We start from the raw sequence: 72089 nt of genomic DNA on the forward strand, positions 1-72089 counted from the left end.
CGAAAGCAATCTAGTTTATTTTAAATTACCCAGACTCAGGTATTCCTTTATAACAATGCAAATGGACTAGCAAATTATTTTTGTGATGGTGATCTCTATTTTGTATCTTTGATGTTACTATTGTAATTGTTTAGGGAACCACAAACCACACCCACATAAGAGGGTGAACTTAATTGATAAATGTTGTGTGTGCTCTAATAGCTGCACTGATTCCCTCATCTCTCTCCATCTCAGGCTTCCCATTCCCAGAGACACAACAATATTGAAATTAGGCCAATTAATAACCCTACATAGCCTCTAAATTTTCAAGTGAAAGAAAGACTCCACATGTCTCTCGCTTTGAGTCAAAAGCTAGAAACAATTAAGTTTCATAAGGAAAGGATGCCAAAAGTTGGGATAGGCCAAAAATAGACCTCTGATGCCAAGCAGCCACGTTGGAATGCAAAAGAAAAGTTCTTGAAAAAAATTAGAAGTGCTACTCCAGTGAACACATAAATGATAAGAAAGCAAAACAGCCTTATTGCTGAGATGGAGAGAGTTCTAGTGTTCAGGATAGAACATCAACTAGCCACATTTTTGTAAGCAAAAGGTTAATCCAGAGCACAATCATAATTCTGTTTAATTCTATGAAGGCTGAAAGAGATGAGGAACTTGCAGAGGAAAAATTAGAAACTAGCAGAGATTGGTTCATGAGGTAAAGAAGCCATCTACAAAATATATAGCAACATAACACAGCATAGTATCACATTGCATCACATCGCATCAAATACCATCTAAGGTAATGTAGCAAGTGCTGATGTAGAAGCTGCAGCGAGTTATCAGAATATCTCGAAGATTGATGATGGCAGCTACACTCAACAATAGATTTCAATGTCGATGAAACAGTCTTCTGTTGAAAGAAGATGCTATCTAGGACTTTCATAGCTAAAGAGGATCTGTCAATGCCTGTCTTCTTAGTTTCGAAGGACAAGCTGACTCTCTTTTTAGAGGCTAATGTAGTTGGTAATGCCAATGTTTATTTACCATTCCAAAATCCTAGGACTCTTAAGAATTATGTTAAATCTAGTCTGCTCGTGCCCTATAAGTGGCACAACAAAGCTTGTATGACAACGCATCTGTTTGCCGTGTGGTTTACTGAGTATATGAAGCCCACAGTTGAGACTTATTACTCAGGAAAAACAACAACAACAAAATCCTTTTAAAATATTTCTGCTCACTGACAATGCATCTGGTCACCCCATAGCTCTGATGGAGATTTACAGAAAGGTAAATGTTGTCTTCATGTCTGTTAATACAAAATTCATTCTGCAGCCCATGGGTAAAGGAGTAAACAAGACTTATTATTTAAGAAATACATGTTATAAGGTAATAACTGTTAGTATAGATAGTGATTCCTCTGATGGATCAGGGCAAAGTAAATTGAAAACTTATAGAAGAAATTCATCATTCTAAGTGCCATTAAGAACACTCATAATTCTTGAGAGGAGGTCAAAGGAGCAATATTTAAAGGAGTTTGAAAGACGTTTATTCCAGTCCTCCTGGATAACATTGAGAGATTCAATATTTCAGTGGAGGAAATCACTGCAGATGTGGTAGACAGAGCAAGAGAAGTAGAATTCTAAGTGGATCCTAAAGATGTGATTAAATTGCTGAAATTTCATTGATATTCATGTTGAATATCAAAATTCATGATAAAACTTAAACAGATGAGGTGCTGCTTCTTATGGTTGAGCAAAGAAAGTGGTTTCTTGAGATGAAATTTGCTCCTGGATAAGATGCTATGAACATTGTTGAAATGATGACAAAAATATTACACAAATGACAACAAAGAATATTACAGAAATGCAGTTGACAATGCAGTAGCAGGGCTTGAGAGGATTTACTTCAATTTTGAAATAAGTTCTACTGTGAGTAAAATGCTATTAAACTGTATTGCAGACTATGGAGAAATCTTTCGTGAAAGGAAGGGTCAATTATTATGGCAAACTTCATTGTTGTCTTATTTTAGGAAATTGCAAAGCCGCAACAACCTTTAACAACCATTATCCTGATCAGTCAGAAGCTATCAACGTAGAAGAGTTTCCATCAACAAAATGATTATGACTTGCTGCAGGCTCAGTGTATTTTTATAATAGCATGTTTTTTTTTTTTTTAACAATAAGTACATTTTATTTAAAGTATGTATGCACATTTTTTAGACATAATGCTATTGCACATTTAATAAACTATGGTATGGTGTGAACATAACTTTTATATATACCAAGAAATCAAAAAATTTACGTGACTAGCTTTGTTGAAATATTTGCTTTATTGTGTTGGTAGAACTGAACCCACAATATATCTGAGGTTTGTCTGTATTACATCTCTAAAATAGATTTGATATGCAAATTATGCTGATGAAATATAGTGCATTAATGTATTTAATATATGCCAAGTGATGATAGTTACTTCGAAGGGTTGCCATGATACATGCGATTAGCAGTCTATAAAATGTGTGATAATTGATTACTCTAAAGGCAATCATTAAAATTAATTTTCTTTTATTTATTTATGTGAGTGAAATTGCTCTCTTTGTGGAATTAACATTTTCTGTTAATGGTACTCTAACCTTTACCTTCCTCAAAAATAAAAGTTTTTAAAACTTTTTCTCCAGTTAGGCACATTTATGATAACAGGAATATTAGAAAAACATTTAATGGTTTTTGTTCACCATTTAATGTGTACGTCATGGATAATAGGAGCTTATTCTTGGTGAAGAAGCACATGACTACAGTAAAATCTAAAGGTCCAGAATGATAAAATGAAAACTACCCTGAGATGGCAAAGAATGAGGAGATTGCCTAATGATTTCCTCCTCTATTTACATAATATATATTCAAGTGCTCTTTTTGGCAGAAAGTTAGACACATTATGTTGCAGATTTTCCTTTCTCTCACAAAAAGAACAAGGTGAAGCTCCTATTCAATCAGAAAAAAAAAAATCTATATGCTCAAAATTATTTCCCTTTTTATATACTATCAACATCCAAAAAAGTATTCTCAATGGCTTGCAGTTAAAGTACAAGACAAAGTAAAGCACACTTTTTATGGTTTTATAGTAAAACACAAGTAAAAACACAAGACTAACATCAAATAATAAATGAAGATACAATTTTAACTTTCTGCCTGTAAATACTACTGAGCAGAAAGCAGCTCTAAGCTTTCAAAAATCAAGGAAGAAAGGAAAACATTTTAGATAATAACTCATCTGTTATTCTATCTATTTAAAAAAAAAAAACAAGCACCTTAGTCCTTGGAAATCTACCAGCTTATTGTTATATACTGACATCTTTTAAGTCTGAGAGAGCTTCATCACAGGAATATGAAACAAGATATCTTTAATAAGATATACAATATTGTCTTAGATGTCCTTTTATAATAATCAGTTTATTATGATATTTTCTAATTCTTTCTAGTCCTTAAATAAAAATCCGCTATTAATTGAAGTTAATGCCTACATACTCAAATGAACTTTAGTTGCTATTTCCTTCTGCACAGGTCTTCTGAGTTTGAGATTGAGCTAAGATAATTAGTAAAAATAGTTAACTATTCTTTCTCCTTGTTATAACTTGACAATTCTCTTATTTTTCTTTGCTTAGGCTAAGCTTCCTACTAATTAATTTAATATTTCAAAAGCCAGCAGTTTCTATGTGGGAGTCCTTTGTTTTTTAACATTCAAAATAGATGAACAACAAATAGGTAATAGAAGATAGTTAAATTTCTTAAAAGATGACTTTTGACTGAAGACATTGCACAAAACATACAAATTTATTTCCCAAAATTCTGTTTATTTAAGTTGTACCAAAAGAAAAGCCTTAAAAAACATTGGAAATTCAGAAGTACAGGCATCACAAAAAGCATGACATTTTGCATAATTCCTAGTAAATGGAATACAAAAGTGGCTATTAATACAATAGTGAATACGGGGTAGAGGAAAACACAGCCCAAATTTTGTGTATAAAATCTAATTTACAGGCAGATCTTGTTGGGTGTGGAGAGAAGGAGTGGTTTCCAGGCATAGTCATCAGAGTAATTAAAAGACTATTGACACAAATAGCCAGACCATGTCTTTGCTCCAACTAGCTGCCCTAGTAAGAAGCCATAGCGAGAGCTGGCAGGTCTTGAGAATCAGAAAGCAAAGATTCTCAGGAAAATCTAAGCTCCTTGTGTGTATTTAGATTCCTGAAAGGAAACAGAATAGGTAAGGTGGTAACTGCAAGGCATCAAAACAGACAAATAAAAAATCGTGGGCAAAGACATTGTGGTTGGAGTGGGAGAGAATAGAATCCACCAGGAAGCTCCCCTTAAGGGAAATTGCATGATAAAGCATCCTCGCCAGAGATAGAACAAGACCAAGAGCTGAGCTTTTTATTCCAGAGATAATTCTGTCTGAAAAAAAGGAATGATAAATCTACAGGGAAAACTTAATTCTAACTGCATATACTATTCAATCTAATTATTATAAATATGATTAGCAAATTTCTGGTATCTACCATTGAAGAAAATAATTTTTAAAGAATTGAGATGAGCCATGGAAGACCACAAGCTGACCGTCTAGATTGAAACAACAAGTAGATTCCACTGCATAGAAGAAAGTAATTTGAATCTTAGGATGGGATGATAGGAACTGAATTTGAACCGATTCACCCTAACCTTGCTCTTCTAAGCAAATAGAGACAAAAACAAAAAACAAAAAAAACAGAAAATCTGATAAGTCGGGGTTGCTGTTACTAGTAAAGCCTTCACCTCCCATGGCTTGAGTCCTCTTTAGAGGACCATGGTTCCCACCTCCCCAAATACAACTTCCTTGCATGTCAAAATAGATTATTTTTCCAATCTGTTGTAACACTATCATATTATTATATATTATATATTATCATATTATTATGTTATTATTAATTGTTATCATAATATTATATCATATTATTACCATTATACACATTTTAAAAGTTTACACTTGATTAATTGGAGGGAGGAGAAGGGGAAGGATCCCAAAGCTATAGACAAATAATTCTAATCAGTCAGCTATTCATCCAGAGTGTTCCTCAAATTATCCAGCTGACCTAGTTTATTTGCAAGTTTTTCATTGTTATGAAAACTGCATTTTCAAATGCATAAACAACAAACCTGTCTACTGGTTATGTACTTTTACAACTCCAAGTATCTCAGAGTTCAACTGCCAATTTAGATGGGCATGCACTACATAAAATCTGTACTGACTGTTGAACTACATATTTTTTCCATAATTACTATAATAGGTTAATCATTTTTTCTAGTTGTGTTATCTAAAGTCTACCCTTATTGATATACACACTCTTTTGTGTTGTAAAAACAACTAAATTTGATACAAATATATGTATACATATATAACTCATCACACTAGATTTCTTATAAATTATTCTACAAACACATGAATTACAGGCTTTATAAAAGTTTCTCTTAAATCAGGTATTTATTAAATAAATGACAGTTTTCAATAGTACAGATTTTCAACAACTATACTTTTCATATGAATGTCTAGAAATTAAATAGCTAATACGGCTGGTTATTTACTTTACTCTTTCTCTAGCAAAAATATCATATATTTCATGTCACAACGAGTAATGTGCTGTCATTTCTGATAATCAGTGAACCTGTTTCAGCCATCTGTGATGTTAAAATAAGAGTTTGCCTATGAAGGCAATGGCCACTGAGTTGCAATTCACAATAGGTTGCTGGAACCTAGCTATAGCTGCAACACCTGCAGTGCTAGGTGTAGGCCCTGTGTGATAAAAAGTACAGCTTCTCCATATGATAAGTGTCTGTGCATACAGTTCATGTCAATTTGTCTATCATGTTGCAAAACAAGCAAATATTTGGTACAAATACTATTTAAATTAAGTGGTCCTAGTCTAATTTTTGTTGATAGTAAAACACCTGGAATGTTGATTCTAGACAGTATTACAAAGGATAACTTAATAGGAAAGACAGGCATAATATGAAGCGAATTTTAGATAAAATGTTGCCATTTTAATTATTTTTTTAATTCAAGAAGGGCTACAACAGTTTATAAACTACATACTGTCATACAGAATGAGACTTTGTAATAAGTGTCTCATTATTTTTCCAAGGATTAGTAACGTAATGTTATGTCCATACTTTCTTACAAAGAGACAATGTATTATGCTGGATATACGGATATAGGTTTTGTTAGGACTATTAAATTTACTCCTCTGTTAAAATACAGGCAAATAAATCACAAAAGCTAATGAAGAAATTGCATGAAGCATTTTAGAAACACTGTATTAATTCCAGGCAACTTTAGTTTAGAGTGTTGTATTATTAGACCAAACCCATGGTTCATCCAACCTAATTTCCTGTTTCTGAGAGATGGCAACTGATGCATCATGCAGGGTTCATGAAATATGTGAAAGTTGTATTGTGTACTGTAATTCTGTAAGTTATTAAACACATATTATCACATCAATATTATTCAGTAAAATAAAATATTTCAAGCACATAAATTAGTGTAGTAAGGAGCAAATGTACAGAACTATAGACCTTAAAGAGAGTATTTAAGACTTGTGGGAAGATAAGGGCAAGACACAAAAGAAAACAAAGCTATGGACTTATTGCATTATTTCATACATATTACCAAAGATTGCAAAATGTAGTAGCAATCTTCATAATCCTCTGTTAGTTTGCTGGTAAGTAGAACCCCTGTTTTAGTAAAGTAATTATATTAAAATAATATTATTATGATGCTAATATTAATTAGTTTAGGTGTTGTATAAAATCTAGTTCATTCCATTTTAAGGAAATCTGTTGAGGAAATTAGAAGAGGATTGCATCATACAGAATCGTGTCAATAAGAAGAAAAATAAGAGATGCGCTAAAAGTTAACTTGATCCTGCAAACTGAAGAGAATTGTGATTCACTGACTTCTTGCTTGCTGCACTGTCTTTAGTAAGTAAGAATGAATAGTTGTAACCCCATTGTTCTACCTGGACTACTCCAGTCTCACGGTTTGGAAAAGTACAATAGGGGCCAAGGGAAAGCTTACCCTCTGATAAATCAACTCATGAAAGGAGATTAATTGGAGAAAAGGCATACAAATTTATTAACGCACATATGGAAGAGAGCCACAGAGTGATTACTCCAATCCCCCAATGGGGTTCAAAAACTTATGTACTATCTTGAGGTTACAGAAATAATGGGGTTTTGGATAGTAGCAAAACAGGTCATGGGAGGGGTAAAAGAGGAGGCTTGTCGAGCAAATCTGATCTCTTTATATGGATGAATTTCATAGGTAGCAACCCTCAGAGAGAGTAGACAGTGAATACTCTTTCAGACCTTCAAAGATATCAGTCTCTGAGTGAATCTCTCCTACAGACAGACAAGGAAAAGCTCTCAGAGAAAGCCTGACTGCATAAATGCAGATTTTCTCTGCAGATGCAAATATTCCCAGAAAATACAGCTTTGCAGGGCCACTTCTAATGGCGAATCCTCTGAAAGCCATCTCCAAATATGTCAAAGAAGTATATTTTGGGGTGAAATATTTTTATTTTTTGCAATACACAACTTTCCAAGTTCTCCAAAGAGGAATTCAGATATAACCAATTTTTATCACATATCAAATGCCTTGTCAGGGAAAAATAAATATGTTCTATTGAATCTAATTAGGAAAAGTTCCTACTTTTTTTTCATGGGGAGCGTAACATACTTCTTCTGCAATTGGTAAAGAAAATTGTGGTTAATACCCTAACCTAAGCAAATAATTTTGTTTGCCTGACAGTAAAGAAAAAAAAATGTGTAAAATAGTGAATATGGGGATATGAAAATATATAACACTTTGTTTTTTCTTCATTTATAAATGTAGCATTTAGTCTTGTTAAGTTTTAAACTAGAAACCAAATATAGCTTGCCATGAATAAGTACTATTAATATCTTGCTATAGCTTTCCCCTGCCTATGTTATTTTTCTGGTTGCAAATGACACAATTATATACATTTTGTAAATTCTCTTTACTTAGGAGTCACAGTATACTTTAGAATATTAAAGGTTGGAGCCAGGCCCAGTGGCTTATGCCTGTAATCCCTGCACTTCGGGAGGTCAAGGCAAGTGGATCAGTTGAGGTGGAGTTTGAGATCAGCCTAGCCAACATGGTGAAATCCCGTCTCTACTAAAAATACAAAAAAAATAGCTGCATGTGATGGCATGCACCTGTAGTCCCAGCTACTGAGGAGGCTGAGGCATAAGAACTGCTTGAACCCGGAGGCAGAGGTTGCAGTGAGCCAAGATAGCACCGCTGCACTCCAACCTGGTCAACAGAGCAAGACTCTGTCTCCAATAAATAAATAAATAAATAAATAAATAAATAAATAAATGTTGAGTGTGAACAATGGTGACAGCACTTTTTTTTTTCTATATGATACTTTGAAAATTCAAAACTATTTATAAATAATTTTATTTTTATAATAATATACTTTTTTTTCACAGGGTTTGTCTCTTGCCCAGGCTGGAGTGCAGTGGTACAATCACGGCTGGTACAATCAGCCTCTGTCTCCCAGGGTCAGGTGATTTTCCCGCTTCAGCCTCCTGAGTAGCTGGGACAACAGGCGCACCACCATGCCTGGCTTATTTTTGTATTTTTTTAGAGACAGGGTTTTGCCATGTTGCCGAAGCTGGTGTCAAACTTGTGGGCTCAGGTGATCTGTCCACCTTGGCCTCCCAAAGTGCTGGGATTACAGGCCTGGGCCACCATGTCTGGCCTGCTCTCTCTTTATAACAGCATACAAAGGGAAACATTGGTTTTAATGCCAAAGCTTTGACTAAATCATTTTTGAGACAATGCATAGAATGCCTGATTTCAAGACTCTTAAAGTAAGTGAGTAAAAATTGTCACTTTCTGGCAGACCTAAAAACCTGAAGTCAGCTTTGGTTTGGCTTCATAGGCTCAAGAAGTTCTTAAACCAGAGGTTTCTATTCAGAGAAAAAAACAAAAACAAAACAAAACAAAAACTGATGTTTCTGAAGAAAAATTATACCCATTATAAGATTGTCACACTGTTTATTGTTTTTAGGTTCTTGTTATCCACATGTAGACTAGAATAAATCCTAAATTCCTCTAAAACTAAATAAATAATAAATGTTCCATGTTGTCCTTTAATAAATTAACCTACTTAATATTGTTTTAACTTGTATTTTCTTAACATATTTGAGCACAGGAAAAAGAAAAAAGTAACACCTGGGAGAAATCAATGTCACACAGATCACCAATCTGCTAGATATGGCAATATATGCTTGATGTACAAGACACTTTGCTCATATTTCCATCTCAAACTGAAAAAATGTGTTGTGACGAATGACTTTTGGGGTTAGTGTCACAGGTGGTAAAGAAACTTGCCAAAACAGATGTAGATAAAGAAAGGCAGATTTATTAGAGAAAGTGCGAAGATATATTGCAAAGATGCAATGAGCAGCATAGCAGAGAAGTGGCTGTCTGCAAAGAGGCAGATGCTGGAGGTAAGGTTTATAAGGTCCTGTTGGAAGGAGGTACATGCAGGTGAGCTTGTGCTGTACGCTAAGAATATGATGGAATAATATTTTACTGCCAGGCCTTTCCTCTCCAGGTGCCCAGAGGAAATGCTCTGCTGCTTTTAGCCATTTTGCAATCTGCATACTGTTCATTTCTGGAGTTGCAAGATAGTGGCTATGGTTTTTCCACACAAAGCTAATGCAAATGGGGTAGGTCCCTGTTCCACCAGCCTGGCTCCTTCCAAGTTCCTGTTGACTTATTGATCTATTGGGCTCCACATAAGGGGCATATCAAGTTTGGTAGGATATAGATAATTATAAACTATATGGAAGCTACATGGAGTGTTTATTGCAGTGACTGCTAGAAGTAGAAGTGAGGCTGAAAGGATGAGAGGTGTGTCAACAAACAAACAAACAAACAAACAAAAAAAACACTTACAAGGCATAACTCTCCAAAAGAATTTTAGCTAATCTGAAAAACATGAATTTCAATATTTTCACAAGAAGATTGTGACATTTATTTTCCTAAATAGTAAAACTTCATATGTACATGGATAGCTTGAAGCACTTAAAATATCCATCTCTCTTAATTGAGGTCTTTCTGATTAAGTGCTAACTACCCTAGATGATAAGGGACTGATCTGAGCAAATGAATTCATCTGGAATGCAACTTAATGCATATTGCACTTCGTATGCTCAAGCATTTTTAAAAAAATTACAAACATTATCATAAATGTTATTTGGTTGCTATAGGCATTTGAGTTTGTAATCTCTCCAGGGAAATCTTATGAACTGGAATCTGCTCATCTTCCTATTGACTACCTCATAGATTGCTGTCTAGACTAATTATAGGCTGCCTTTTAGTCAGGAGGCTATCCCTATGTTATAATGGAATTATAATAGATAATGGAGATAATGGAGTTATAATGCAAACATGATGACCTAAATCTAAAGAGCGTATTGCTATTTTCTTGTTCTAAGAAATTTCCATTAGATGAGGGTGGTAATTCTAAGACTATCCAGGGGAGAGTGATATAGTTAAAAAACACCCTGATTGGTAGGCTTATTGTGATGCTTGACAGAAATGTTCTCCTTGATATATGTAATTGATATGTCTTGATCAAATTTATTTTCTGCAAGTAGAGAGCTCTGTTCTGACATACATAATCCTGTTATCTCAGGATGATGAATATAACTTTTTTTAATGTTTGAAAAATTATACTCCTAAATTGAAAAGAAATCTGTCACTATCAAAACATGAGTTTAAATTCTATGGTTAGCATTGTTTGAGACTACTTAAATACATCTTTATCAAGCGCAATTGTTGAAGAAAATTCTCACTCTATTGAAATAGATTGAATCTAATTTTGGAATTATTTTTCATTTCTTGGATTCTACTTAAATTCATTCATCAAGAATAAACAACAGATAAAATGATATAACCGTTGAAAATAAAATGATACTTTTAAAAATCAGAAATGAAATATTCATTTTCCTTTGCCTTATTCCTAGGATTAATATAAAGAAGTGAATCAAGTACAGTAATACAAGAACACTGTGAATGAATTTAAAATTATATACCTAATCTCTTTGTCTTTAATAATTTGTGAGAAAGTAGGCTGACATAAGGTATATGGTTTAACTTGATTCTGTGTAAATGATGAAACTATAAGAAGGCTGACTTATTTCAGAGTCTATGAAATAAGACAGTCAAGGCTCAATTATCACTAGGATATTGGTTATGAAATAAGACAGTCAAAGCTCAATTATCACTAGAATATTAGCTTCCCCATGGAACAACTACTCATTATCTCATTATTTACCCACCCCCAGTACACAAGATTAACTTGATAATTGTTTGCTCAAAGATCAGAGTCCAGTTACTCTCTGCCACTAAGGACCCTTGTTTTGTTTTACTGGTATTTGTTTTAAGATGCCATTAACATTATAAAGTGTGCCTTTTAAATTTTACATAGAAAAATAAACCAAGTCTAACTTGAGAAGATCTCTAACATGAAAGAATGCACTAGACACATTTTGGACAACTGAATGGTTATTATTTAAATGAATGGTTTACTCATTTACTTAAACTCAAATTGAAACCTCAAAATTTAATGTTAATTACAAAATATTATCCCACAGTTAAATATAATAAGTATTGTGGGGTTTTGCTTATACTATTTTCAGTTTGAATTTAAAAAACTGAAAAATATCACATTATTAGAGTTTGATCAAAAAGGGAAAAGTTTTTAATAGTCATAAGTCAGAAGTAATATATGGCTATTATGCTATTACTTTGTTCTGAAAAAATATGGTGACATGTATACCACCTGCAGAATAGAACAAAAGAAAGAAACCCTATTACATAAGTGAAAATGAAGTGACTTAAGAGGGTTAATGAATTTTATTGAATTTTATAAGTAGATGTAACAATTTTTTTAATTCAATCTCTCAGTGGGAAACCAAGACTCTTATCGAAGAAAATCTAATAAAAATTTAACATAGAAATGATATATTTTATCTGGAAAAAAAAACAGAGACTTTTTAGAAATGTATGTAGATTTGTCACATAAGGAACAAAGTGTATTTTCTTTATACAAACTTTGGCCACATTTAATGAGCATAAAAAGGCATATTATTTAAAACATGTCAATTTTAATAACATTTAGAGAAAGTCATGTTCTTAAACAGATATTTGGTGAAAAATGTTTATTGAAAAACAAATTAAAAGATACTAGAATTAGCAGGAGAGTGTAAGAATTAAATAGGAAATTTAGAATACCTCAATATAATGTTCAAATAATAAAACTCCTTAAAAAGAATTAGACTTGGAGCTGTTAAGTAAACCAAGCTTTCTATTTGTTGTAATAATGACTTTAATATGTACATGATTTAATAATTTAAGCACTTTAACACATTATCTCCTGTGAACTAAGTTCATTATTTTCACTTAATAAATGAAACAACTAAAGGCCATGTGAATAGCCAGAGGTGGAGCAAACATTCAAAAACAGATCTTTTGCCTCCGAATTCACAAGATACTCTCCAAATTAGAAAAGTTAATTCTATTTATATCTCTCTACATGTTCCCCTGATAGATTTGCTGTGACCAGAAGGAAGTCTGAAGTAAACTGCAGGACTTCATGTTTTCTTTCTTATTTGGGTGCTTTATTTTATTTTATATTTTTGTTGTGTTTTATTTATTGATTAATTAATTATTTTGAGACAGGGTCTGGCTCTATTGCTCAGGCTAGAGTGCAGTGGCATGATCTCAGCTCACTGCAACCTCTGCCTCCTGGGCTCAAGTCATCCTCCCATCTCAGCCTCCTGAGCAGTTGGAACTACAGGCATGTGCCACCACACCCAGCTAATTTTTGTATTTTTTGTAGATACAGGGTTTTGCCAATTTGCCCAGGCTGATCTTGAACTGCTGAGTTCAAGCAATGCATCCACCTCAGCCTCCCAAAAGGCTGGGATTACAGAGGCGAGACACCACCCTCATCTGAGTGTTGAATACAATTTGGGTTCAGAATTCATCCAGCTTTACACATACAATAAGTTCAATTTTCTCTAAATATACTTCAAGAATGAACACAATAAAAATAAAATAAAATAAAAAGCTATTTCTCTTTGAGATTGTCCATTTCACTCAGAGTTAATGTTAAAATATTTTCCATGCTTGACAAGGCACTACATGATCTAGGAAACTACTCCACCCCACCCTACCTGTTGTATTTTTTTCTTACTCATTTTCTGCCTTATTTTTTTTTCTCATAAACTTTCAATCTAAGAATATATCTTATACCCACTTTTTAATAAATGTCTATCTCTTCACTAGAATAGAAGAAATAAAAGGCCAGGAATGTCTGTGCATTTCATGTACCTTTACCAATATCATACCTAGCACATTCTAGGTGCTCAATAAATAGACTAAATGAATAAATGAATGAATCAATCATTCAATGGAAAAATATAAAAAGCATCTACAATTTCCTTATAGTTCTACTATATCCTATGTCGAATTCTGTAAAATCAACTCTCTCATTTTATTATACTTTTATTTAAAATATATTAAGATAATTATATATTCACACGCAGCTATAAGAAATGGTAGATCCTATGCACACCTTACTTAACGTTTCCCCAATGGCAAGACTTTGTAAAAGTGTCCTCGAATGTCACAACCAGGATAATAAAACCGATACAAACCACTGATCTTATTCAGATTTTGCAATTTTTACTTGTCTTCATTTGAGTATGTATATGCATTTAGTTTTATACAATTTTACCATATCTGTATATTTGTGCATCCATCAGTACGGTCAAGATACTGAACAGTTCTATCACCACAATGATCCCACATCTTGCTTTTCTGTAAACTCATTCACTTCTCTCTCTCCTACCCATTGCCCTAATTCCTGGCAGCCACTAATCTGTTCTTCATTTCTAAAATGTTGTCACTCATAAAATAGTATATAAATGTAAAAATGTAGTATGTAATCTTTGGGATTGGATGTGTTTCATTAAGCATAAATTCCTGGAGTTTTTTCTAAGTTGTTGAATGTATCAACAATTAGTTATTTTTCATTGCTGAGTGATATTCCATGATGTGTACATACGGTTTGTTAACCATTCACCTTTTAATGCGCATTTGAAGTGTTTCCAGCTTGGGCTATTATAAATAAAGCTGTTACAAACATTTAGGAACAACTTTTTATGTGAGCATAAATGTTCATTTCCCGGGGATAAATTCCCAGGAGTATAACAGCTGAATAATATGGTAGTTGCATGTTTAGTTTTATAAGAAACTGCCTAACTGGTTTCCACAGGAGCTGTATCATTTTTCATTATTATGAACGTTGTATGAATGATGTCATTTCTTCACATCCTTGCCAGCTTTCGGTATTGTCACATTTTTAAGCCAAGCTGATAGATGTGTAGACACTATTTGTGGGTGGTCTCTCTTTCTCTAAATAACTGTGAAGCTGAAAGCCAAGACTTGAATTGTTCATTTTTGTATTTTCAGTACCTGGCATACCACATAGCACATAATGAGCTCTCAAGAAATATTTGTTTGATGAATAAATTAATAAATCAATAAATGAAAAATAGCACTTTATACTCTAAAATTATAAAGTCTAATATATTTAAATATTAATGTAAAACAAAAAGAGATAAAACTAAAACATAATTAAAATAGGCTGCCTTATATATAACTAGAACAAGGAAAAATTTCCATTATAATAATTGAATTTCATGGATTTATTGTTCTAAATTATGATGTTATCAACTGATTAAATTCCTGAAGACATTTATTGCATAATAAGTATGAGGTGAAAAAATGATCTTTGAAAACTTACTGATACTATTTCACAAATGGAAAGATTATCTCAGGATAAGCATTATAGTTATTCCTCAATAGAATTATTCTTGAAACTGAACATATATGAATGTTTTTAGACAAGACAGCATTTTATAATCAGTAATTACAGCAAGATTAAACTGTATTACCAATAGTAACGTGTTCACCTTACTTCACAAAGCAGGTCAGCTATTATGTAATCGGAACAAATTACTATAGGCTCCACACATAAAAAAATGTTTCACCATTAGGTGAGAAGATAGAATTTTATGTTTAGTATTCATTTTGGGCAAAATACTTCTATTTTCTGAAAATGTGAGTTGTCATGAAGTAGGTAGTGAACCAGCTGAACTCAAGGTTTCATTTCTTTTTAATTTAGGGGGGAAAAATATGAAAAGCTCAAAATGAAATTACTTCATCAGAATTCACATTTGATTTTCATCTTTTCAGCTACCCAGCTGCATCAATGCTCAACTGACTATACTCCCAGCTGCATTATTCAAGGAAGTTATTCAAGAAGGAATACTTGTAATATATGTTATGCTGAGTAGTGAGCTAATTAAAAGAAACTCACAGCTGGATTTTTAGAAGGCTTTGATCTTGATTGTAAGGTGCTAAAAATGCTTGTTGGTTGGATTATGTTCCTTATACTCTAGATCTGTAGTCTTGTAAAAAAATGAGTAAGGACTCTTCATAAATGAATAAATGAGTGATTCCTTATATCTTTTCTCTCTTCTTTCTGTTAGAGCTTAATAAACTACAGATAATACACAATTTTTTATATTTCAAAGAGATCCTCCAGGAAGGTACTGTTGTTTATGGTGAAATCAAATTCCTACATTTGAAAAAGGTGTACTCTAAAAGCTGCTTTCCCTTCACTGAAGGCTTGTGAAATACTGTAGTGTTTGCCTTGGATTTATTTTTTTCTCACCAAATTGCAGTACTTTGCCAAAGTGTAAGCTACATGAGATCTAGTGGGGAGGAGAGCAAAGATAATAGGGGGATCTAAACAGGAAAATGACACAGAAGTGAATAGAATGAATTATATGAAAATAATATTTAACAGTAAAATGGAATAACTGAGTCCTAATGCAGCGTTGTCCCTGTCAAACAGTTTAACTTGTGAATCTACCTCTTGCATTCAGTACAATATTCGTTTCTTCAATTGCAAATGTAGAAACTATGCAAGTCAGTGCGTTTTTATTCTTGAGGCAAGTTATTTTGTTGAAGGTAAACAATATTTGCTCCTTCTGGCTTAAGAAGAAATGGAGAATTTAATATAAGGGAAAAGGGTGCACCTTAATTAAACCAAGAGCAGAAAGCACAGTTGGGACTTACATGAAAATCAAAATCTGCTAGGATAGTAGTCAAGTGTGTAGTTTCTTCTGTAGTTTCTGGTTTCTTCTCTCAGTTCTACTGAGTCTGATTCCATATATAGGTTTTTATTCTCTCTGACTGTTTTCTTTCTCTGCTTCTCTGGTTAAGCCATTCCCGTTCTAGTCTCAACGCAGAATAAGTAGAATTGAGGTATCCTTGACAGAAATTCCAGCTTCATAGACAGAATCACAGGTTAATGAAGTGTGGATCAGAATCTGTCCCTTTTGAATTAACTGACACTGGAGATGAGGTTATGTGGCTCACTGTGTGTGCAGCAGGAACCCTGAGTGTAGATACACAAAGACAGAAAGAGAACAAAACATGATTGAACATGTCTACCTCACTCAGAAAGAGATTATTATGAAATTTTGAAGAAGAAAACAAATTTTTTTCTTGATGTATGCAATGATAAACATATTCACTCTAAACATGAACATGTTTGTATTTGTAGATTTCAAAAGTATTATGAAAGTAGACATGTTTGAAGAAAGAATATGTAACTTTTTGTGGCCTAAAATCTTTACCACTCTTAGGACTAATTTAAAACATGCTGTATGAATAGCATTATCAATTTCACTTAACAATTATCAGTCAATTAATCTTACTTCTGACTTTCCACATGGCAAATTTTCTTCATTTAGTCTTTACACTATAGCCATATGGCTATAAGGAATAAAAACGCACATATGCACCCCAACTGTGATTCAAGTTTACAATTCTTTCACTATTCTGCAGGGTCTAATATTCACTAACAATATCTATGTGTATAATAATCATTCTGCTCAATTAAAATCATCCAACTGAGTTAATATTTTGTCTGTAACAGAAGCAATAAAGATTTCTTTGGAAAGGGAATTATCATTTTCTTCCAAGTTATCCTTAAAAAATAGTAGAATGTAATTATGTAACCTAAATATCCATATTTCCTCAGTGCATTATTTATGATATATGTAAATTCTTCTTGAGCCTATTTAGAAATTCATCCTGAACTCCTTCTGAATGATATCTAGGATTACTGAATACCATCACTTAAAATAACTTTCCACATTTAATCCTAAGGTCAAAGTCTTTATATTAGAATTCTGCAATTTGGAGATTGCTTTTATATCCATTGTAACTCTATTTTTAAGATTTTTATTTTTTGTGAAAACATGAAATAATTATGGTTCCATTTAATTTGGGCCAACCTTTTTTGACATATGACTACAGCTTGAACCCCATCTCATTTTAAGTGCAGAAAAACAACTATCAGGCCTAATAAATCTGAGTAAATTGTTTCTTGCATAAAGGCACTAACTAGAATTATTTTATTGCCTATGCTACATGAAATTTGAATATTACTGCAGAAATAAAAGAATATTTTATTTCTTTAATTTTAAAGACTATTACTTGAGGCTGAAATATTTACCGTATTTGTAGCTGACATGCAGAATGTTATAGCTGCATACATTAACTTTTTATTCTGTTGGCAGCATCAGAGGTATTGATTTTCTGATTTTAGAGATGCAGAAACTGAGGTACAAAGAGGGTTAAGATATTTCTCTCTATACGGCTAACAAGTGGTAGAACCTAACATAAGGTGTCTGGATATCCTGCTCCTTCAGATGATCTTCAGGAGTTTTCCTGCTGTTACTGTGATATGTATGATCTACTGGCTGGAACCTCCTATTACCTACCTCAATGTCTTCTGCCTGCCAAGCCCTTGATTCTCCTTCTGTAAATTTCTGACAACTTGAGATTTTTTTCTGTTGCCATTTTCTAAGGACATTTGCCTGACTCTTTGCTAATGTATCTCATGCCCAGGCTGCTTTTCCTCAAACTGAAGGTTTTTTCTGGCTTTGTATGAGCTGTATTTTCCAAGCTGAGCTAATAACTCAAACAAAACATCAAAATCAAGAATTTACAGACTATTAACTAAAAAGAGGCTGACATAGTTATCATTCAGGTGACCTCTTAAATATCTTTGAGGTCACAAATGAAGAATTTGTTTTCACCAAATGTTGTTATTTTTCTGTGTAGACACTGCAAATTTCAGAGGGAAGAAAATCTAAAGCTAAAGAGAGAGCTAGTACTTGAGTCATAGTATCATGACTTGTAATGGAACTCACAGGAATGGGTCTAATTATTGGGATAGAATCAATCATATCATTAAAACTGAGATTGGCTCTCTGCCTTTAGACTCTGTAGTGCAATTACACTAACAATTTCAAGTCTTACCCTCTAACTTGTTACATAAACTTAACTATTACAATGTTGTTTGCAATATTAACCATTTTTCTAGCTAACCAAAGAAATCAAATTTATCTAAATAGTTGATCAGTCAACTTTCTGCAAGTGGCATCTTACAAACAATAAGAAAACATGTCGATATCTAAATTGACTCCTGCATGGTCTAAAAAGGAGAGGCATGAATAATCCACCCCTTGTTTAGCATGTCATAAAGAAATAACCATAAAAAGGGGCAGCCAGCAGCCATCAGGATTGCTCTGTCTATAGAGTAACTATTCTTTTATTCCTTTACTGTCTTTATAAACTTGCTTTCCCTTTATGGACTCACGCTGAATTCTTTCCTGCATGAGAACCAAGAACCCTCTCTTGGGGTCTGGATTGGACCTCTTTCCTATAACATAACACACTTCACCCCGACTTTCCTTTTAGTATTCTTTAACCCAGTTCATCATATATTTTCAATTACCTTTCATGGTCCACTGCTTTGAAGTTAGGTATGGCTAGGTGGCTTACTTTGGTCAATGTAAGGAGAAGTGACATGTCTTCGCCAGTAGAAACTTTTTTTTTTTTTTTTTTTTTTTTTTTTTTTTTTTTTTTGAGACGGAGTCTCGCTCTGTCGCCCAGGCTGGAGTGCAGTGGCGCGATCTCGGCTCACTGCAAGCTCCGCCTCCCGGGTTCCCGCCATTCTCCTGCCTCAGCCTCCCGAGTAGCTGGGACTACAGGCGCCCACAACCGCGCCCGGCTAATTTTTTGTATTTTTAGTAGAGACGGGGTTTCACCGTGGTCTCGATCTCCTGACCTTGTGATCCGCCCGCCTCGGCCTCCCAAAGTGCTGGGATTACCACCAGTAGAAACTTTAAGAGCTAGTGTACAATATGCCCCATACTCTTTCCACCTGTCAGGAGATCAACGATTTTCCAGAGAGCTGCTTTAGCATCCTAAGTACTAGAGTGAGGAGGACATGAAGCAGAATGCCCAGATGACCCATGACGTATATGTAGCATGAGCAAAATATAAACCTTTGTGATTTTAATTCACTAGGACTTGGGAGGGGGCTATTAGTAACCACAGCCTAGTCAAGTCTACTCCATGTTATTGAAACTGCCATTGAAAAAATTATAACAGTGAGAAAATTATGGCAGCGAAGGAGATCTGATCTGGCTCACCCTCATCTTGCCATTGGTCTTGAAACTGCCCTTAATTATTCCTGGGCAAGAAAGCTAATTTTTGGATCTATCTACTTTATAGTTTAAACAATAATGAACCTTTCTCAGAACTGAACCCCCTGTGTAAAGCTAATGAGAGAACACCAGGCTAGGAGGCTAGAGGACACTAAATTCTGCTAAGGTGGAAACATAAATGATTGTCAGCTATTATTCCAGAGGTCATGATAGGCAACTTTCCCAATTGCTCCTGCAGAAAACATTACTATTGTGGACTGGGGATTGGCCTTTTGAGATATCTTTTCACAATTTTTGCATGTCTGACAACTAATGGCTTTACCCGGATCCACCAACCGATGGCTCCACTTAGACCTACCAACTGCTCCGTGGTACCACTCAGAAGCAACTCAATGCAAGAGGACAGCTTCTACTCCCCATGATTTCATCTCCAACCTAACCAAGCAGCACTCCCCGTACCCTAGCCCCCGCTGATCAAACTGTCTTTGAAAAACCCCTAACATCTCAGCCTTCAAGGAGATTAATTTGAGTAATCACTCCATGTCCCGTATTGCATGGCTGGCCCCTGACAATTAAACTCTTTGCTGAAATGCCATGATCTCTGTGAATTGATTTTGTTTGGGCAGTGAGCAGGAAGAATCAGCTGAACAGTTACATTATGAGTACCAGTTTACTCATGTTTCCTCAAAGTAAATACATACGGAACATTGAAAATAGTTACATAGCTTCATACAGAGAGATGATCAGATTTCAAGGATATAAAGAGACAAGGAATGGGTGACGTTTTGTCGCTACTGATCTCCCCTTACTACACCACACAAGAAGCAAATCCTCACTAGATTCGACTATAGGTAAGGGTTGTCAGAGTGATTCTGTCTTCTTCAAAACATCCTACTCTGGTACTCCACCCATTCCTTTTATGGTAGTATGAGTGTCTTCCCCTAAATACATAATCAAGTTCAAGTTTATGGTGACCCTCTGGCAAATAGACCCCAAAGTGACCCAAATGATTCACATTTCTTAATGTACATCTTTTTGTATTCCCTCCTTGTTGAGTGAGGGTGTGGTGAGTGGTTGAGCAGGGTTATTACTGTCTTATAGGATATAGCATATAACAAAGGAGATAAGATGTCAGTCTCTCAACATTATATTATGTGATATAAGCAGACTGGAGTAGACTTTCCTTGCAGGTTTGAAGTTTGCAGCTGCTTGAAGGAACTGTGGGCTGACTCTAGATCCTGAAGATCTGTCTGACAGCCAAGTAGAAGCTGGGTTCTCAGTCACATCACTGCAAGTAAATGAATTCTTCCAATATGTTGTATGATCTTGGAAGTGGATTCTTCTCTAGTTACGTCTCCAAAAGTGAACAAGGTTTTGCCAACATTATAATGTCAGTCTTGAGAGACCATAAATGGAAGACATGGTTAAATTGTACTTGGATTCTTAACCCATGAGAAATGTGAAATAATAAATGTGCACTGTTATAAACTACTAAGATTATGGTAATTTGTCATGTAGAAAAAAAACACAAGACCATTCTTGATTCCATACTACGTCATTTATTACTCATCTGACCAGATTTTGCTTCTTTAATACGAAAGAGTGAATTCTTTTCATTGGGCTGTTATAATCTGCTGGAGGTGGAGGCAGATGAATGTACACGTGCAATATTGTGAAATACATATTTGGTCTTTGTCCCTGTTTCCTAGCATCCAACTCAGAAAATCCTTGGAATCTTCAAAGTGATATTGAAACCGCCTTTGCAAAATTATGACTGAGACAGTGAAAGTGATTTAACCTAACCAACTCCATATTGGTTCTAACCTTTAAGCTGTCCTTGTTCCTTCCTGGATGTAGGCTGAACTAAATTTGGGAGAAAGTTAGTTTATAGTTTAAAACAAAGATGATAACAATCCTTTCCCAAAACCAACTTCTTTCTTGCCCAGGGACTCGACTGCCTTTGTAGGACTAAGAAATTGGCCACAAGATTAGAAATTATGGTTTAAAACTCATGCAGCTGGAGGCTACATGATTCTGACCCTCCCTAAACTGCTCCTAAAATCAGTGCTTCAGATATTTTGCAGACCCTGCATTTGATGGATCAGCTGGCACCACCCAGATCAATAAACTGGCTCGTCTGGTCTTGTGGCCCCCACCCAGAAACTGACTCAGTATATCAGGACAGATTCAACTTCCCATGATTTCGTCTCCTACCTAACCAGTCAGCACTCCTGACTCACTGGCTTTTCCCAACCTAAAAAGTTGTTCTTAAAAACTCTGATCCCCAAATGCTCCGAGAGACTGATTTAAGCAATAATAAAACTCCAGTCTTCTGCACAGCCGGCTCTTCATGAATTACTCTTTCTCTAATGCAATTCCCCTGTCTTGATAAATCAGATCTGTCTAGGCAGTAGGCAAGGTTAACCCTTTGGGAGGTTACAATATCTTTTTGCATGCTAACGAGTTGACTGGTGACTGGAAGCCCCCAAGTAGCTTCAGAATGGGGGCTCAGCACCAGCAAGAGTAAGGTGGTCAGGATTAGAGGGTTGGAACTTTTAGCTAGCCTTACCACTCTTAACATCCATGGAGGGAAGAGGACCTTAAGGTTAAATTGGCTACCAAGACTTAATTAATCATGTCTGTGTAATGCACCTTCCATATAAACCCAGAAGGACCAGGTTTGCATAGCTTCTGGATAACTGAACATGTGGAGGTTCTTGGACAGTGATGCACCTGTGGCATGGAAGCTATGCACCCCCTGCCACATATCTCACCCTATGCATCTGTTAACCTGTATCCTTTGTAATATTCTTTATAATAAACTGATAAATAAAAATCAAATGTTTTCTTGAGTTATAACAGCTCCTCTAGAAAATTATTTGAACCTGAGGAGGCAGCTGTGGGTAAGAAACACCTGTTAGTAAGAAATACAGGTAAACTAAAACAACCTGGGTTTTTTTTTATTGGCATCAGAAGTGGGAACAAGCCTTGTGGAAATGAGTCCTCAATGTCTAGCATCTGATGCTATTTTCAGGTAGAGAGTATCAAAATTGAATTGAATTAGAGTATGCACATTTATTTGGCATGTACACAAGGGAGCCTTCAAAATGAAGATCCAAGCTCCCAGTGAGGTACAGAAATGATATACCATCTTTTAAGAATGCTAGCTCAGAGCACAGCCCAAAAGATACTATATTGGTAAATTAAATTTTAGTAGAGAGACAAGTATGGGAGGGAGAAAAGAAGAGGCCTGGCCAGCAAAGGTAGCCTTGTTATGTAGATAAAGCCTCAAAGGTGGTAGTCCTCAGAGAGAATAGATGGTAAATGTTTCTTTTCAGATCTTTAAAGGTGTCAGAGTCCCAGTTAAAGTCTCCTAGATCTGAGAAAGGCCTAGAAAAAGAAGGCTTGGCTGATTTAACGTAGATTCTCTACAGATGCAAATTTCTCCCACCTCATTCAGCTGGTCCTGTGACAGCTATTTGAAAATATGTCAAAGAAATATATTTCGGGATAAAATATTTTGATTTCCTTTAGTGATAGCACTGATTATGCAATGGGAGAATATTTTATGTTTAAAAACACTGGTGAGGAATATGACAAAAGAATGATGCATGAACATCAGCAGGCAGTCCAAATCACAAGTGAACACGTACTTTTTTGATTGACTATTAGATGACAGATACGGAATTCGTATTGGTGGTAACAAAGGCAGAAGCAGAAATATAATAAGAGATACATAAGGTCTTGTCTAGTACCTTGTTTGTGTGCATTTTAATAAAGTAAAATAAATTTATATATATATATATTTATACGTGTGCTAATAGTGACCAAAAACCCATACTTTTAATTATAACCAGTGGTTCTCATCCTTACAGAACATTAGAATTTCCTAGGGACCTTTTGAAAACTGCCATTCCAGGGATGCCATTCAGGCTGATTCAATCAGAATCTCTGGGACTGGGTCCTCAGGAATGATACCTGTCAAATCTCCCCAGGGAGTGATAATGGGCAGTCTGGGTTGAGAAACTCTGCTTTAAACTATTGACAGAGACTGCTAAAGAGAGTCTTACTTTATACATTTTGTAGTATAGATTTTGGTAATACATATCAAATGCTTATTAACTTTCCTAAATATGCATACTTCCTAGTGAAAACTCAGTGCTATGAATTTTAAGATTTCCAAGACTTTCGGCTGGGCTCAGTGGCTCACGCCTGTAATCCCAGCACTTTGGGAGGCCAAGGCGGGCAGAACACGAGGTCAGGAGATCGAGACCATCCTGGCTAATACGGTGAAACCTCGTCTCTACTAAAAATACAAAAAAATTAGCTGAGCATGGTGGCGAGCGCCTGTAGTCCCAGCTACTCCGGAGGCTGAGGCAGGAGAACAACGTGAACTTCCAATGAGCTGAGGCGGAGCTTGCAATGAGCTGAGATCCTGCCACTGCACTCCAGCCTGAGCGACAGAGGGAGACTCTGTCTCAAAAAAAAAAAAAAAAAAAAAAAAAAAAAAAAAAAAAAAAAAGATTTCAAGGACTTTGATTTGAAACTAATAATACATCCTGACATCTGGGCATCCGGGCCATCAAATTATTTATTTATTTATTTTTGGCATTTTTAAACTTTTTTCTTTTTAAATAAACTTTTTTTTTTTTTTTTTTTTTTTTTTTTTTTTTTTTTTTTTTTTTTTTTTTTTTTTTTTTGAGACGGAGTCTCGCTCTGCCGCCCAGGCTGGAGTGCAGTGGCGTGATCTCGGCTCACTGCAAGCTCCACCTCCCGGGCTCACGCCATTCTCCTGCCTCAGCCTCCCGAACAGCTGGGACTACAGGCGCCCGCCACCGCGCCCGGCTAATTTTTTTTTTTTTTTGTATTTTTAGTAGAGACGGGGTTTCACCGTGGTCTCGATCTCCTGACCTTGTGATCCGCCCGCCTCGGCCTCCCAAAGTGCTGGGATTACAGGCGTGAGCCACCGCGCCCGGCCTTTTAAATAAACTTTATCTGCTATTTTAGATCGAATTTTTCTTGTCTGCGAGGCAATGGTGCATCAACAAATAAAATTATTATAATTAAATAAAAGTGATTATTATGCATTAGGTCCTAGGTATCTTTTCTGAACCATCATTCCTCCACACCACTAAATGCATGAAATTAGACATATTGAATAAAATAGTCCTTCTACCTCCTAAAATGTATTAGAATTACTATGTATTTTGTGAAATATATTTTTCATATAAACATTTTACTTTTATCATTATGAAATACTGTATACAAAATTCAATGTAAAGAATTCTAGTATCTTCAAGTAATATAAAATGAGGAACTCAGTATGTGCATAATTCAAGTGGAGATAAAAGAAACAAAGAAATTGTGAACTGACAGGACAAGTGTGGATTAAGCATTAGTTCTTTTTGTTTTTTCTTGAGACGGAGTCTCTCTCTGTCACCCAGGCTGGAGGGCAATTGCGCGATCTCAGCTCACCGCAAGCTTCGCCTCCCTTGTTTATGCCATTCTCCTGCCTCAACCTCCCGAGTAGCTGGGACTACAGGCGCCCACCACCATGCCCGGCTAATTTTTAGTAGAGACAGTATTTTTGTATTTTTAGTAGAGACAGTATTTCACTGTGTTAGCCAGGATGCTCTTGATCTCCTGACCTGGTGATCTGCCCACCTCCGCCTCCCAAAGTGGTGGGATTACAGGCGTGAGCCACCTCACCCGACCCAAGCATCAGTTCTTTTAAAAATAACTAACTTGAATGTAAGTCTTGACTCAAGTTTTAGAGGAAATGAAGTGACTTTGGTGGGCAGTGGAAAGAATCACAAAGAGAAATTAATTAAATGTACTGACTTTTAATAATTTTGCTTAATATTTCACATTTTTTAAAGCCTTTACACTGTTCACAGAAAGCCAGCATCTATTTTGGGCTCTATGTTTCTCATATTTCCTTTTCTCTGTTAAAGTGGAGAAGAAACAAGCGTGGTTACCTGTGGTAAGAAATGTATAGAAAATAATTTTGTTTCTCTTACAGACTATATGATCTTTAAATGAAGTAGGGTTTGCTGACTCTGATTATGCCCCATTGTTCTAATACATCAGGCAGATACTTTGCAGGAGATAGTGTCCTTCTTCATGATCATGCCAGTCCCACTTAATAGATTCAAATCTGGAAAGATAAAGTTCAGGAATAAGACATAGTGCTTCAAGTCAATTTCATTTGACAAACATTTATTGAAAACATAGTTTGTATAAAGTATAATAATGAAAGAAACTGGAATATAGAAATGAATATTGAAGTAGATATAAAGCTTGATAGAGTGAGACTAGTTAAGAAGGAGAACATTATTGAAGATAGAAATGTGTGTACACATTAAGTGTAGGGTAAAAGAAGATAAAGTATCACAAATATGGAGCAAAACTGATCAAAGGTTAAGACTGCCACAAGAATCTCATGCTAGCAAGCAGCCCCATAGTTGAATGCAATATAGAGTCTAGTTGAAATAAATCCTAAGCATGTGGTTTGTAATTGATAAATTAATCTTTTTGGGGAAATATTTTCATGAGGGTTGTTGGCAGAGCCCACAGCATGTAATGGAGTGAGATGTAAAAGAGCATAGGGAACATGGATAACTCATGTTTTCAAAGAATTAGACCTAGAAAGACAAGACATAGGAAAGCATAGTCAAGGAATGAATTTGTTAGGTTCTTAGAGGTCACACAAAGGAGTAACTAACTAGATGGAAAATTACTAAAAAGATACAAAGGGAACAAGGAAATCCTGAGGATATTGAGCAGGAATGAGACCAGTTGTTAATGTGTTTTTCTAAAACTAGAGAGTATAAAATACTTGAAGATATGGAAACATTTCAAATGAAAAGGACATATGTGAAAGAATTCTCAATGGCCAGTTCTAATCATTTTATCAACATAGAAAACCAATGTCACAGGATTGAAAGTGAGGACTTCATTTGTTCTGTTACTAAACAAATTCTTAAGAATTTATGTATATTAGGCACAGTGCTGACCATTGAGGATTTGTTGAAAAATAAATGAAACATGCATGATTTCTTCTCCAGTAAAGGAACCAAATTAAAAGATGATAAAATAGATAAATAATACATCTAAAAACAGATAATAAGCTTTGAAATATACTCAGTGGGCTGAAAACAGAAAGGCTGTTGTAATAAGGGTTTGGGCTTTAGAATGGTGACAGAGAATTCCTCTTTGAGCAGTTGAATTTAAAATGAGACTTGAATGATTAGATGAAACTAGTAAAGTAAAAAATGGAAGGAAAGTCATTCCCAGTGAGGACTGCACAGATCAATAAAGGCTTGCCAGTAGAAAAGGACACAGCATGATGAAAGAACTGAAATGATTTCAGTAAGACTGGAAATAAGTGAGCATGTGAGACTAGGACCTGAGCCTGAAGAAGCAAGCAGGGGTCAGATCATGCAGAACCTTGTACAGCTAGTCATAGAATTTGAATGGTGCTCTAAAGACCGGAATAGGACTGTCATATTCTAAGGAATGCCTAAATATTATCTCTTATATTCTAAGAAGATAACTTGGGATATTGTATAGAGAATAGCTATCAAAAGGGATAAGAGAAACTGGAAAGAAAAAGCTGAGAAACAATAAGTGTTTCAGGAGTAGACTGTTGGCAGTAGATATGAAAAAACAATAGGCAAATTTGAGATACATTTTGGACCAAATGATGGCCCTTAGGAAGATGATTGATGTAGGGTTGAGCGAAAAGAAGGCATCAGTAACAACTCCTAGATCTGGGGCAAAATTACCTGGGTAATTGTGTCATTTAAAGACAGTTAGGATTGTGGATTAGGGGACACATTTGCTAGGGATAGAGGTTTTTAAGGTGAAATCATGGTAACAAAAGAAAATTTTTGAAACGGAGTAGAGTGGGAAAAAATAATGAAACTGGTTATCAAGAACGTAAACAATGATGCCAGGTGCAGTGGATTATGTCTGTAATCCCAGGACTTTGGGAGGCCAAGGCAGGCAGATCACGAGGTCAGGAGTTCAAGACCAGCCTGGCCAAAATGGTGAAAACCCATCTCTACGAAAAATACAAAAAATTAGCCAGGCGTGGTGGCACATGCCTGTAGGCCCAGGTACTCAGGAGACTGAAGCAGAAGAATCGCTTGAATCTGGGAGGCGGAGGTTGCAGTGAGCCGAGATTGTGCCACTGTACTCCAGCCTGGGTGACAGAGTGAGACTCCGTCTCAAACAACAACAACAACAACAAAAAATAATAATAATAATAATAATAATAATAATGTAAACAATGTTTGAGTAGAAGAAAAGAAAAGTTTAGTCGTGGAGGCCCAGCTAGCACATTGATGTGACTTTTCTAAAAGTGCATGTTGGTTGACAAGGAAGAACTAAGACAAAAGGCTTGGAACCACTTGCTTTGAGGAGGAGCAAAACTTCAGAATCCAGAAGACAGTTACACTGGGTTGGAGGATTCATTTTTACACTGGAGCACAAAGTAGGGTCAGGAGGAATGAGGAGATGAAAGAGATAAATAGGTGAGAGAAAACTGTCTCAAAGAGGATAATTTCAGAATTTCCTTATGGGAGGTAGAACAGTTATAATATGACAAAGTTCAAATCTGGATGCGATTTTCAGCTGCTAAAAAATAAGACAAGGTGAAAGCTGGTGGTTTTCAGAAAGTCAGGAGACCAGGAGTTTGAGAAAAACAAGTTTTTTCACATATCCTTTCTAAGAACACATAATTGTGAGATATTAAAAACATTTTGTTTGGCTGGGCACGGTGGCTCACGCCTGTAATCCCAGCACTTTGGGAGGCCGAGGCAGGCGGATCATGAGGTCAGGAGTTCGAGACCAGCCTGGCCAACATGGTAAAACCCTGTCTCTACTAAAACTACAAAAATTAGCTGGACATGTTGTCACATTCCTGAAATCCCAGGAACTCAGGAGGCTGAGGAGGGGAACTTCTTGAACCAGAACCTGGGAGGCAGAGGTTGCAGCAAACTGAGATCATACTACTACACTTGAGCCTGGGCTACAGAGCAAGATTCTGTCTCAAAAAAATAAAACAAAAAACAAAAGGGTTACAATTAAAAAAGAGAAGACAGATCATAAACTACCATTAAGTACATAGTCTACCTCATGAGACTGATGACCACATAGAAAGCAAAATTTCAAGAACACATGGAAAGCCCATCTGCTCCCTAAATAATTATCTTCTAGTGGTCAGGTTTTTTATAACCTTACACCATTGAAGTTTCATTAGTTTGACTTTAGGGTCTCCTGTTACTAAAATGAAAAAACTTTCAGTCTTATAATACTTTAAGCTATGTCACCTATTTATACTTTAAGGTGAGCAGGTAACAGATTATGGAGGGGAAGCCAGTTTTTTTGTAAGGACATGAGTATGAACTACTGTATATGACTTTCAAGAAAATGTATCTGCTTTACTGTTTTACAAAATCATCTCTCTCCTTTTCTCCTTACGTTCCCTTTCTTTTTTTTTTTTTTTTTTTTTTATTCCCACTCCTCTTTATCCTTTGCATTAGTTTCTTATTAGTCGTGTTACTTCTACTTGTAATAAATTTCCATAAACCCTTCTGAGGGTTACAAGGCTTGTAGGGTTAACATCAAGGTGATGACAGAATTGCGTTTCTTCTAAAACCTCTACAGAGATTCCATTTGCCTGTCTTTTGAACTTTTAAAGCCTACCTGTATTCCTTGGATTATAGTCCCTTTCCCTATCTTCAAATACAGCAGCATAGCACCTTCAAATCTCTTGACCTCGGCTTCTATGGCTGCATCTCATTTGTCCTTGCCTCCCTTTTTCTCTTGTAAGGACTTTTGCACACAGATAATACAAGCTAATCTTCCTGTCTCAAAATTCTTAATTTGATCACATATGCAAAGTCGCTTTTGTCATGTAAGGTAACATATTGACAAACTCAGTATACTAGGATGTGGACATCTCTGGAGAGGGACTGGTTATTGTTCTGCCTACCACACCATCTCACCACATGTCCAAAATTAGGAAAGTTACACCATTCTGAAGATACAGAGGCACCTCCGAAGAACACGTGTTGGCAAAATGTCTATCATTACTTACTAATTGTCAAATACTTATTATCTGGAATTATTCTAGAATAAGACTGTAGATTCTGCTAATAACAACAACAATAATAATAATTAATATTTCTCAAATAATTATTATGTACAGTTATTCTTCTCAATCCTTTTCCAAATATAATTAATTCTTAGGAAAAGAAATGCTCATATTTCTATATGTGTCTATCATATATCTTTGTAATCATTATATATGTATTCCATCTCTCTCTGTCATCTATCTGTTAATTTATCCATTTTCATTCCATCTTTATCCATTATAAAAATAATTACCACCTAGAAGTAATTTGGGGTCAGTATATACTACATTGTGTTCCACTTGTATCCATAATAGACAATATATTTTGCTATTTAGGGAAGATAATTTTGTGATCATTTGGTTCAATCACTTCATCTGATAGGCCTGCATAGCAGGAGTGAAAACAAAGAAATAATTTGCTAACAGTCATATAGCTACTTACTCGTTGTTTCTTATGACCATTTTAAGTAACTTTGGGGTTAGGGTAGAAATAGTTTAGAAAAATCATACTTTAGAAAGGCATTAAATTATAAGTAATAATAGCTAGATCTTCCAGAAAAATAGAATACAGGAATTACAAGCATTAGATTTGTTCTTTTTTCAAAAAATTTCAGAAATGAATTTGACTTTGGCATAAGCTAGGGGTTTATATATTATAATAAATAGTAGAAAACAAGGATTTAACTATATACTAAATGAACAGAGACTAAATTCAACTGAAACAATTGTCTTTTATTGGGCCAAAGATTACTTATATTTAACTACTATGAAAGAATATAATTCAGCATATAATGGACCTAGGTGAAAATTTTGTCTCTATTCTTTGTCACTACATGTGGTAAGGCTAGTTACCAATAACTTTTCTCAATTTTAGTTTTCCTGTCAATAATGTGAATATAATAATGCTGTTGTTGTTGTTGTTTGTTTGTTTTTTGCTATAGGATCTCACTCTGTTGCCAGGCTGGAGTGCAGTGGCGTGATCTCGGGTAACTGTAACCTCCGCCTCCCAGGTTCAAGCGATTATCCTACCTCATCCTCCCGAGTAGCTGGGATTACAGGCGTGTGCCACCACACCTGGCTTATTTCTGTATTTTTAGTAGACGGGGTTTCACCATGTTGGCCAGGCTGGTCTCGAACTCCTGAGCCTGCCTCGGCCTCCCAAAGTGCTGGGATTACAGGTATGAGCCACCATGCTGGGACAATAATTCTTCTTTTAAAAGATTTTTGTACAGAATAAATAGATAAAGATTGTGGAGTGTGTTATGTAAATAAATATTATAGTATGTATTATAATTACAACAACTACTACTACCATAGCTGCTACCAAAATAATATAATTTACTAAATAGGTAGTTGAATAGATTGATGACATTAAACAAATCTGCTCTTAGCCTGTATTAAAAAAATATTGATTGAACACGGGTAATGAAGATATTTGAATTCCAGTACAATTCACTTAGATTTTTATACTATGAACTTTTAGTATCCACATTAGTGTTTTGTTTTGTTTTTTTTTACAAAGTGAATAATTATATGAATTTAATACTTTAGAAAAATGTATCTAGTGATACTAAAAATTGAATATAGATGCAAAGAGACTGATTAGGAAACAAATGGCAGAATCTTGGAGTGATTTAATAATTAACTGAACAGTGGAATACAATAAAAAGTTTCTTCAAAAAATTAAAAATAGAACTACTATATGATCCAGTAATTTCATTTCTGAGTATATTTTCATAGTAAATAAAATCAGTATGTCAAAGAGATATCTGCACTCCCGTTCTCTGCCATATCTTGGCTATTATGTCCAAGAGTGAGTATGAGTGTGAGTGTGAGTATACTATTATGTGTATGAGTAATGTTACTCATAATAGCCAAGATATGGAATCAATATAAATTTATCAATATAAATGTACATTGATACACCAATGTATCAATGAATAAAGAAAATGTGGTATATTATACAATGGAATAATATTTCACATTAGGAAAGAATATCCTGGATATTTTAAAAAGATTTCTCTCAATTAAATGTAATTATATATCCTTTGACCAATATATCTTTATCCTCCCAACCCACTAGCCACCAAAGCCTCTGGTAACCACCATTCTACTCTCTACTTCTGTAAGATACAATATTTTAGATGCCACATGTGAGTGAGGTCATGCAGTATTTGTCTTTCTGTGCCTGTTGGTCAAAGGATATAACTACAGTTAGGGAGGAAAAACAGATTTTAAATGTCCAGAATAGACAAATATATGAGACAGAAAGTAGATAAGTGATTGCCTGGGGGCATGGGGTAAGGTAGAAAAGATAGGGAAGAGGAATGGAGAACCAATGCTAAAGGTTATGAAGTTTCTTTTATGGGTGATGAAAATGTTTTAAAATGGACTGGGGTGATGGTTGAACGACTGTTGTGAACATACAAAAATCCATTTTAAATGGATAGATTGCATAATATGTAAATTATATCTCAATAAAGCTGCTGAGTCTTTTAAGACAAATATTCTGTTATTTGCAACAAGATAGATAACATGGAAGGCATTATGCTTAGTGAAGTAAAGTGGGCGCAAAAAGACAAAGATTGTGTGATTTCAGTTATATATGAATCTAAAAATAAAAATAAATCAAACTCATAAAAACAGAGTAGAAATGTGGCGAACAGGGGCTGGGGCTAGAAAAAGAATAGGGAGATGGTTTAAGGGCACAAAGTTCCAATTAGACAGGAAGAATAGGTTCTGGAGATCGGTTATACAGCATGGTGATTATAATTGATAACAATGTATAGTATACTTAAAAGTTTCTAAGATGATAGATTTATCTCATTAAAGGTAAAAGGATAGCTAGCCACTATTCACTCATTTGCAAAAAAATACATTGAGACAATTTACATGTATATCTAAAATTAAGATTTATAATTTATTTCATTAATTAAAATTTTAGGTTTTTTCTTTTTTTATTCTTTAATAGTTTTGCCTTTCATAGCTGAATTTACCAAGTACTCATCTTTTTCTTCATATTAAGCTAAAAATGCACATTAATTTAAAGGGATAAAGTTCTGATCACAACATGATAATTATGTTAGATGATTAATATGTTTATTAGCTATACTTAGTCATTTCACAACGTGTGTATACATATCTCTCTCAAAATATCACATTTTATACCATAAATATACATAATTGATCCTTCAATCAATTAAAAAACATTAATATAACAAACTGAACAGAAAGCTGATTGAAAGGGTGACCATAGTAACTGAAGTGAATATAGGTAAGTAGAAAATTGAATATAAATAAGTAGTTTAATTAGAATTATAAAAAAGTAGTTAACACACTCTTTATGTGTTAATTTTAGTAATAAATCTAGAAAACTAGAACTATATTTCATATGTAAAATATTTAATTAAATCTTACTCATCTTATTCACCATATAAAAATTAAAAGAAGAAGCAGGTGTGCTTTATTGATTATTCTCTTTTACTGTAATTGATGTAAAGTTTTCCAAGAACTTTAATGTTGGAAAAGCTCAAATTTGTTTCTTCAGGACATTGTGAACAAATACAAGTCAAAGCTAAGTGATTCTGAAATAGAATGAATGCATTAGTTATTAGAGTGTCTATTAGGAACCTAAAATGAAAGCAGCATAAATATCACTGAGGCAGTAATGCTACCACAGTAACAATGTTATGCTTAAAACATTCCTTCCAAATAGGGTGTAACTCAATATGGTGTGTCCTTTTTTTAGCTTCCCATGAGGTGTTATATGGTAAGAAACAATACAACTATCAAAGTTACATTATTCCCTTTGCAAAAATAATAAACTAAACTCTGTTAACATAAGTGTATTTGTTTTATGATGTCAAGAGTTTTATATTTCCAGAATGATAAAATTGGTTTATAAAAGCAAAGAGTAATGCAGTTATCACATTTCATGGGAAAAAAGGCACTATAACACAGAAGTCAGTCGTGCTTTCATACTTTAGTCAAGCTATGCCTCTGCTTTTTACCTATACAATTTCCTTGAGAGTTAGCAATCTATACTTATTTTTATTATGCTATCTCATTAAAGATAAAAGGGTAGCTAGTCACTACTCACTAGTTTGAAAAAATATATTGAGACAATTTACATGTATGTATAAAAGTAAGATTTATAATTCATTTCACTAATAATTCATTATAGGGTTTTTTTTTTTCATTCTTTAATAATCTTTGCCTTTCATAGCTGAACTTACCAAGTACTCATCTTTTTCTTAGTATTAAGCTAAAAATACACATTAATTTAAGGGGATAAGTAAAGTCTGTTAATTAACAAAATGAAAATGTAAACGCTAGCTTACTAATTTCAGGGAAAAGTCATCTAAATATTATTTTAAGTGAAATTTGAAACACATACCATATGTTTAATCACAAGACATAAACAGCATGAAATGCAAAACTTTTCATTATTCAGGTAAACAAGAAACATTTTATTCAATAAATATTCTTACACTAGAGATTGAAAATTCATAGAGAATGTAGTTATTATTCTCCATACTACCTGAAATTAAAAACAATTCTCCCCACATGCTGGCCATAGAAACTAGAATCCTTCTTCCCGAAGTAAGGTCATACAAACCAGTTTCTTTTCCCAAGAGGCAGCCATAAAACTTAAAATATTCTCCTTAAAAACTGGCTAATACAAGATTATCTGAGCTAGCATGTTTGACTGTAGGTCATAGACCCCCCATTTCAGCAAGGGCTCCACCCCACACCCAGAGAGAGGAAATGTATGCTCAGAGAGGTAGGAAGAATCTACAACAAAAGGCCTTGCTGGGTTTCCCTACTCAGTCAATTAGCATTAGATCATGACCTTGTCATCCAATCATATTTCTACATAGCTTTCCATATTTTGTTAAATCTAATGATGAAAATAGATAATGTCCTTGTATCTTTGGGTCTTCATTCTGAAGGATCTCTGTATATACATTAAATCAATTTGTATGCCTTTTATCCAATTAATCAATCTGCTTCATGTCAGTAATTTTTCAGCAAACTTTTTGGTGGCCAAAGGTCTTTGCCCTCATGGTCCAAAACTAAATATGCGTTCTAATTCTTAATGAAAATAAACTCACTATTCTTGATTTTTTTTTTCTTTTCTTCTCAAGACAAAACATAATAGTGTTGGAAAAGGAACCTCTCTCTCTCTCTCCTCTCTTCACAGTAAAACAGTATTTACATATAGGATACTTTTATTATTGTTTAATTCAAATCAAAATAGCTTCATATCCATATATCCATTCATTTAACTATTAGAATAATAAGAATGATAATAATGGCTCTAGATAACTTAGAGTATATGTATGAACAACTTAGAGTATATGTATGAATTTTTTATAGCAACAACTATGAGAAGTTTTTTTTTTTTTAAATAACTATTTGACAGAAGACAGTCTTATAGAAAGGTTATATAATGTATCCATAGTCATATAACTAGTTTTAATCAAATTACAGATTGAAATTGAAACTGTATGATTCCAAAATGAATACCTAGAACCCAATATTATGTTAATGAGGTATTTATTTGTGGGAAAAATGGAAATGATGCTGTAGCATGGAAAATGATGGTGGGGGACTAAGTTAAATTGTAAAAAAAAGAATCCTGCAAATCTTATGCAGGCAACCACTTTTCAAAAGTGTTCATTTAAATGTGCTTTATATTCTACTGAAAATAAAAATTTGAATCAGAATCTGCATTCATCATGACTGAGAAATCACTTGTGAATTTCAGCAACAAGTGTGGCATTCATTAAAGTTTCAAAAAGTCTTGTACTTTAGTAATACAATATGTAAATGATGAATTATGCCAGTAATCCTTTCAGCCCATTTCACAGTGGTTCTTACGTGTCCTCTTAAATTGTCAGTAGTACTCTGGAGAGAGGAAATAACTTCTTTATGAAAAACGTCCATTCAACATACATTGCATAATCTAAGTGATTTTTCACTATAGATTTTTCATTATAATTACTAACAGGTCTTACTATTATTATATCTATTAAAAATTCTCACTATTATTATAACTACTAATAGTTCTCACAGTGCCAGCCAACATCCTTAGTGTTAAACATACAGTTATGTATCTTAAATAAAGCAAATGAAGCAAACCTTTCCTGGAGTACTGCTATTTCTAGCAAATTTTGTTATGTTATTTGATATCACTCATGATACAAAAAGTTTATGACAGCAAATGAACAGATTACTAGAACACCTGGTTAACTAACTTGAGTTATCAACATTACTATTGTACTTTTATTTCCTGTATACAATGTGAATTCTTGTTAAGCAGAAATGAAGTCTTTCTATAATTACCTGCTTTTCGACTCTTCAGATCATAATTTGTACAAACTTAGGTTTAGTAAATATTTATTGAAAAAATAATTCAAACAACAGACTAAGTTGTTATGACACTGAAAATTGCAGATTAATAAAAAGGATGCTTAATTTGGAATCAAATCTCTGCCTATGAATCCCTACCCTCTCATTTACTAGTTTTTGAACGTCAGATCAATTATATATATTCTGTGATTCTCTGATTCTAATCTAATAAATGGCATCACCAAAGCTACATCTCAAGGTTACTAGTGAGCATCAAATGAGAAAATACAGGCAAAAATATTTTTTCAAGTTTGAAGTTGTGATTATGAATGTTTTAGTTCTTATTTATTTTTATAACGCATAGAAATAACTAAAGCTGTTTTGTCACTACAGTTTTAAAGCCATGAGTCAGTCTCCTAGTATATACCTGACAAAGACAACATGGTACAATATAAAACAAAATTAAGGAATTTAGGCTTTCGTTTTGACAATGACAGGAGACAGACAAATTCATAGACAGACAGGGACAGGTTCCTGGTGAAACTGACCTTCACGCCAAGGATAGTCTGAAGCCTGAAAACTGAACTGCCAGTTTCAGATAGAGTCCACGACCAGAATGAGAACTTCCATCGTTATCTTACCCACTCTCTCTCAATTGATTTCTTCTGAGTGATGGATGCCCTTTAACCAATTGAATGGTGCCTTTTCCAAGCCCACACATGGATCCATGCATTCCCCCATTCTAAGCCCTAAAAACCCCACAATCAGTCTCACAGATGGCAACCCACTTTTGGGTCCCTTCTTGCTGCTGAGAGCTTGCTGAGAGCTTTCTTTCTGCCGCTCCATAAAATTCTACTCTGCCTTACTCACTCTCTGGTGTCCATGTACCTTATTCCTCTTGGTGGTGAAACAAGAACCCAGAACTTGTAGAATTGTGGAAGTCAAAAAGCTGTAATGCTTCTTGCTCGCCAAGCAACAGATGGCAGGAGTAAAAGAACCTTAACACTCCCTCCAGCTCACCAAGCTGTGGGAGCGAAGAAGCTCCTGAGTGCCACTCCCTCCTGCTCACTGAACTACAGGAGGGAAAGAGCCGCAAGATTTCAACTTTACCATTACAATTTTTTTTCCTTACTGATACCTTTTTTCTCTCTGAAACTTAGATTTTTTTCATTCGTGACATGAGAATGGAATACTGTAATACTTCTATAGATTCTCCATTTTGCCAGGTTCTTTAGGATTCTTCAAGATGCACGGTGATGTTAAATTATATTAAATATACTCGTTTTATAAATGTGAACACATCATTGTGACTGTACAATTTTTAGACATGTTTTTTAAAATATAATAATATAAATTTATTTGAATGATATCAGAGTGGTCCATTTTCATCTTTTGTTTTGTGATGCACCAAATATAACTCATTTGATACTCACTGGATGTTTATTGTAGTGATGCTGCCAATATTGTATATATACAGATATTGTTTTCTATGTCTTTCAATGATGCTTTTGTGAGAACCCATATTCTCAGTATCAGAAAAGTTTTGCCTCTTATGAACAACTGGTGTTAATTTTTTGACAGTGCTTTCAACATTACATCTAATCATGCATTTCTCTTTCTTTTGACTGCTAATACTATTATAGCCAAATATTTAGTTTGCATTCAATAAGCATCATAGAAATTTATGAAGCATATTTTTGTAAAACAAATATTTTATTATTTTGGTTATTACTTTTTTCTCTTTTCTTTTTAACATCTTCGTAAGTGTAAATGTGTGTATCTATGGTAAATTCTGTTTCTTAGTTTCTTTTCCTATTCTCACTTTATTTTATATTTACTTATTGGCACGTCTATGTGTAAAAACATGGTAAACCAGCTCAGTATCATTTGGCAATTACAACATTCTATCCTGACTTCCATAAACCACTTATGAAAATCAGTCTTGGTTACCCTTAATTTTAGATCAAAGCAAAGTGATTGTGCTTGATGATTTATTGTATTTTAGATTGTTTTGACATTTATTAATCTCTCTTTTTTATATATATAATATGTCGACCTTTATACTTTCCATCATCCTGGAGCAAATCTCCTTTTGTTAATTATTATTATCTAGAGTAATTATGAGTTTCATGGGATTTTGACAACTAAAATAAAATACATTTAAGAATGCAAATGATTGGAGCATATTTATGGCAACACATATTCTCAAAAATAAATTTTAAATTATACATACTTTCTTAATTTTTTTCTAAATGAAAGAATAATTCATCAAGTGAATAAAATGGTTACAAGGAAAACATAAATAAAAATTAGGCAATAGATAAAAGCTAGATTTCTCTAAATGTACCCTGTTTTGTAGGTTTGGCATAGGAGTTGTATAAAAATTTTGCATAATTATAAAACAAAATTATATCAAAGTAGAAGAAAAAAGAGCAATTCCTAAACGCTATGAGCAAAATAGAACACATAAACTTGAATTGGTGGCTTTGTCATGAAGAGAGGAAATCCTTCAAGTGAGCTTAAAGCTATTCTTTTCACAAATAATAATTTTTAAAAAGCAGTTAGAAGTTTCTAATAAATAAAACAAGCATTTACAAATTAGTCTTCTGCCATGATTACAAATTTCAATAGACTTCACTAAGATCAAGAAATACAATCCTTATGTATTAATTAAGCGTATATGTATGGGTGTGCATTTCACACAATGATGGGGGATAAATGCCTTTAGGGGCTGTTATGTTTTCAGATGCCTTAGGAACACCAAGATGAAGAATTTCAGGAGATAATTCGATATACAGATTTGATACTGAGAAGCAATTTTGGAAATGGAGGGAGAGATTTGGTAATCTTATGTAAAGTCATAGAAATTGAGAGGGGAAGTGCAGTTTGAAGAAAAACAGATCAACATAAAATCCTTTGAAAACAAAAATTTTAAGGCATGAACAGAAAAATAACTAGTTAAGGAGAAAGAGAAGGGATGTTCAAAAATATTTAAATAACAGGATTTTCAACAGCTTTCTGCAAGAAAGATAAAAAATATTGTATCTCTTATAGAGGAGGGCAGGGCTGATTTTTGACATAGTATTTAAAGCATATGAAAAGTAAACCTTGAAACTGAGTTCAGCCAAAACGAGCTGGGTGCTTGAATTTTAAAAGGTAACTATGTTTATAATTTTGAAAAATTATTTTATTAATTGAAAAATAATTGCATTTATTTATGGGGTACAATGTAATGTTATGATAAAAGTGTATTTTATGACATGATAATTAAATCTGTCTAATTAATGTATCTGTCACTTTATATACGTATCATTTCTTTGTGGTGAGAGCATTTGAAAACCTACTTATAAAAATTTTGAAATATACAATATATTATTATATGTAGTCATGACACCATGTAATCGATGTCGAAAACCTATTTTTTCTCTCTTATTGGTATTTTGTACCCTGTGACTAACATTTCCGACTTCTTAATCCATCCCAGTTCACCTCACCTTCCATTCTTCACCCCATCCCCCTATTCCACCACCATTCTATTTTCTACATCTCTCAGCATGACTTTTTGAGATTTTACGTATAAGTCATGTCATGCAGCATTTGTCCTCTTATGCCAGGTTTATTTCAGTTAGCATACTCTCAGCATGTTGCGAATGACAGAACTTCCTTCTTTTTAAAGGATCAGTGGTATTTTATTGTGTATATATTATGTCAGCATTGCTTTAAAAATATGATATTAATGCACAGTGACTTAATCTTTGAAACTATTCAGTAAAATATAAAAGAAAAATACCTCAAGACCATCTGTAGCTTAAAAATTCAAAGCTAAATAGAGTGGAGGTGGCTCACTTTCATATTTCACTGAGATAAGCAGTTTTGTGATCAAAGTCTTCTAGTTTACATCTTGATTTCTTTGTTGCAGGATGTTCAAATTCACTTGAGCATCTTTCAGTATATAAAATAATGATGAATTTTGTATTTATAGATTGAGATATGACTCCAACCTGTCTTATTAACAATTTATTATGGATCTTTAATGCATCTTATCATCAATTAAAAATTACTTACAGTTCCATAATCATACAACTTTTTTATTAGGGGTATTGGCACTTGCTGACATTGCACTCCAAAATGAAAGCAAAGCAAAGCAAAGCTAAGCAAAAGAGAATAAGACTATTGGAAATCACTGGATTTGTAGATGAAATTGAATTCTGTTCTCAGATCAATATTACTGAAAAAGCTAGGAAACATTTCCTTTATAGAATAATAAATGCTATGGTAAATTAATTTAAAATATTAAATAGATAACACACTCGAACTTAATCCTTCCCTTGCAAGGCAGTCAGTTTTTAAGTTCATATGTTTGTAAAAATACCATAATATCACAAGGCTAACAGTCACTACAACATAAACTTCATAACTACATACCTTATCCACAAATATCTGCTCCCATTAGCCACATTCAGAAACTAAATGGTCTACTAATGGTCTGAATTCCCAGCAGCCATAATGTGGATCTTTTCCCCCCAGTTATTCTCTTATAAACAAAGGAAATGCTTTTATTAACTTATCTTGAATTTATATAATTATTTTACCTTGTTTCTCAATAAAATATATTTGAAATATTTTACAAAATATATACAATAAGGTAAAAATGTAATTAAAAAAATCATGTGATGGAAAAAAATAAGGGCATAGATTGTTACAATTTATACTGAATGCCATTTCTAAGGAAGTTGAAAAATGTTACAAATCTTTGGGATTTGTAACCAGAAATCATAAAGTAGTATGTATTAATGGTTGACTCATTTTACACCCATAAGATAAAAATAAGCCAGCTAATGAGCAGAAGCACATTTTCCCCTATGAATCCTCATAAAATAGTTATTATACTGTGTTATAATGTTTTCTAGTGATAAGACTGAAGGAAGTAAAGGAAATAAAGCAGACAGCATCAAAGAGTCTTTGTAACATCTTGGTGAGGCAGAGTTCAGCATATTTGAAGCACACTTGACTTTAAGTAGCAGCTCTCTGATCACGTGGCTGAATCCAAGGATTCTTTTTCACATAATCTCCAAAAGGACAGACTGTATTTTTTTCAGGATATATTTTCTACATAGACTTTTTTTTCCAGCACAGCTTTTGCTAAGGCTTGAGCTATAGTAAATTCAATGTTAGATCCTTGACAAGAGAGTATACTCTACTACTACTCTCTTAAGGGTTTTCAGGTTAGGTATTAAAGTATCAATAACAAATAGGCCTTCTTTAACTGAACTGATATATTGTTCACCTGGAAAGGTTCCCTGATAATTTAAGTGAGGAAAAAAAAAAAAAAAAGATAAAATATTGGGTAGCATAATCTAATTATTTTAAATAATAATAATAAATTAATGAACAATTGTATGTATTTAAAACTTAAATGCTTAGCAGGATATTCAGTGACTGAAAACTCAGTATCTCACAATAGAAAGGTGACAGATGCTCTTTATATTTTTCTCTTAACTGATTTTTTAAAAATATTATGATGGTATATACATTTTATTCTGGTTGGTTATATTAGTTATGATCACATAATCATTGTAATATAGTATGATCCATGGTAAAATGATAAAATTAAGGTTACTAAGTAGAAATTATTATTGAAAATAGGGCAGATATTTACATATATGATTAAGAATTAGTTTGAGGAAATATGCATCAATATTCTACAACTTGTCTGGACATGGTATATCATGCCTGGAATCCCAGCACTTTGGGAGGACCAGGCAGGATTATTACTTGAGCTTGGGAGTTCAAGACCAGCATGGGCAACACAGGGAGATCCCATCTTCACAAAACATTAAAAATAATAAAATATTAGCTGGGTTTGCTGGCCCATCACTGTGGTTCCAACTGCCCTAGAGACTGAGCTGGGAGGATCCTTTGAGTCCCAGAGGTCTAGGCTGCTGTGAGCCATGATTGCACCACTGTACTCTAGCCTTGGAAACAAAGCAAGATTCTGTCTGAAAGAAAGAAAGAAAGAAAGAAAGAAAGAAAGAAAGAAAGAAAGAAAGAAAGAAAGAAAGAAAGAAAGAAAGGATTCCAAAACTTAGCAAGATTCTGTTGAAAGAAAGAAAGAAAGAAAGAAAGAAAGAAAGAAAGAAAGAAAGAAAGAAAGAAAGAAAGAAAGAAAGGAAGGAAGGAAGGAAGGAAGGAAGGAAGGAAGGAAGGAAGGAAGGAAGGAAGGAAGGAAGGAAGGAAGGAAGGAAGGAAGGGAGGATTCCAAAACTTATGTTTGCTTGTTTTAGGGCAGGAGTAGTACAGAATGCAGAATGCTTAGCTTCATGATAACTGTGTCCTCAGTCTAGATATTTGCAACTGAATAAAACCTAAGATAAAGCAAAATGTTGTTGTGATATCACTAGAAAAAAAATTATAACTTAAATTTCTTGTTTTAAGTAAATCTTTCTGCATCTCCATGGAATTTTAAAATAATTAATTTCTTCCCATATATATTTTTATTTTTATTTGCATGTCGCAATTTTGTATATTTTAGAAGGAATGTGTCTTCATTATTACAGGGATCTTTAACTGGAAACAAATGTGTTAAAATTAATTATACAACTTACTTTACGTACTTTAAATTTCTTTTTAGGAGGGTAAAATATATAATTCCACTCCGATTATGCTGTTTAACTTTTCTTACTTTTAAATCTTAGCATTTAATATGGCTTTTCAAGTGTCTGAACACAAAATATTAAAAATATTAAGTCATACATTTAATCCTTTCTTGTCTAGTATCATTTTCATATCACATTATGTTCTATCCATGTTTTTCTTCATTGGTAATATTTAGTATTGGTTGTTCAATGATTTTTTTCATTTCATTTCTCCATAACAAAGGGAAAGTGCTGTAAAAAGTATGGTGGCCTAAATTTTATCCTAAAAGTATTGTACAAGTATGGATAATATCCACAATATTTGATGACTATTTCTGATTAAGTTGTTTATTAACACTGAGAATCTTTACAGAAATTGCTGCTAACTACATTTTTTAATTTTAAATTTCTTACAATGTACACCAAGTGATATTTTAAACTATTACTGAATATACTTGAAAAGTGAATCAAATTTATGAATACTTGACTTACTCATGAAGAATTGGTCTTGATATGGTGTTCTCATTTACAAGGGCTTTATAAAACCAAGTATAGAGTAAGGCAGTATCTTATCCAGCAAATGTTCAAATAGACCTTTGTTACCTTAGTCAAAAGAGAGTGACTTGCAAAATATGCTGGGTCATGAAGCTAAAAATATTACATTAAGAAATGTTATTAACATGATAGTTTCTCTGTGCTTAACCTCATTTGTTTTAAGAATATATTTTATTAACTTAATATTATTATTTTTTAGTTGAACAACTGGCATTTATCACTCACCGCAGCAAGAGGGAAGACACACCCTGGCCATCTTTGTATGAAGCTATCAGAAGTAATGTGATACAGGATTTGGACTTTGGGCCATGATTGTGCCACTGCACTGTAATGCCTAGCAGTGGGATTGTCGAATGATATGGTGGCTCTATTTTTAGTTTTTTGGAGAACCTCCAAACTGTTCTCAACAGTAGTTGTAGTAATTTATGTCTATATCAACAGCATACAAAGGTTTCTTTTTCTCCATATCCTTGCCATTATTCATTATTGCCTGTTTTTTGACAAAAGCCATTTTAACAGTGGTGTGATGATAACTCATTGTAGTTTGACTTACATTTTCTCTGATAATCAGTAATGTTGAACACGTTTTCATATACTCATTTGCCATTTGTATGCCTTATTTTGAGAAATGTCCATTCTGATCTTTTGCCCAGTTTTTAAATTGCATTCTTAGATTTTTTCCTATTGAGTTGAACTCCTTATATATCCTGGCTATTAATCCCTTGTCAGATGGATGGTTTTCAAATATTTCCTCCCATTGTGTGAGTTGTCCCTTCAATTTGTTGATTGTTTCCTTTGCTGTGCATAAGATTTTTAACTTGATGTGATTCTATTTGTCCATTTTTACACTAGTTGCCTGGGCTTATAGGGTATTACTCAAGAAATCTTTGCCCAGATCAATGTCCTAGAGACTATTCTCAATATTTCCTTTTAGCAGTTTCATAGGCTGACGCCTTAGATGCAAGTCTTTAATCCATTCTGGTTTGATTTTTGTACGTGGTGAGAGATAGGAGTCTAGTTTCATTCTTCTGCATGTTAATACCAAGTTTATCCAGCACAATATATTGAGGAGACCATCCTTTCCCCAATGCATGTTATTGACAACTTTATCAAAGATAAATTCACAGTAAATGTATGGATTTGCATCTGGTTTTCTATTCTGTTCCATTGCTCTGTGTGTCTGTTTTTATGACGGTACTAAGCTATAGTAATCATTGGTTACTATTGCTCTGTAGTCTAATTTGAAATCACGTAATGTGATTCCTTCAGTTCTGTTCTTTTCACTCATGATAGATTTGGCTATTCTGGGCCTTTTGTAGCTCCGTATAAATTTTACGATTGTTTTTTCTATTTCAGTGAAGAATGTCATTAGTATATTGATAGGAATTTCATTGAATCTGTAGATTGCTTTGGGTTGTATGGATACTTTAACAATATTAATCTTCTAGTCACTGAACATGGAGTATCTTTTTTTTTTTTTTTTTTAGAGACAGAGTCTCACTCTGTCTCCTAGGCTGGAGTGCAGTGGTGCAATCTCAGCCCACTGCAACCTCCGCCTCCTGGGTCCAAGCAATTCTTCTCCCTCAGACTTCGAGAAGTTGGGGCTACAGATGTGCACCACCATGCCTGGCTAATTTTTGTATTTTTATTAGAGACACGGTTTCACCATGTTAGACAGGATGGTCTTGATCTCCAGACTCTGTGATTCGCCCTCCTCAGCCTCCCAAAGTGCTGGGATTACAGGCATGAGCCACTGTGCCTGGCCTATATCTTTTCATTTTTTATGTCCTTTTTAATTTCTTGATTCAGTGTTTTATTATTTTTATTGCAGAGATCTTTAACTTTTTTGGTTAATTGCTAAGTATGTAATTTTATTTGTAGATATTACAAATGGAATTACTTTCTTGACTTATTTTGCATTGATCACAATTAGTACATAGAGATGTTATTGATTTTTGTATGTTGATTTTGTATTCTGAAACTTTACTTAATTTGTTTATCAGTTATAGTTCTTTGATGGAGTCTTTAGGTTGTTTTTAATATATGATTGTATCACTTGAAAACAAGAATCATTTTACATCTTCCTCTCCAATTTGGATATTTCTTTCTTTTTCTTGTCTGATTAATCTATCAATAACCTCTGGTCCTATGTTGAATAACAGTGGTGAAAATGGGCAGCCTTGCCATGTTCCAGAATCTAGAGGAAAGGCTTTTAATTGTTTCCTGCTCAATATGGTACTAGTTGTGAATCTGTCACAAGTTGCTTTTATTGTGTTGAGATAGGTTCAGCATACCTGAATATGCAAAGTTTTCTGAGGATTTTTATCATGAAGAGATAATTAAATTTTATCAAATGTTTATCCAGCATCAATTGAAATGATTATTTTTTTATCCTTCATTCTGTTATGATGTATCACATTTATTGATTTGTGTATGCTAAACCATCCTTGCATTCCTGAGATAAATCCCACTTGGTCATAATGATTTATATTTTTAATGTACTGTTGAATTCTGTGTGCTAGTATTTTGTTGTGAATTTTTGCACCACAATTAAAGTGTTAAAATACTATGTGTTTTTTTGTGTGTTTTACTAGTGAGTTTTGTTACTTCACATGATTTCTTATCGCTTATTAACATCCTTTTCTTTCAAATTGAAAAACTCCCTTTAGCATTTCTTCAGGATAGATTGGGTATTGATAAAATTTCCCAGCTTTTGTTTATCTAGGAAAGTATTTATTTCTCAATTTTAAAGGATATTTTTGCTGGATATACTATTCTGGATATTTTTTTTTCCCCTTCAGCACTTTAAAGATGTCATACCAGTCTTTCCTGGTTTGTAAAGTTTCCACTGAAAAGTCTGCTGCCAGATATATTGGAGCTCCTTTGTATGTTATTTATTTCTTTTTTCTTGCTGCTTTTTGGGTTGTTTCTTTATCCATAACCTTTGGGAGTTTGATTATTACCTGTCTTAAGGTAGTTTTATTTGGATTAAACTAGCTTGGTGTTTTATAACTTTCTTGTACTTGAACATTGTGAAGTTTGTTTAGATTTGGGGCATTCTGTTATTTCCCTTTAAATAAACTTTCCACCCATCTCTCTCTCTCTGCCTCAATTTTAAGGCCAATATCTTTTAGATTTGCCATTTTGAGGCTATTTTTCTAGATTTTCTAGGTGTGCTTCATTCTTTTTATTCTTTTTCCTTTTGTCTTCTCTGACTGTGTACTTTCAAATAACCCATCTTCAAGCTCAAAATTTCTCTCTTTTTCTTGATCAATTCTGCTGTTAAGACTCTGAAACATTCTGTGGTATGTCAATTGCATTTTTTTTTTTTTATCTCCAGGATACTTACATGATTCTTTTTAATTATTTCAGTATCTTTGTTAAGTTTACCTGATAAGAGTCTGAATTCCTTCTTTGTGTTATCATAAATTTCATTGAGCTTCCTCAAAACAGCTATTTTTGAATACTCTGTCTTAAAGGTCACATATCTCTGTCTCTATAGGACTGGACATTGATGCCTATTTAGTTCGTTTGGTGAAGTCATGTTTTCCTGGATGATCTTGTTATTTTTAGATATTTGTCAGTGTCTGAACATTGAGGAATTAGGTACTTATTGTAGTCCCTATAGTCTGGGCTTGTTCGTACCCATCCCTCTTGAGAAGGTTTTCCAAGTATCTGAATGGATTTAGGTGTTGTGATCTAAGTCTTTGCTCAATGCAGCTATATATGCATTAAGGGAGACCCCAAGCCCCATAATGGAAAGGCTCTTGTAGACTTATATAGGTACCACCTTGATGGTCTTGGGTAAGATCTGTGAAAATTTCCTGAATTACCATGCAAATACTCTTGTTCTCCTCTCTTACTTTGCCCCAAACAAAGTCCCTCTCTCTCTCTATGGTGATCTGCCTGGAGCTAGGGGAAAAGTAACATAAACACCCCTAGCCACCACCACTGGGACTGTTTTGGGTTAAAGTTAGCACAGCATTAGGTCTCACCCAAGGCCCATGATGAGGACTCCCTGGCTACTGACTGTGTTCACTAAAGGCCCAAGGGCTCTAAAATCACCAGGTGGCAAATCCATCCAGGCTTGTCTTCTTCTGTTCAGGGTGTCTAGTTCCCCCAACCCTGGGCTGGTCCAGAGATGTCTTCCAGGAGCCAGTGCCTAATGTTGGGAACCTTAGCAATCTACACGATGCTCTATATTCATGCTGAGGAGCTGACATTCAAGTTACATTACAAAGTCCTTCCCATTCTTTTCTCCCCTTTCCTCAAGCAGAAAAGTCTTTCCCTATGACCATCACCACCCTACGTCTGCAGCAAGTAGTGCCTAGCTACCACAAATGTTCACTCAAAGCCCAAAAGCTCTTTGGTCAGCTTTTGGTGAATGTTGTCAGACTTGGGTCTCTCCCTTTTGGGTATAGAAACTCCTTTGGCCCAGAGCAAGTCCAGAAATGTCATGAAGGGGCCAAAGCCTAGAATTGAGCCCCCAGGGAAGCCTACTTGGTGCTCCACCCCACTAAGGCCGAGCTGGTACCCAAGATGCAAGACAAAGTCCCCTTACTCTTTTCTCTTATTTCCACAATTGGAAATCTTTCCCTGTAGCCACCACAGCTGGAAATGTGCTAGGTCAGACCTGAAGCCAGCATGATTCTAAGTCTAACCCAAGGTCTGTGGTGTGTACCGCCTGGATAGCATTGCTCATTATTAAGGGCCCAAGGGCCCTTTATTTAGCAGGCAATGAAACCTGTTAAAACTAGGTCCTTTTGTTCAAGGCAGCGAGTCCCTTTCTAGCCCAGGGTGTCTCTAGAAATATCTGGTAGTTAAGACCTGAAATGGGGCCGGGCGCGGTGGCTCAAGCCTGTAATCCCAGCACTTTGGGAGGCCGAGATGGGCGGATCACGAGGTCAGGAGATCGAGAGACGATCCCGGCTAACACGGTGAAACCCCGTCTCTACTAAAAAAATACAAAAAAATAGCCGGGCGAGGTGGCGGGCGCCTGTAGTCCCAGCTACTCGGGAGGCTGAGGCAGGAGAATGGCGTAAACCCGGGAGGCGGAGCTTGCAGTGAGCTGAGATCCGGCCACTGCACTCCAGCCTGGGTGACAGAGCAAGACTCCGTCTCAAAAAAAAAAAAAAAAAAAAAAAAAAAAAAAAAAGACCTGAAATGGGAGCCTCAGAATTCTTCCTGGTGCCCTATTCTACTGTGGGTGAGCTGGTATTTAATTTGCAAGATGAAGACTTCTTTACTTTCCCATCTCCTCTCCTCAAGCAGAGTAAAGGAGTGTCTCTGGGAGCTGCAAACTGTACTACTGCTATGCCTTCATGAGTGGTGATCCAAGCAGTTCCTTGGCTGTCCTGATTGATGTCTCTTTAGGTCACATGTCCCCCAAGTCCACTGGCTCCAAGCTTCCCCAGGGCTTGCCCAGGAATTTGCAGTCCTTGTGGCCTATACTGCCTTTCAAGTTTATTTAGGACCCCAGCACATGTCAGCTTTTCAGTCTTCTCTTACAGAGCCTTGTGACTGAACAGTTTCACCAGCAGCCCTGTATTTTGTTTGAGCAGTAAAAACTGTAGAAGTGGGGTGTAGGCAAAATTGAACAGCACCTGCAACAAAACTGTGCTGATCATTGTTAACCAGCTTCCCAAGCCGGTGGCAAGGCTTTCTGGAGCTCAGGTTCTGAGTGCTGGGATGAATGATTTGCTTCTGTCTAGGGCTGGTCTAAATGCTCCTTTCAGGAGCACCAGCTGAGTTCTGCCCATGTCACTTGCCACTGTAACAGCACAGCACTCAGTTACAAGGCAAAGTTCCACAATCACTACCTTCTCCCTCCCCCAAGCACATAAATTCTCTCTCCACACCATAAGGCCACACTCAGGGGATGGGGGAGGGACAGTGCATACAATTCAAGACTGTCTTTCTTATCCTCTTCAGTGTCTCCTTCCTTAATAAGATCTCAAAACTTGGTTTTTTGATCACTCTCTTGATTTTGGGGTCTTAGGAGGGTGCTTCTTTGTGTGGATAGTTGTTCAATTTTGTTGTTCCTGTAGGGATTGCAATTGCTGGAGGCTTCTATTCTGCCATCTTGTTCCACCTCCTCTTTATTATTAACTTACATTTGATGTTGAAACTCTATATTACTTTATTTAAAGTTGTGAATAAGCAGTATTCTAGTTCAACTATTTCCTTTCAAAAACAAATATGTTATGTTATTTTTAACCTAAAAAATGTTTTCTTATGCACTTTTTTGATTTTTTTTTTCCTGGATTGGTTTTACATGCTACATCGGGGTAGCCCACAAATATTAGAAAAGAAATTAAAACAAATTGTATAAAATATTAATGATTAATTTTAAACATATAAAATGAAACCCCATGAACAATGTTTTCTAAAATTTTAAAAACTATATCCAATATTATTTTTAAAGATTAGGGAGTAAAATGGTTTTCCTATGAATGCATGCTATTTAAAAGTCAAGTAGCAAATAACATTTTCCTATGAAGTAGTGATAATACCATTACACTGGGGCACTGAAATCTAGATGAGTCATAAAAAATGTAGACATACTTTTTGTGTGTGTGCTGATATAATTATACACAATTAAAATAAGAAGGTTTATTATAATTGTTACCATTAATTAAGTTACCATTCTCTTTGACCAAGACACTACTATTATCATTTTATCTCTTAAGCAATAGGAAAATTTTTACTTTTAACTTTCACCTAGGCTTAAAATTAGTGGCCACACTTAAAATAGTTGCTTTTTCTTTACAAGAGAACATACAATTATTTAGACTAAATGTGGATTCTCAATTTTCAAGAAGTAGAGAATTTAACAGATTTGTTAATTAGAATGTTAAGATTTTCCAGCAGTATTTCCACTGTTGATACTGCTAACAAACAGGTAAAATGCTCAAAGTTGCATTTATTCTCTGCAAAATTTTTCTGTAGTAACATAAAGGAACCCACAAATTTACTTCAGCCTAAAAAATTATAAACCATTTAATAGAAAATCTCCATTTTTTTATGCTCAAGCTCTTACATTCCTATTCAAGTTAAATTATTATATATTATTGTTTTGAAAACTCTAGTGTGTCCTATACTGAAAAAAAATTCTTTTTATATTGTGACATCAATTTACATTATTTTCCAATTTTTATCATAGCTACCTCATTTTTCTTTCCCTTGCCTTTAGTTTGACTCTTACAAAATCATAAAATGTGAAAAACAATGAAAAATGTAGAAAAAATCAACACAATATTAAAAGAAAAACATTAAGATTATTTGAAGGAATATTTGGACAGTCATTAATAGTAAGTTACTATAAAACATTTATAAAATATTCACAAGGAGATATAACTAGGCTACTTACTGAAGATACAGAAATAAAATACTTATTTTCTACCCTCCAAGTACCCAAAGTCTAATTGGGAATTATTATAATACAAGCTGAGGCTTTTCTCTCACTAGTCACTACAAAATACCCACTTCTATTAATAGACCTAGTCTCTTAATTCCTCTCAGAAATTACATAATTTCTATTTTAACTATTTTATTGTTTTTCCTCTCTTAGAGTATAAAGCAAATGAAGACAGGAATTTCAAAACCTCCTGTTTCATCAAAGTCTTTAAGAATATCTTGAACTCAGTAAAATTTAATAGAATTGATAAAACCTCAATTATAAGAATATTCAGATATTATTTTAACCTATAGAAGGAGCATGTGGCCAAGACTACAGAAAGGTCATTTCAAAAGAAAATGACATATAAGAGTAAGACGGGATTTAACTAAAGAATAAATAAAGTTGTTTCAGAGGCAACGGCAGAGTAAGTTTCACTTAGAGGCTCACCATGGCTGAATGAGACACCTTCAGAGAACTGTAAACACTTGGAAATTCATAAGGGAGAAAAGCAATGGTGACAGTTAGGTAAAGAATGGGCATGAATAACCTTTTATGGTTTGAGAAGTGGATTAATTTGAGAACAACAGAAAGATATTGAATAATTTTAAACATGAAGAAGCACAATCATCTAATTAATCTTTTAGAAAAATTATTCTAGAAAAATACAGGGATGAAATAAAAGAAGAGTAACCATACATCCCAGTTTGCATAAGAGAATTCTAGTTTATCATGTAACCCAATTTAAAGTGTCCAAATATTCAGGTGTAAAAAATAAATTAAATAAATTAAAGGTGGTATATTTGTGAGAGGAGGTAAACCCCAAAATAGGTTAGTTAGAAATTCAATGCACAAATTCACATAAGTATTAAAAGCTGACTGAATCATGGGCATTAGTTGTAAAATACAGTGTGGCGTATTGAGTATAATAAAAAAATTTTTATATGACTGGACATTAAGTACTAGACGGGAGGAAAGGAAGGATGAGGCTGCTGAAGTAGGTAGAAACCCAGTCATTGGAGGTTTTACAAATCGAATGAAAGCATTTAGATTTTAGCTAAGGAAAATGTGAAAAACAAATGCAGTTTGAGAATGAGGGGAACATTGTTATATGTGTGCTTAAAACTAAACACTCAAGCTTCAGTATGGGGAATAAATTTACGAGACTACGACTAAAGTCAGAGAAAATAGAAGACTTTTGTAGTAATATATTAAAGTAATTCAGAAAAAAAAGGATAATAGACTAAGGTTGAAAGAATGGAGACAGAAAGATTTATTCAAGTATTTCTTATGAAGTAGAATCACAATGCAGCTTAGTGACAAACTTGAAATCAAATATGAAGGGAGAAGAGGAAATTTCAGATTATCCTTAGAATTCTATTTTGATAAACTGAAGTTTTGTTAAATCATTTAAGGTGGAAACTCTGGAGAAGAATACATTTTGGGAATAGTTGATAACCTCTGCTTTGATATATGGTATTTAAGATATCTATAAGACATGAACACATATGTATACAGACAACTGGATATAGAAGTACAGAATTCAGGAGAAAACTAGTGAATAAATATACAGTTTAAAAAAGTTACCAGAATGTGGATTAACACGCAAGTTATGTGAATGAAAGAAATTGCTAAATCATGTTTCAAGTGGCACATATTCATTTCAATTTATCATTGAAATGACTGGCAAAGACGATGGATTTAATGTGAAACTCACTAAGTTATTTTACTAAAGATATTCTCAACAAACTGAATTACAGCAACCTGCTTAATAGGTACTCCATGAGTGTATAATGTATGACAGCTCCCACTATACATTATACACTGCTGATACAGAATGAAAAATGGCTCCTACAACATTATACAGCATTATAATGTATAATGTTTCCACCAACAGTGTATAATGGCTCTAATTACCCCATATTCTCACTGATATATATTTCAGCGAGAATATATATATAAATACATATATAGAAATATATATATATATAAAAAATATATATATATTTATAAAACAGCCACCCTAACAGTTATGGGGTAATATCTCATTGCAACTTTGAATAACATTTCTCTAATGCGTACTGACATTGAGCACCTTTTAACATTTCTGATGATGATTTATATGTTTTCTTTGGAAAAAAAATCTACCTATTTTTTTGTTGGATTACTTGTTTCTTGCTGAAGGAAATTAAAGAAAACCTAAATAACTGGAAATACACTCCGTGTCATGGATTGGAGATTAATATTGTAAAGATGGCAACAGTTACCAAAGTGATCTACAGATTCAGTGAAATCGTCATTAGAATCTCATCCAAATTTATTGAAAAAATTGGTGAATGAATTTTAAAATTCATATGGAAATTCAAAGGGTACAGAATAGCCAAAAACATCTTGAAAAGAATAAAAGAGGAATATTCAATCTTTCTAATTTCAAAACCTACTATGAAGTTGCACTGTGTGACAGTGTGAAACTGGGATAAAGATAGACATAAAGATCATGTAATAGAATTGAGAGTGTAGAAATAAATTCTTACATTTAGGTAAACTGATATTCTACAAGGGTGTCAAGAAAATGTAATCAGAAAAGAATAATCTTTTCAACAAATGGTGATGAAACAACTGGAAAGCCACATGCAAAAGAGTGAAGTTGAATCCCTACTTTAAAACATATGTAAAAATTAGTTTACAATCCCACCAACAGTGTAAAAGTGTTCCTATTTCTCCACATCCTCTCCAGCACCTGTTGTTTCCTGACTTTTTAATGATCGCCATTCTAACTGGTGTGAGATGGTATCTCATTGTGGTTTTGATTTGCATTTCTCTGATGGCCAGTGATGATGAGCATTTTTTCATGTGTCTGTTGGCTGTATGAATGTCTTCTTTTGAGAAATGTCTGTTCATATCCTTTGCCCACTTTTTGATGGGGTTGTTTGTCTTTTTCTTGTAAATTTGTTTGAGGTCTTTGTAGTTTCTGGATATTAGCCCTTTGTCAGATGAGTAGATTGCAAAAATTTTCTCCCATTCTGCAGGTTGCCTGTTCACTCTGATGGTAGTTTCTTTTGCTGTGCAGAAGCTCTTTAGTTTAATTAGATGCAATTTGTCAATTTTGGCTTTTGCTGCCGTTGCTTTTGGTGTTTTAGACATGAAGTCCTGGCCCATGCCTATGTCCTGAATGGTACTACCTAGGTTTTCCTCTAGGATTTTTATGGTATTAGGTCTAACATTTAAGTCTCTAATCCATCTTGAATTAATTTTCGTATAAGGAGTAAGGAAAGGATCCAGTTTCAGCTTTCTACTTATGGCTAGCCAATTTTCCCAGCACCATTTATTCAATAGGGAATCCTTTCCCCATTTCTTGTTTCTCTCAGGTTTGTCAAAGATCAGATGGCTGTAGATGTGTGGTATTATTTCTGAGGACTCTGTTCTGTTCCATTGGTCTATATCTCTGTTTTGGTACCAGTACCATGATGTTTTGGTTACTGTAGCCTTGTAGTATAGTTTGCAGTCAGGTAGCGTGATGCCTCCAGCTTTGTTCTTTTGACTTAGGATTGTCTTGGAGATGCGGGCTCTTTTTTGGTTCCATATGAACTTTAAAGCAGTTTTTTCCAATTCTGTGAAGAAACTCATTGGTAGCTTGATGGGGATGGCATTGAATCTATAAATTACCTTGGGCAGTATGGCCATTTTCACGATATTGATTCTTCCTATCCATGAGCATGGTATGTTCTTCCATTTGTTTGTGTCCTCTTTTATTTCACTGAGCAGTGGTTTGTAGTTCCCCTTGAAGAGGTCCTTTACATCCCTTGTAAGTTGGATTCCTAGGTATTTTATTCTCTTTGAAGCAATTGTGAATGGAAGTTCATTCCTGATTTGGCTCTCTGTTTGTCTGTTACTGGTGTATAAGAATGCTTGTGGTTTTTGCACATTAATTTTGTATCCTGAGACTTTGCTGAAGTTGCTTATCAGCTTAAGGAGATTTTGGGCTGAGACAATGGGATTTTCTAAATAATCAATCATGTCATCTGCAAACAGGGACAATTTGACTTCTTCTTTTCCTAACTGAATACCCTTGATTTCTTTCTCTTGCCTGATTGCCCTAGCCAGAACTTCCAACACTATGTTGAATAGGAGTGGTGAGAGAGGGCATCCCTGTCTTGTGCCAGTTCTCAAAGGGAATTTTTCCAGTTTTTGCCCATTCAGTATGATATTGGCTGTGGGTTTGTCATAAATAGCTCTTATGATTTTGAGGTACATTCCATCAATACCGAATTTATTGAGCATTTTTAGCATGAAGGGCTGTTGAATTTTGTCAAAAGCCTTTTCTGCATCTATTGAGATAATCATGTGGTTCTTGTCTTTGGTTCTGTTTATATGCTGGATTATGTTTATTGATTTGCGAATGTTGAACCAGCCTTGCATCCCAGGGATGAAGCCCACTTGATCATGGTGGATAAGCTTTTGGATGTGCTGCTGAATCCGGTTTGCCAGTATTTTATTGAGGATTTTTGCATCGATGCTCATCAGGGATATTGGTCTAAAATTCTCTTTTTTTGTTGTGTCTCTGCCAAGCTTTGGTATCCTAGTTCAACCATTATGGAAAACAGTATGGCGATTCCTCAAGGATCTAGAACTAGATGTACCATATGACCCAGCCATCCCATTACTGGGTATATACCCAAAGGATTATAAATCATGCTGCTATAAAGACACATGCACACGTATGTTTATTGCGGCACTATTCACAATAGCAAAGACTTGGAATCAACCCAAATGTCCATCAGTGACAGACTGGATTAAGAGAATGTGGCACATATATACCATGGAATACTATGCAGCCATAAAAAAGGATGAGTTTGTGTCCTTTGTAGGGACATGGATGTAGCTGGAAACCATCATTCTTAGCAAACTATCACAAGAACAGAAAACCAAACACCGCATGTTCTCACTCATAGGTGGGAACTGAACAATGAGATCACTTGGACTTGGGAAGGGGAACATCACACACCAGCGCCTATCATGGGGAGGGGGTAGGGGGGAGGGGGGAGGGATTGCATTGGGAGTTATACCTGATGTAAATGACGAGTTGATGGGTGCTGACGAGTTGATGGGTGCAGCACAGCAACATGGCACAAGTATACCTATGTAACAAACCTGCACGTTATGCACATGTACCCTAGAACTTCAAGTATAATAATAATAATAATAATAATAAAATATGTAAAAATTAACTCAAAACGGATCATATAGGCTTACATATACAGGCTAAATCTACAAAATTATTAGAAGCTACATTGGAGAAAGTATTTGCCTTAGATTGGGCAAAAGTTTCATATACAACAAAAACATTAATGATAAAAGAAAAAAATAAATGAATTGCAATTTTTCATTATGAAAATCTTTTTTTGTTACAAAATACCATCAAAAATGTGAAAATACCACCCATCAAATGGGATGTAATTCATGTATCTGACAATTCATGTATCTGACAAGACACTTGTATCCACAATGAATAAAGAACTCTTTAACTAAAAAACAGTAAAAAATAAATAGACAAAATGAAAAATGAGCAAAGGATTTGAATAGACATTTCTTTCAAAAGGACATGCAAATGGCCATGTGCATAAAAAGATGGTCAGCATTATTAGTTATTAGGGAAATGTAAAGCAAAAACATGATTAGGTGTCATTTCATACCCATTAGGATGACTAAAATCGCAACCATCAACAGTAAGAAGGGACAGTAAAGATGTGAATAAATCGGAAGTCTCAGATACACTGATGATGGTATTTTAAAGTGGTGCAGGTACTTTGGAAAGCACTTTGGAAGTTTCCTGAAACGTTAAACATGAAGGCATATAATCTAGACTTTCAACTTCGAGATATATATCCAAAAGAATTGCAAACATATATTCACCAAAAGATCTATACACAAATATTTATAGCAGCATTATTCAAATCACCAAGAAGAAAAACCCAAATATCCACCACCTGATGGCTGAACAACAACAACAAAAAGGTCTATCCATCCAATAGAATACATTTTTTTGACAGTAAAAGATAATGAAGTACTGATTCATGCTACAACACAGATGAACCTTAAACACATTATGGTAAATTTAAAAAGCTAGACACAAAAGACCATGTATTTCATTATTTTATTTATTTGAAATATCCAGAATAAGCAACCCATGAAGACAGATAGTAGTGGTTTTCGGGCTGAAGAGGGGTAGAAATGGAGAGTGACTGCTAATGCCTATGAGTCTATGGGGCTTCTTTTTTGGCTGATGAAAATGTTTTGGTATTACAGAGTGATGACGGTTGCATAACACTGAAAGCCCTAAAAACTACATTTGCACTTTAAATGGGTAAATTTAATTGTATATGAGTTATATTTTAATAAAACTGATTTTTAAGTAAAAAATGAAATAAACACTAAAAGTGATTATTGTCTTAATGGAGTCCCAAAATCTTTTTTTTTTTTTTTTTTTTTTTTTTTTTTTTTGACAGGGCCTTGATCTGTCACAGAGCACAGCAGCACAATCATGGCTTACTGCAGTTTTGACTTCCAGGGCTCAAAGGACCTCCCACCTCAGCCTCCAAAGTAGCTTGGACTACAGGCATGCACCACCATACCCAGACAATATTTTTGAAAACTTTGTAGAGACAGGATCTTACTGTGATCCCCAGGCTGGTCTCAAATTCCTGGACTCAAGTAATCCTCCTTCCTCAGCCTCCTAAAGTGTTGGAATTACAGGAGTGAGCCAGTGTGCTATGCCACCAAATTATTCCTATGTTCTAACTCTTCAGCTATACCATCAAATGAATCAGAATAATACAGGATACATATAAAGGTGAAAAAAAACCATGAATGATGCCCCATATTGACATAATACACATATACTCTCAATTCAAGAAAATGAGATTTACCTGCATTTCCTGAAGCATGAGATTTGTGTTAAATACTAAGGATCAACAAGTCAATACATATCGCTTTATGCCAGATTATGGGAGACTTTAAATGAAGTTGATCTTGTATTAAAATTGTTGAATATAGGTGATGGGTACAGATAATGATGCTATTCTGTTTTCTTTACCCATTTGAAATTTTCATAAAAATAAAAAAACTTAAAATTGTATATTTTAAAACTACTGCTAGACACTGGAGGAGAATATAAAAATAAATAAGCATGTCTTCGACCCTTAATGAGTTGGAAATTTAATGGAGAAATACTGTACTACATACCCAAAAATAAATATTTAAAAAGAAAAATTAATCAAAGGATTGTGATGAAAGAGAGAGAGGTGGGTAGAGAAAGATGGCACCCTGCCAAAGTGTTATAAGGAAATGGCATTTCAGCTAAGATTTCAATAGGCAGAGTTGGGAGTGAAAAGCTGACAAGACAAAATGTGGCAGGGTAGTTTCATGTTCAGAGCGGAGATTCCCTCTGGAGATAGCCTGAAGAATTTGTCTGACTGGTAGGAATCACAGAGAAGAAAACCAGCTATAAGGCAATAGCAGTATATCTATAACTGCAATAGATAGGGTTGAATAAAGGTGATAGCAGTTTTTTAAAAAAATAAGCCAGTTTGTTAAAATGTATTAGAAAGAATGCGTTCTTAAATAGCAAACGTTTTGTTTTTCAGTAATAACAATAACAACCACCATCTTGTAATGTAAAGGACCACTAGAAGTCATTTAACCACATACTCATTTAAGGGATAAAACATTAATTTTTGTTCAGTGTGAGCAGGTGCTTTGATGAGAACATCAATACTTCGTGTGTTTATCTATTCCATTCTTAGACATTCTCCCTCAGACCTAAGAAAGCTCATTGAGTCTTAGTTATTCTCTCAGAAAACACAGAATAAACCTTAGCCTCCTCCACATTATTTTCCTTCAATATTTTAGGATGGTCTTCTTGTCTGTCATACTTCGCTCTAGAATAAACATCCCCAGTTGTATACAGTTTTCAAATTTAAGTTGAGTATTTATGGCTTACTAAAGGATACTGATAAATTCAATCATGTAATCATTTTAGACATTAAGCAAAGAACCTAAGAAAATAAACAATAAAAAATATCCCCTGCAGCTATAGCCACACTGTGTCCATGTGTACTGTCATTGCCATAGTGCTTGCCCCAGCAGTGCACAGAATTCACACAAAGAGTTTTGTCTTTTTACTTATTTATAAGAAGTGAACCAAAAGATATTTTCATTTTTAGTCATATTGTTTCCTATAACAGAAATAACAAATATCACTTTCTATTTCAATGTATTAAGGGAATAATAATAAAAATATTAATACTAAAAGTAAATATTGCCCTAAGAAATTATTTAATCCAGGCTCTTAGTGCTAAAGCTAATTTCTTTTCTTTTCACAGTTGAAATTATAATGGTCCGGGAAATTGGAGAGACATGATTAAGATCACATCATCAGTGAGTTTGGAGGTCCCCAGGATCAACTGGGTGTACATGTAGGACCATCCTGTCCCATTTACAATAATTAAATTGTAGCAGAACAAATTAATTAACCGTGTTTCAATGTTTATTATTATTATTATTACTTCAGCTCTTAGAAATCCTGTTTTAATTTTAAGTGCTATGATCCTCATTCCATCACTCACCGCTTTACAGCTTTCTCCCCTCCTTTTCCATCTGTGCAGTGGGAAGCCTCTAATATAATACTGAGCTGGAAAATCAGAAGTAGGAAGAAAGAAAAAGATGCCTTCTGTCTTATCTTGCACACTCATGTTCTACTTCAAAGTGAAGAGCCAAGAATATCTTTTAATAGTTTTATTGACTAAAAAGCATTGTAATGAATGATGTCATTATATTGCCTCGACATATGCTAAGTATTGTTAAATTTTGCTGTATAATCATCTACAAATGTTAAATATACTTTGTTTGATTCCTAAAGTTGCAGATAACTAATAAATTGATGTAAATTAGCAGTCTTGGTTTGAAAGATGTTTACAGAAGTGTATTAGTCAGTCTTCTCTAGAGAGACAGAACCAACGGGATATATAGAGAGATAATATGAGAGGGGATTTATTAGTGGAATTGGCTGTCATAATCATGTATGCTGAGAAGTCCCACAACAGGCCAACTGCAGGTTGGAGACCCTGGGATACTGATAGTGTGGCTTAGTCTAAGTCCGAAGGCCTGAGAACCAGGGAAGTCAATGGTGTTATTTGAAGGCCAAAGGCCTGAGAACCCAGAGGGCAACTGGTGTAAGTCCTGGAGTCCCAAGGCCACAGAGCCTGGGGTCCTGATATCCGAAGTCAGGAAGAGAAGAGTGTCCCAGATTCGGGAGAAAGAGAGAGAGAGAGAGAGAGAGAGAGAGAGAGAGAGAGAAAATGTTTTTCTCTTTTTTCTTCTCTCTGAGTCCCTAGCCAATGGAATGGTGCCTGACCACATTGAGGGTGGATCTTCCCCACTCAGTTCATTGACTCACACACCAATCTCTTCCAGAAATACCCTCAGAGACACAACCAGAAATAATGCTTTACCAACTCTGTAGGTGTTACTTAGTCCTGTCAAGTTGACACCTAAAATAAACTAAGGCAAGGAGTGACTTGGAAAAATATTCATTGGTTATATATGTTTGTGAAAATATACAGAGTGCCTACTTCTTGGAGATTCTCAGATCATATTGTTACAGTAGCAAAGTTAAAACATTTGACAAGTTTTTTTTTTCTCCAAAGCATCCTCTTCATTCTTTTTGAAAACATGTCAGTGTGTACGTGTGTGTGTGTGTTTGTGTGTGTGTGTGTGTAAGATGTGTTGGTTTGTTTGTATGTATGTTTTGTCTGGGTTTTTGTTCTATTTTTCCCCACATACAAATAACACATAAACATAGGTAAATATGCATGATTAAATAATAACTCATTGAATTTTTAAGAGTTCACAGTATTGGGCTTACCATATGCTTATGCAATTTATTATTATTCTCTCTTTTGACAGTGGCTGTATAATATGTAACCTTCTGCTAAGGTACCATTATTTCTCAGATACTTTTGTTTGAATTCAGACATTGTACTTGAAACCAGGAAAAATGCCTTTCAAAAGTAAAACAAATGATCCATATACTTAGTTATCAAGGAAGGGCAACACTCTGTTAACAATTATTGTTAAAGAGTAATCTGCGGCCGGGCGCGGTGGCTCAAGCCTGTAATCCCAGCACTTTGGGAGGCCGAGGCGGGTGGATCACGAGGTCAGGAGATCGAGACCATCCTGGCTAACATGGTGAAACCCCGTCTCTACTAAAAATACAAAAAACTAGCCGGGCGTGGTGGCGGGCGCCTGTAGTCCCAGCTACTCGGAGGCTGAGGCGGGAGAATGGCGTGAACCCGGGAGGCGGAGCTTGCAGTGAGCCGAGATCGCGCCACTGCACTCCAGCCTGGGCGACACAGCGAGACTCCGTCTCAAAAAAAAAAAAAAAAAAAAAAAAAAAAGAGTAATCTGCTAATCACGTCTAATTTAAGCTCAAAGTTTTTATATTTTAAATATTTTTGATAAAGATATATGTAAAATATATTAATTACTTATTTCTTTCACTAAGGACACAGAACATAGTTTTACAATTACTTTATGATGAACTGATAATTTCTAGACATTGATATGACACAGTAGTATCTTTAGAAATAATTGAAATACAAGTATGATTGAATTAAACAAATTTATATTGATAATGACTGTAAGTTTCTCTTAGCTGCTTTGTCTTTATACACATTTGCTCTTTACATTTTATCAATTTATTTTTATTTAAATGCACTAAAAACGATAAAAACAAAATATTTAAATTTATGCAGGTGTTATGTTATACCTGTTTTACCGTACCCACAGAAGCATATAGAAATGTAAAAATGGAACAGTACTAGAACAGAGCTCATTAGATGTTTGTCTAAAATTAGATTGAAAAGACTTACAATAAAGAATTAGAGAGCTTTCCAATACACAGGCTATCTGCAATACTTAATAACCAATATGGTTTGTGTACTGCCTAATGAGCTTCAGCACCAGACACAGCGCGGAAACAGGATTCTGAAACTCTCCATCTGTATGCCCTTTGGGTGCAGCATCCTTAAGAGAACTGAGGCTTTTGGAGTACAGGCCAAAGGCAGCTGCAACTCTGAAAAGTATTTGAAACCATTTGGAATTCATTCAATAAATGAACAACTACTGTGTTCAAACCAGTGTGTACTGGCTGAATATTAGGCCTTTTCCTATAAACGTTAGCATGGGGAATGAGGTTATTGACATGTACTTTAACTGCTCAGATACACACACAGACACACACAAACACACACACACATAGGCTGCACATATGTGTGTATTAAATATACATATATTTAATTTTCTTTGCTGGTTCCAGGTGAATTTTGGATTGTACATGTGATGGATAAGAGTTCTTCAGTTATTTTTGCATTTCAAACATCATTTTTAGTATTTAATTTCAAAAAGAAATTCCTGAAAGGTACCCTCTTATTTAATAATTATAACATTGAAAAACATGATTATATCTAGATTACCTTTGAAAGGCAAGAAAGTCTTTATAATTATCTGAACAACTGTTTAATATTAAGAATTTTCAAAATACTACCTAGGATAAGAAAAATTAGACACATATAATTAAAATGATTATTTAAAATTGTGCTTTGTACAGGGAGGAAATTTATAGTAATTAGATAACCATGATTACCAGTTATTCAGATGAAAATTTTCTACATGATCACTTAGGAGGAGTAAAAGGTGGATAGTTCAGATTGTTGTTATTAAATTATTTCCTTGTATCTTAAGAAAAGCTTGATACATTTTTAATATCCCAAAAAGACGGAATATTTTTTAAGAGTGCCATAGTTTCAAAAGTTGGCTAGTTTCTCAGTAGATCACATTGTTTTCTTAGAGATTTTAGTGTCACACTCAACATTGTAACCAGAGTCAAGAAATAAATGGCACACACTAGAAGAACTTTAGAAAGTATCTTGCTTTCAAGTCTTAAAGTTAATAGAAAAACACCATCTGTGTCTATTCATTAGCATGAACATAATAAATAACTATGATAACTAAAAAGGTTTTATTTGAATTCCCTTTATCCTATTTCTGCTCTTCAGTCTTGCTCACGTGCATAAGGAAAAGCTGTCTTGAAAAATATCTCAACCATATTTTATGTATAACCTATTGACTTAGTTCAACTGTACAGCTATGGAATTAGTAGAGCTCCAGGGGTATAAATTGTCTCAATTTTTAAGAATAGAATTTTTGTTGAGGTTTTAGGTGGTAATATATCAAGCTTTGTCTTTGAAATACACATTTCTACATATAGCTTACAGCTCAAATATTTCTCTTCTCAAGTACAAAATATCTAAAACTTAAATTATAAAAATTGTCTAAATAAATATTTAATTTCTATTCATATTTTTTTGTCAGATGGGCTGTCTTTTGCTAATACAAGTATAAACTTCTCATGATCAGATTCTACTTTCTCACAAACATGTTTCACTACATTTTATTATACAACTATTTAATGATTTGGCTTTTTCTTTTTAAAAATTTAACCTCGGAAATCAATATTTTTGGCTTTTTTTCCCCACAGTTGCCTTGAAACACATAAATCACTAATGTCTTTAAAAAACAGATCAGGAAGAATTTATATATTTGAAATGAATGCCTATGTGTGACCTTAATAAATCAATGTAAGTAGAAAAAAAATAGTTAATTTGTGTTCTTCAAATCTCTTAGGCTACTTCTGTGATTGATTTAATGTTACTTATTAAAACAAATAGGTTAACTAAATTAAAATGTTATAATCCATTAATGAAATTTCATTAAAAATTGTAAGATAATTTTTAATTACTTGAATGAATAAATTTAGCTTTTACACATTTATACTAATATTTTCATTATATTTCTTAAAAAGTAAAGCAAAATGTTATTTAAGTTATTTTAATTTACCTAATTTTATAAAATTATCTAATTTTAAAAAGCATACGATTACAGAAAGAAAAACTTTTTTCCCAATATTGTGATCTAGACCATTTAAACGCATAGCTTGTCATATAAAAGACAGTTACTAATCTACTAGACAATACATTTTACCACGGTTTTACAAAGGACACAAAAATATTCAAGGAAAAATCCTTAGATTATCCTGCCAAAGAATATGTTTGTAATGAGAAAGAACTCACTGATACTATCTCTGTGAAACCAAAGATGATACAGTTACAGAAGACATTTTCTAAGGATCAAACCAGATAACTGCTATGGAAGTAAAACAAACAAAACTTAGAAAATATGTTTGAAATACTACATTATTACTCAAGTATCAAATGTTTCAAATGAACGTTTGGCATATCCTAAACTTATAAATTAATCCTAGCCACATAACCTTGATTTTGCCAACACAGTTGAATTAACTATATCCCACTCTCTCTGCTACTCCACATCACTAAAAGATGAGTCTGACTCAAAATAAAAATGTAGAAAGCTGATATCAGTAAGATGGTAGAATAGGAATCTCCACATCCCTTTTCCCCGCTACAGAGATATTGAACCAACAATACACAGATTTATTTCCTTTGTGAGAAACAGTGAAAACAGTTAAGAGTCTCCTGAATCCCAGGTGAATGCAAAATCAGCTGCATCAAAGCTGGTTTAAAAAAAAAAAAAGAAAAAGTGGCACTCACTCATTAGAGCCCTACCTGCTAGCTCAGTAAAGTACAATTGAGAAGGAATTCCCAGTTTATGTCTTCTCCCTGGAAAGGGGAATGAAAGACTGAAACACATGTCCAAAGTCAACACTTTGCAAGGGATTGCCAGAGGAACAAGTTTCTGTTTTGCCTGAATCTAAACACTGAGAAAGTTTTAGTCTGGGGATTCTCTGAGAACAAAGACAAATGTTTAGACTACATAAACTCACTTGCCAAAGTCTTCCTCACCTCAACTCAGTGCTGAAGGGGTGAGAGAAAATCCTCAACTTGTAACTTCTTAATGGAGAGGAAAAGAGGTAGAATGTGTGCCCAATGTTCTGGTTTTTTGTAGGGTAGCCACAGGGACCAGTTTCTGTCTCATCCATGTCAAAGTGCTGACAGGACCCAGCGTATTCTACATGTCTGAAGGCCTTGAGAAGCAAAGAGAACTGGGGTGCCTGGTGCAGCTGCAGAGGATTTGGAATAAGCAGATGGAGGCTGAAACAACTTGATGGGCTCTCTCTCAGTGGGTAAAGTGTTTACCCAACATTCTGACTTGTGGAGACACTGTTTGAGGGACCATTTGTGTCTCACCTAACTCAAGAGTCCTGACACGACCCAGCATATTCTAGGATCCTGGAGGTTGTTGAGAACAAATGAAAGCTGTGTGGCTTGTGGCAGCTACAAAGAATCTTCAGTGTCATGGGCAAACACCAGAAAGAGCAAGTGCTTATAAGGTCCTAAAAAAGAAACTGGCAAACTCCTGTAATTGGGAAATTTATACATAGATGTTCAAGGAAGATACATCTACAGAAAATGTTGGAGAAACACTCAGAATCTGTAGCTTGGCTGATTGACAGAGGTCTTACCCTGTATGATGTCAGTCTTCAAAGATGGGGAGAAGTGGCTGTTTTTTCAAATGAATGAATTCCAGCAAAAAGTTACAAGACACATGGTAAAACAACAAAACGTGGCCTATTCCAAACTAAAACTCTAGAGACTGGTCATAAAGAAGTGAAGGTTCATAGATTACCTGTGAAAAAATTTAAAATGACAGTCATCAAGGTGCTCAGTGAGCTCAGGAAAATTATGCATAATCAAAATGAGAATATTAGCAAAGAGATAGAAATTATACAAAGAATCAAACAGAAATTTGGAGGCTAAAATACAATAAATGAATTGAAAAATGTAGTAGAAGGATTCAATAGAAGACTTGACAAGAAGACAAAAGAATCAGTCAACCCAAAGACAGGTCATTTGAAGTTTTCTTGTAAGAGGAGTAATAATAATAATAGCAATAACAATAATAAAAATAATTTAAAAGTGTAAAGAAAGCATAATGAAACATCATCAAGTAAACCAATATATATATTGTGGAGTTTGCAGAAGGAGACTAGAGAGGGGGAAAGGAAAAAAAGCTTATTTAAAAAAAAAAAATGACTGAAAACATCCCAAATCTGGAGAAGGAACATGACACCCAGATTCACAGAGTCCAAAAACTTTTAGCTTGAAAGAACACAGACAAGTGTCCTTCAAAACTAAAGGAGAAAAAAGATATGCCAAGATAATGAAAAGCGGTAGGAATTAATCATCTCTAGACCAGTCTTATTTTAAAATATGGTAAAAGGAGTTGTTCAAAATGAAACAAAAGGATTTATACAACAACATGACAGCATATGGAAGTCTAAAGCTCACTCACTGGTAAAGGTAAGTATATACAAAACCACAGAACACTCTAATACTATACTGATGCACGAATGTTTTTAATTATGGTATAGAACATTAAAAGTATAGAAAAATTATAAAAATAACTATAAGTATAAAAATACATTAATGAATACACATATAAGCATATAAGCAATATGTAATTTCTGATATCAATAACAATGTGCATGGAGGGAGAAGTAAAAGAATAGACTTTTTGTATGCCATTAATGTTAGTTAATATCAGCTTAAAATAGAATGTTATATCACAATATATTTAATGTAAACTTCATAGTAACCACAATAGAAATAGCCATTAAAGAAAATTAAAATGGAATAGAAGCATGTCACTACATGTAGCCGACTGCCATTACTACTACTTGAGACCATCATTACAGCAGTTACTACTGTTACTGCTTGAGACCATCACTACAAGACTGAATGAATGGACGAATGTAGAAATGATAACAGAAAACAAAAGTAACTATTTTAAGGAAAGGCTAGCATGGGGAAGAAGAAGAGAGCTCCCTGCTTCTAGTGAGGAAAGGCAGCCCCTGAGCTTCCACAGCCCTTCTTATTTATTGGATAACAAGAGCAAGAAGGAGGAGGTAACAACTGGTCAGCTGCTTAATTGATCACAGGTTCATATTGTTACTGACAGGCTTCAATTATGCCTCATCATTAAAAAAAAAAAATTTTGGTGCGGCCTCCAACAACTACAAACAGTCAACAAAATACAAAGCAAGAGAGCAAGAAAAGAAAAGGACTAAAGAGCTACAAGACAGACAGAAACAACTAAGAAAAGGCGATTGTAAGTACTCCTCAATCAGTAATCAATTTAAATGTAAATAGATTGAACTCTGTAATCAAGAGAAATAGAATGGCTAAACGTATTTAAAAAATAAAAATAAGATTCAACTATGTACTCTCTACAAGAGACCCACTTTATATTTAAAGAAACACATAGGCTGAAAGGGAAAGGAATGGAAAAGTTATTCTATGTAAATAATAATAAAAAAGTAGAAATGACCAAACTTATCTCAGACAAAATACACTTTGAATCAAAAAGTGTCACAAAAGACAAAGACATCATACAATAACAAAAGAGTCAATTTACTAGGAAAATATAACACATATATGTACTCAACTTCAGAAAACTCAATTATATGTGACAAACACCGACTTAACGGAAGGCAGAAATAAAATATAACACAATAATACTAGGGAGTTTCAACTCCGCTTTCAAAAACAGATAGGGCATTCAGACAGAAAATCAATAAGGAAACAGCGGATATGAAAACACTGTAGACTAACGGTACCTAACAGTCATACACAGAACACTCCCCCAAGAGCAGCAGAAAAGACTTCCCTCTCAAGCACACTCAAAGCATTCTCCAGGATAAATCACATGTCAGACACAAAACTCCGAACAAATTTAAAAAGGTTTAATCATTCCAATAATCTTGTCTAATCAAAATAGAATGAACCAAACAATAAATGCTTTTGGGGATGGAAACCCCATTCTCCATGATGTGCTTATTTCACATTGCATAACTGTATCGGAGCATCTCAGGTACCCCATAAAAATACACACTTACTAGGTACCCACAAAAGTTTAATAAAAGTTAAAACTAATTTAAAAAGAAATCAATATTGAAAGAAAAATTGAAATTTCACAAATATGTGTAAATTAAATAACACATCTGATCCAAGGAATCACAGAAGACATCAAAAGGGAAATTAGAAAATATCTTGAAACAAATTATAACATATCAAACTTAAGAATGCAGCAAAAGTGGTACTAAGTGGGAAGTTTATTACAGTATATACCTTTGTGGAAAAAAAAAAAAAATACTTAGCCTGGAACAGTGGCTCACGCCTTTAATCCCAACACTTTGGGAGGCCAAGGCAGGCAGATCATGAGGTCAAGAGTTTAAGACCAGCCTGGCCAACATAGTGAAACCTCATCTCAACTAAAAATACAAAAAATTAGCCAGGCATGGTGGCAGGCGCCTGTAATCCTAGCTACTCAGGTTGAGACAAGAGAATCGCTTGAACATGGGAGGTGGAGGTTGCAGTGAGCTGAGATCGCGCCACTGCACACTAGCCTGGGCGATAATGCAAGATTTTGTCTCAAAACAAACAAACAAAATACTTATCTCAAATAAGCAACCTAATCTTCTATATGATGGAACTAGAAAAAGAAGAACAAACTAAGCCCAAAGTTAGCCGAAGGAAGGAAATAATAAAAGTCAGAGAATAAATAGGTGAAATCAAGACTAGAAAACTTAATATAGAAAAATTAATAAAACTATGAGTGGGCTTTTTGAGTAATTCATTTTAATTGACAAATCTTTAGCTAGCTTAAGAAAAAAGAGAGAAGACTTAGATAAATAAAATTATTAGTGAAAGACAAGACATTGTACCTGTTGCTACAGACACAAACAGGATTATAGAAACTGTTATGAACAATTATACACCAACAGCCTGGATAACTTAGAAATGGATACACTCCTAGGAAAATATTACCAATAATAAATCATGAAAAAAATAGAAAGTTCTAACAGACCTACACACAACAAGGAGGTTGAATCATGGTCAAAAGCCTCCCAACAATGAAAAATCCAGGACCAGATTGCTTTATTGGAGAATTCTACCAAACATTTAAAGAACTCATGCTAATCCTTCTTAAACGCTTCAAAAAAAAAAAAAATGAAGAGGAGGAACTCTCCCAAACCCATTTTATTCAGCATTACTCTGATACCAAAACCAGACAAAGACACTACGAGAAAAGAAAACTACAGGCAAATATCCCTGATAAACACAGATGCAAAAATCTTAAAAATATTATTTAGCTAATTGAATTCAATAGCACACAAAAAGGATCATGCACTATGATCAAGTACAATAGTTACAGAGATCTGCTGTACAACAATGTTCATCTATTACAGTACATACAGTACAGAACTGTACTGTATACTTAAAATTGTTAAGGAGGTAGATGTTCTGTTATGTGTTTTCCAACCAAAATAATAATAACAATAAAACATAAATGCAAAGAAAAAATGGAGTTGAGGGGGGATTGCTAGGCATTGTTCATTTAAATAATCAGGAACCTTACCAAAATTTTAAAACTTGACTTCTACCACTATCAGGATGCTTTTGGAATAAGACAAATACGCTACATGGTGATTTGGATTTTTAATTCATTTGCATTATATACAACATCAAGAAGAAAATAATAAAACAACATCTTAGGTTGTTTTACTTTGAGGAATTGCACAATTTTTAATAAAATACTGTGGTTGAAATCTGATTTGTTTGAGTATGGCTTTGTAAATTTCTTCAGTGAGCTGCAAAAGGAAACAGATTTTTACACTTTTTCCAGTTATGTAACTTTAAAACAACCAGCATGTACATATTTACAAAACACAAGAGAACTTTTATAGCTGACAGTTTAGCTACAAAATAACTCAACAAATTGGTAAAAAAATAAATCAATTTATTGATGCTATTTTATCTATGGCGAGTCTGTAATGTATAGTAGAAAGAATAAGGGCTTTGTTGCAAGACAGACCTAGGGACATCCTGATTAAATGTGAGCAATTGTAAATTAAGCTTTCCTGAGTTTCAATGTAGAAGGTAACTTAGATTGTCTTTAAACTCATTACTACCACTATCTGAAAAGTACCACTGCACACAGGGAAAAACTAAACAGCTATGTGTGTACTGCCTGAACCCGGCTTCTTGACCACCATTGTTTGAAATAAAGATACCTTGGATATTTCGGATTGTAATTCATAGAGTTTGAGTACATGAAGAACATCTGTTTGGAACTGATGTTTTACATAGATCAGCATAACAGACGCACACAAACAGGTCGAGGGAGGACCCTGAGGATCCCGGTAGTTTTCCAGATTTTTTCCTGAGATCTCGATGGACTCTTGTTTTATTTCTGCATAATAAACTTTCTGATTTTATGCCTCTAATAGATCTTACCCTTCAGTTTCCCAAAACATAAAGAAGTGAAAATGTTGCCTAACTACCTTGCAGGGTCAGGCAATCTTCCGTGCAGGTAGCAGGTGCTCAATAAATGTTAACTATAATTTTTCACTTAGGAAGCTAATCAGGTAAAATCAGAACTTGGCTCAAAGCATTTAACACCAGAAGGAACCTAAGAGCTATGAATCTGAGAAGGCTGGAACTAATCTCTGATGCATTATGTATTTCTACAAATAATCACATTTTCTTTGAAAAATATTCTATAATTCTAATCTTATCCTTATTCAAAGACAATTTCTGTTAAAGAAAATACAGTTGGTCCTCTATATCCATAGGTCTGAACCTGTGAATTCAATCAATTGGGGATTAAAAAAAAAATGGAAAAATAAATAAATGAAAAATAAAAATACAATAAAATAATGCAAATAAAATACAGTATGATAACTATTTACATAGCATTTGCATCGTATTAGGTATTATAAGTAATCTAGATATTACTTAAAGTATATGGAATAATGAGTGTAGGTTACATGCAAATAATATGCCATTTTACATAAGGAACTTGAGCAGTCATGGACTTTGATATCTATGTGTTCCTAGAACCAATCCCCCACAGATACCGAGGGACAACTGCATGCATTATTTGTTAAAGGATTTTCATCTTTAACTGCTTAATTTTCATCAATATTAGATAGTAAAGGATCACACATCACTGGAAATTAGGTTAAAAGAACAAGAATGTGGACTACGACTTAATCGTGCAATACAATTGATCATCTTTCATTGTGTCATCCAGGGATTGGTACTTGCAACATAATTCTTATGAAATATATTTTTCAAGTGTTAATAGCAGTTATCTCTTGAATGATTCAGTTATGGGTGATTTTATTTTCTTCCTTATCTTTATACTTTGTAACTTATCTTAAAATATAAATGAATATATATTATTTTTGCAACAAAAGCATATAATAAAATGAAATGGATAACTAGGAAGATGGTAGGTACTGTGGTATAATTAATATTAGAAAGAACTGCTCAATATTAATAATACTAAGATCAAAATATTTGCTCATGGAAAACATTTTTCATGCTCAATACATAATACTAAATAATTCTATCCAAGAACCCTATTTGTTCAATTTTTATGTAAATGAATCAGATGTACCAATTGTCATTTCTTCCATTTATTCTCCAAATATTTATTGCATCCTTGCTGCATACAAAGTATTTATCTAGCCTTTCTTTATTATTTTTGGTTTTATTCTTGATTGCTTTTAAAATTTGCTATGCTCTAATAATATTTTCTATATTTTTAACAGTGTCATGACACACACGAGTGTGAGCATCCATCCAAGTAAAACAAAAATTAAAAATCACAATAAAATACCAACTCTTGCATGTTATTGATCTATTTTTGTAATTAGAGCAGATCAAAGCTAATATATATAATAACATTATTCTCAAAAGTGTGTTGATGAAAATCATGAATTTCAGAGTGAGAAGCATGAGTCTGAGTCTTAGCTCTGTCAATAGCTAATTATATGACCTTGGACATGTTACTTACTTTTCCGTATGCCTCAGCTTTATCATACCTTAAAAAAGGCATAGGGATGTTAAGAGGATTAAAATAAATGAGAATGCAGCTCAGTAAATGTAAAATAACAAATAGGATATGTAATATATACTAAGCACCATATAATAGAAACTGTTTTATTATTTTCACCCACTATGGGACTGTTGCCTGAAATGTTAGCAATCTTGATCAAATAAGTCATTTGTAAAATGATGAGAATTGTTATTTTCAGACATAGAAATCTAACTTAACTACTTGTGTAAATCTAAACCTACTTATTACAAATAATTCTAGCTCACTTCACTGTGCATGTATGATGTAGAATCTCCAAATCTCAT

This window comes from Macaca thibetana, chromosome 2 (assembly GCF_024542745.1).
Source record: "Macaca thibetana thibetana isolate TM-01 chromosome 2, ASM2454274v1, whole genome shotgun sequence".
In the NCBI taxonomy this organism is placed as follows: Eukaryota; Metazoa; Chordata; class Mammalia; order Primates; family Cercopithecidae; genus Macaca; species Macaca thibetana.